Source organism: Lygodium microphyllum, chromosome 15, assembly GCF_053477565.2.
Source record: "Lygodium microphyllum isolate KBCC chromosome 15, Lygodium_microphyllum_v1.1.10, whole genome shotgun sequence".
Taxonomy (NCBI): domain Eukaryota; kingdom Viridiplantae; phylum Streptophyta; class Polypodiopsida; order Schizaeales; family Lygodiaceae; genus Lygodium; species Lygodium microphyllum.
In genome coordinates, this window is record NC_141149.1 from 59,121,780 (window position 1) to 59,193,868 (window position 72,089).

Here is a 72,089-nt window from a genome sequence, read left to right on the forward strand (position 1 = left end):
CTATGGCTAAGGATTGGGATGAACTATGCAAGCCCACAATCATTTTATCACCCTCTAAGCAGGTTTACTACAATGTTGTGACTAGAAACCAAAGTGCATGTGAGTTTTGGACATAGATTAAGAATCTTAATGACAAGCACAGTCCTACATCTCAAATGTAGTGGTTGAAATAGTTTATGAATCTTCGCATGAAGGAAGGGACTTTTATATATTTGCATGTGAATGAGTTTCACTCCATCATTAGCCATTTAACTTTGCAATAGAGTTGGTTCAAGGATACTTTATATCCTTTATTTCTGCTTAGTGCTCTACCTAAGTCATGGGACACTTTTTTTATAGCTCTCTATGCTAAGGATGGGTTGAAATTGCAAGATGTTGAGAGTGCCCTCTTGATAGAAGAGGTGAACATAAAGAATGCGGATGCTTTCAATATGTCACATGCATTGATTATGAGATGGATGGTAGAATGGAAATGGCTATGGTAGAGACTCTAATAGGTTTTAATTCAAGACACGTGGACAGTCTCACAGTAATTTCTATGGCCATAAGTTTAGCGTTACTTGTCATTATTATGGGAAAGCAAGTCATATTCGGAAACAATTCCATAAAATGGGTGACGACAAACACAAGGAAAAGGAAAGGGATAAAGTGCAAGACGAGAATGATGATCACGACATTGTGCCTAGCGAGTCTAGTGTCAAGATTGAGGAGATTAATGTAGTGCAACTTGATATATATGATACTTCACAACTTAATGTAGTGCTTTTTCTTTGGATGCTTCACAATTGATTAATGCTTTGTCATGATATACTTATTGTTGGTTGATAGATTAAGGGGCTTCCTTTCATGTAACCCCTCGTAGAGAGTGGTTTTACTCCTATTGCAGTATGATAAGATCTATTTGTTTGGGTAATGACCTGGCATTGGAGATAGTTGATATTGGTGATGTTCATTGCATTTTGGTTTAGGTAGCATATTCACTCTTCATGATATACATCATATACTAGCTCTTGTGGAGAGCCTTATCTTTGGTAGCACCTTGGATGATGCAGGTTATGTTGTCTCTTTTGGTGATTTCTCATGGAAGACTACCACTGGGAATCTTATTATTGTACGTGGTGCTAAGTCTAGTATCCTTTATTCTTTGCTTGTATTTGGGTTAATTGAACATGTTTCAGTTGTGTCTGCAGTTCCACACGTATCTCTTTGGTATCATTGCCTTGGGTACATGTATTTCAAAGGAATGAAAATGCTTACCGATTTGTAGTATCTTTTGTCCCTGGACTATAAGTGTTTTGAGTCTTGTGATCATTGTTTATATGGTAGCTAGACACGTAGTGTGCATAAGAAGTGTAGTATCAAGATCATGGATGAGAGCCTTTGGCTCTTGTTAATTTGGATGTATGCGGTCCCATGCCCTATTAGTCACTAGAAGGTGTAAAGTATTTTGTCACATTCATTGCTGATTACTCACATAAGGTATGGACTTACTCTATTAAGTAGAAATTGGATGTGTTGTCTACCTTTCATCGTTGACTTGCTCTTGTTGAGTAGTAATCTGGGTATAGACTTAAATTCCTAAGATTTAATAATGGGGATGAGCATGTCTAAAAAACTTTTGAACAATTTTGTGATTGGGGGGGGGGGGGTATTAAACATCATTTGATTGCCCCTTACATCCCTCCCCATAATAGTATCGTTGAACACATGCACTGGATGGTTCAGGAGAGAGAGTCCACAATATGCTTACCCAAGTAGGCTTACCATAGGACTTTTGGACTAAGGCAATTACTATTGCAGTACACTTGATTAACCTGTCTCTTTGCATTGCTATTGATTGCTAGGTTGCAGAGGAAGTATGAACCGAGAAACCTTCATCATATGCTTATTTGCGTGTCTTTGGTTGTGAGACATTTTGCAATGTTGCCAAGGATAAGTGCAATAAGCTAGATCCTAAGTCTGTAAAATGCATATTTATTGGTTATTGGAATGCATGTGAGGTGGACTATCGCTTATGGGATCCACACGCTCGTAAGGTTATCCACAAGCTCATTATTTTCCATGAGAAAAAGATACAGAAGTAGTATGAGTAGGTGGTTGAGATACATAGGGTGATCTTTCGAGAGGAGCCTCTTGCTCCCGTACAATTAGCTAGATAGCTTGCAGTAGTAGTTGATATGCTTATTGTGTAGGATGAGCCTACTTTGAGATGCTCTACTAGAGCTAGACGTCCACCTGAGCACTTTACGCCCTCCATAGATTATGTTATGGTAATATATGCAAGTGAGCCTCTCTCTTATGATGAGGCCATGCATAGAGATGATAGTCACTCATGGGATAGGGCTATTCAGTCCGGAGGTTGACTCCTTATGGACTAACCATAGATGGGATTTGATTCCCTTACCTATTGGTAAAAAGGCATTGTCACGCAATTGAATATACAAGTTGAAAAATATCCTTGGATGTCCCAAGCCCGTTTATAAGGCCAAAATTGATAGTTAAGGGTTTCAAGCAAGAATATGGTATTGACTTCGATTAAGTCTTTTCCCATATGGTCAAAATGATGACCCTACGCTTGATACTAACATTGGTTGTAGCTAGATCTGGACCTTTATCAGATGGATATAAAGATGACTTTTTTACATGGGGACTTGCATGATGAGATCTATATGCAATAGCCTAAGGGCTTTGAAGAAAAAGGTAGGGAACATCTAGTGTGCAAATTGAGAAATGACATCTATGGCCTTAAGTAGGTGCCTAGGGAATGGTACCGCAAGTTTGATGCTTTTATGCATTTATTGGGATATAGCCATAGTGCTATGGATCCATGTTTATACAGAAGAAGGTTTGTGATGGTAGCCTTATGATCTTGTACTCTACATGGAGGATATGCTTATTGTTGGGAGAGCTCATGATGAGTTGGATGCCTTGAAAACTCAACTCAAAAGAGCTTTGAGATGAAGGAAATGGGACATGCCTTGCATATTCTTGGGATGCACATCACGTGTGATCGCTTTAAGGGGCTCCTTTATCTATCACAGAATGAGTATATCCAGAAAGTCCTTCAGTTGTTTCATACGTAGGATGATAAGCATATTAGTTGTCCTCTACCTTCTCATGTGAAGGTTAGTCAAGCCGATTGTTTGCAGTCTAATGCAGGCAAAAGGCCAAGATGGCCAATATCCCTTATGAACAGCTTTGCTAACCATTTAGTTGCCTTTAGATGCATTGAAGAGGAAGACTTGTCTAGTGGGCTTTAGAGTGAAACCTTACATTAATTACGAAGTATTGTTGAGCTCCTCAACTACCAAGATTCAATACATGAACTCTCACATGTTGAGGTAAACAAAGGGAGAGCAAGGAAGTGGTAGAATTACTTGCCAATGTTCCCTTAAAAGCTAAGCTTTCTCATAATGAAGATCATGTGTGGAAAGTGAGGAAGAAGAAGAAAGAGAGACATAAAGGAAGAATGAAGACGATGGTGAAAAGGAAGAGAAAAAAAATGATGAAAAAGAGGAAGAGGAAGAAAACAAAGCAAAAAGTTTCATTGAAAAATTGAATTAATAACAAGTTATAAATATAAAATAAAGGTCTCGTATGGTTTTAATTAATAAACGTCTAAGATAAGGAGCGTGGAAGGACCAAGACAATAGCCATAGATAGAGGAAACTAAAAAGACCATCAATTACACGCACACCTTGACACGCGAACGAGATATTCTTGACTGGAGACTTCTGGAAATATCAAACCCTAAATGAAATGAGGCAGCAGACGACGCCCAAATGAGATGGAATGAAATGAGATGACAGTGGTCCGATTCTTTTAGTAACTCTGGTCGCCATAGTGTAGGGTTTTCCTCTTTGAATCGTTTGCACTGCCGCGCAGCAGTCTCTTTTGATTTGCTGCTCCGTCCACAGTTTGTTCTGTCTATCCGCAGGTAAGCTTCTGCCCCATGGCCGTCTTCTTCATGTGCGCGCGCACTCCGCAGAGAGACAGAGAGAGAGAGAGAGAGAGGTGTGCTTTAAGGATGCACCGTGGAGTATATGCGTTCTTTTGCTCGAAGCAGTGCAAGATGAGGCTTTCCGTTTGTATCTCCAAAAGCCTTTCTGGCGAGCTTCTTTTTGTCGGCATCGCTGTGATTTGTTCGGGCCTTCTTTTGAAGCTTGTAAATGTCCTTACTTCTTGTCTCCTTTCAGATAAGTCATGGCTCAAGGAAAGAGGATCAAGCGCAAAGGCGAACAGTCAAAGCCGGATGCAGCGGTTGCTGAGCCTGAGACGGCATCCAAGTCGGAAGTGGCTGCCCCTGCAGAGCTTGAGAAAGATGCTGATGCTGAAATGGCTGAAGCCCCGAAAGAGCAGACAGAGGGTGCGAATGTGGCTGATCAGCATGCAAATGGAACAGAAGGCGATGAGCAGGCAGGCGGTGTCAATGCTGTAGAGAAAGAACAGACGAAGGATGAGAACGAGGAGGAAAATGAGGAAGACGACGAGGAAGACAATGAAGAAGACAACGAGGAAGACGATGAACAAGACAGCGAGGAGGAGATGAAAGAAGAGGCCAATGAAGATAAGGGCGATGGAAAAGAAGAAAAGAAAGAAGAAAAGAAAGAGGGGAATGAGCCCTTGAATCTTACCAAACAGCAACGAAAAAGGCTCAGGAGAAAGGCAAAACAGTCTGTTCCGCGGGCTGAAGATGTCAAAGTGAACTCTAAGAAAGCGGATCTTGCTGGTTTAATATTCATGTGCAACAAGCGTACGAAGGAAGATTGCTTCAAGCATAGGGTCTTTGGACTTCCAGATTCTAAGAAAGGTGTTGTTGAGCAGGTGAAGAAAGGGAACAAGCTGTTCCTGTTTGACATTGACAAGAGGATTTTGCACGGGGTGTACAGGGCAAGCTCAGTTGGTGGTATGAATCTGGTTCCTGATGCATTCAAGGAGTCTTCTAGGAAGTTTCCTGCACAGGTCTTTGATCGCTGCCTTTTTAATGATTCTTCTTGCATAATTTGGTGCTTTGGTGATTTTTGTCTCAAAATTTCTTTTAAAGATTGCCATAGATTAAAATTACATTTTGAAGGGACTTTTTGGTATCTTCAAATAAATGACTTTGCTGTCTATAAGCACGCTGCAATTGTTGTTCTTATTTCACAGTTGGCCTCCACATGTTCTGTTTTAAAAGTTTGCTCTGATCCCTGACCCTGTTATGTGTGAAGTTTCACGGACGGTTCACTCATCTGTTTATGGAAGTTCAGTATTTGTTAATTGAGTTTAGCAGCTTTGGTACCTGTATGACATGCCATAAACCTTTATTGTTATGCTACTTCCCAGTTCTAGAGAGTGATTGTAGTATGCTCTGAAATGTAGGTAATGCATAGGATGTTTGGTACCTAAGGTGTTTGTAGATTCCTTGATTTTGTAGATTCTTTAATCACCAGTATGCCACTCAAGCAGTTTGTCTAATTTGTATCTTCATGAACTCTCAATGACAAGTTTATCTGAAATTAAGTTTTTGTTAAATGCTGGCAGGTTCGATTTCATATCCATAAGGAGTGCTTACCTCTGGATGAAAATACCTTCAAACAAGCAATCAAAGATAATTACTTTGGAGACAACAAGTTTAAATGCGAGCTTAATGTAGAGCAGGTATTTTTAATATCAGTCAGTGACTCTTGTCACAGCATCATGAAATTTTCCTTGGTTTTTCTCATTTATTTTGTTCAAATATGTGAATTGCTCAGCTGTATTCTGTCTGAGTTATCTTTTGATGTTTGCTATGATCGACTCTTTTTTTTTGCACTGTCTGAGCAGGTACAGAAACTGATGAAGCTCTTCCATCGACTTGATTCTCGTAACCCATCAAAGCCCAAGCCTGAGAAAGAAATAAATCGTCGACCACCTGTCAAAAATACCGGTCCTAGAAATTTTGCCAATGGCAAAGCACCGCGCCATGTTGCAGCTCTATCAAGGGGAGGCCCGCCAGCAAGGGTAGTCCCACCAGCACGAATGGTCCCTGTGCCTGTCCGTCAACCAAATTATGACAGGGACTATGCGTTGCCATATCCTAGGGAACGGCTTCTTCCATCTTTGGACTATCGTCCAGTTGTGTCCAGTCGTGTGGATCTTTTAGAACATGATGCATATCAACGGCAGCTGCTACAGTCTAGGCAGTTGCAGGGAGCAGCTCAGAGTTTGGAACCTCTGGACTACTCAATGAGGGCAGGGCTCACAGCTGAATTGGCAAGAACGAGATATGTGGAGGATCCTTACACAGAGCGTAGCCTACTGATGCCGCGAACACTTCATAATGATGCTTATCAGAGCCTAGCTTATCAAAGAGATCCTCTCTATGGTAGCAGTTATACAGCTGGCTTGCAAGCTAGCACTGCTCTGCCTTACACCTCAGCTGCTTGGCGGTACATGTGATCGGCCTACTAATTTTTAGGATTTCAATCTTGCTAGTTACTGAACTGAGTAAGAACTCTGCCTTCGGTTTGAAACATTTGAAGTGGACTACAGTAAAGTATTGATATATCTGTGCAGCAAGAGGGTGCTTTCAATCTCTCTGCTAATGTACGTTACTGATCTTTGTTGGTTCAAGCAGTAATGTTGTATCTGTTGCTCTTGCTGATCAGTCTAGGTTTTTTGGAAAATGTTCTCTCATCTTGTACTGTTCTTGACTCAATACTATTTCCATCTTTTCTACATTCTGTCCCTTTTTTAAGGTGAAATACAGCAAGCATTATTTATTATTTATTATATATATAGTCTCTACAGCTGGATAACAGTTATCCAGCTGTATAGAATATAACCAATGGCATCGAGTCACCAAAACTCTCAAAGTCCAGAGCTTATCTAGCTACATGAATCTCAACTACAATTCTTGTTTTCTTTTCATTTGTCATTTAACCATTGGTCCTATATTCTTATTGCTACTGATTTATTGAGCTTTGAATGTGTCTAGAGGATGTGCTTAGAAAGTTAAGCCCGGCATCAGCTTTCATATCACGACTGGGGTAAGCTGTAGACAGCACCATCGGAAGATGAAGCTCAGAGTATCTATCTCAAGGACGTTTTAGGGTTCTGTTCAGCAGTTTTGCTTAAAGGCTAGATTTTTTAGCCAGCCTGGTTTTGCGAAAGCAGAGGCTAATACAAAGAAATTGGAATGTGAGTAATTCCAATACGATTTCCAAACTGTAGTTTCCAGTCAGCCCAGTAATTAATACCTTAGTATTTGTGCCAGTCTTGATTGCGAATTCAACATGTTGCTTTGCAGAATAGTATAAAGATTGTTACGCTTTCACTTTGCTGATAGGCATGTGCAGATGTGTGACTTGCTTTTGTAGCTCATGTTCCTTAATGAATTGCACTGAGGACATCAGTGTCGTTGGACATGCTTGAGGACATGCTTGGGGGACAGTTGCCTAAAGTCCTAAGTAAGGAGTGCTCCCCTCGTCCTCACCAACCATCAGATTGTTGGGTTGGGAGAGCAAGCCAAGTTGACCTATGAGACCATGAGTTACAATGGTTAATGAAATGATACAAATGTTTGGAAACAAGTAGTTTAGCGAATGAAATCTAAATCTAAATGCTGATAATAGAAAACCTACTTGGTAGTGTCATGAGTGACGAAGTGGACCCAAGAGGGCTATGAGGCTACATTTCATATTAGGAAAAGCCTCGTTGGTCATTCACACACACCCTCAATATCATCCCATGTAGATAAGACCTTGGGTGGCATCGCTTTGGCTTTAGCAATGATTTGATGTATCCTCCTATGCACTTGTCATATTTCTCATGCTCTATGATGCTCGGACCAACGTTCCTCGGTTAGATATGTGTTGAGGCTATGTTAGGGACTCCTTAGTACTCTTAGATGTAGATGACATTTGGTGGCTTGATGGTGTATGGGTGTCCCTCATGAAGAATTCTATGAGTTGTCTTTGGATGAGCCCTCAACGAATTGGTATTCAACCTCCTAATTTGGGTGCTCCTTATGAAATTTGTGAGTTCTCTATGGATGAGCCTTCAACAAACTAATGCTCGAGCTCTAAGGATGGTCTCTCTTAATCCTCGTATCTCCAAGAGAAAAAAACAAAGGCATTGGTGATTTGTGTAGTCCATGACTCTTGATAGTGGCCCAACACCATGCTAGAATAGACTACGAAAGTGCCTTTGGATCTCCTAGTATGTATATCTACAAGTCTCGATCTCTAGCTAGTGTGAAGAGGTTTACATTTGACCAATAGCACATCTAATCCCATGTGATAGGTGAGTATCCATGTATCTTGGGCAAGCAATATTAATTCTCAATGGTTTTGAGAAAATGGTATTGGTAGAAAGCCATCCTCCTCCCCACTTGGTAGACAAGAACCGAGAGAAGGGACATGTTGGGTTGAGTCGAGATCACCTTTCCTTTACGCATCCAACCCACTTTTATGGCTATATGACGAGTCTTCCCTAGATTGGACGGCTTCATAAGGTCTCCGAGCCTTTCTAGGATGAAATTGAATATCAATTTATAAATTGTAGAAGAGCGAGCTTGGCTCTCAAATTTAGATTGTAAAATGATAAAATAATAGTGTAGTTGTTTCTTGCACATTGTTGATGGCGATTCTTGGATTGTAATAGGCTTCACATGATTGGTATCGTGTTGCTTTGTATGGGTAATATTAGCCCCTCTTAGATGAGTGCCAATCCCATGACACTCACTATCTTAGGTGGCATCTTGCACCAAAGATGTGGATGGTAGGGATGTCCGTGTGTCGTCCTTGAAGAATTCCTTTTGGTTGTTGATGATAGAAGCTTCTTGACATTTGATAAGGTTGCTGAAGATTACGATATTTATTGTATCTTTGACTTCTAATGGTGGAAAGAGATTGGCTTGAAAGTTGTGGAAGAAGCTAAAGTGAGTTGAAAAAGATGTAATGGTGTGAAGGTTCCAGCATTCTTTTGTACTTGTAATGGAAAACCTTTTGTGCATATTGTCTCGAGGGGGAAAGTGCAAGTATTTCGTGCATAGGATTGTGTTACTAGTTTGGGAGATGGGTCAAACCCCAAGCGGCTTTGGATCCACACTTGAGGACCCAAACCTTGCATAGGTGGTTATGCAAATATTATGTGAGTGCGTGTGCATACTTAGACACTACTTAGTTGGAAGGTTGCTCTATTGGTTCCTCGACAGTTGTGTTCTTGGTGAAGTAAGAGGACTTGAAATGCGGTTTTCTTTTTCTACTCATTTTCCTCTCTTTTTGTAGATCTTGCTTGATGAGGTTAGATGCTCAATGTGGTGATTGCCTCTCTTTATGCCCTTGAGATGTAGCTAGAGTATATTTTGTGTTCTTGCACCTTTAGCTAGAGTATAATTTGTGTTCTTGCACCTTTAAACTTGTGCTCTTCAAAAGTTGTCGACTTGCTTAGATACAACAATCAATTGCTTGCCACATGGCATAACATGTCCTCCTAATCCAACCTACATGTCCTGCTTGGAATTATGCCCCCAAATGGTTGGGATTGCTTGAATTGTTGCAAAGACCTGCTCCAGAGCATAATGAGATTGCATGAATTGCCCAAAACTACCATGTACATATCTGTGCTTGTCTTAGGGATGACCATATCTCTTAAAACCCCCTCTGAGATCCTAGATGTGGCATAAGGCTAAGGGGTGATGAAGAATGCCATCAGGAAGTGCCTTGGTTAACAAATATGCCATGTTGTCATCAACCTTGCAATACTCAAAATCAATGGTCTCGTCCCAAGAGCTTCTCACATATGTAGTGATATTGGATATCTTTGAGCTTGGTCCTAGCATGGAAAACTAGATTCTGTTCCAAGGCTACACAACTCTCATTTCTACTTAGAAGTATAGTAGCTCCTCTTTGGGAAGAGCCAAGCTCCTCCAACAGCCTTTGAAGTGAAACAGTCACACAAAGAGTAGTACAAACCACTCAATGGTCAATGTCTATAGATGAAAGGGCAACTGTAGGCCGCTTCTTTCTGCTCCAAGATATTGCACTTGTATCTAGAAGAAAACAATAGCTTGTAGTTGATCTCTTGTGATTAATCTTTAGCCCACAGTCTCAGTGCATCTAGCATTATAACATCAAAGCCGTTCCATTTGCACTTGTTGGATAAAATAGGCCAAGGTCCCCCCCTCCCTTCCCTCCCCTTAGGAACTGTAGTATCCATAAGATAGCATGCCAATGAACGTGCTTCAGTTCATCCATAAAAGTTTCAAGAAAGCCAAATGGAAAGCACAAATCAATGACCCAATCAACTATCTATTTGAGCTATAGCCTTCCAATTCATATCCATGGAAGTAGAAATGTTCTAACACTCTAGTATCTCAAAAGTGGTTAAGAGCTGTCTTCCCACCTTGAAGCCTCGAATCCTCTTGCTGGCTTGAAGAACCATCCCACCACCAAGCTACATCATTGCAACATGTGGGAGGCTTACCACAGTCTAGAGCACCATCACGATCACTTGCACTGTCAACAACATATGCCACAAGAGTGAATGCAAGCATCACAAGACTATTCTAGATCATTGAGACCCTACTAGGACATGAGGGCCCAATTGAAGTAGCAGACATGCTATTCTATATCGAGCAAGCATCTCAACTTGGATGCAATTGAAGGATGTGAGATAGAGGCCAACAACTTTCTCCTCTTGAGCTTCTCTCCATTCTTGACCTTGGCTCTTCTTCCTCTCTTCCACCACCATAGGTGGGATGGGTACATTCTCTCTGTTTTCCTTTATGTTGTTGTGGGAAGCTATACCTCGGCTCAAGGGTTATTACTGTGGGGAAGCCTAGTTTCATCTTTAGGTGGTATTTGTGCCATGGGGAAGGGTAACTCATGTTGGGTCATTGCACCATGCGATGTCATGCCATGGCATTGCAAAACGAGTCATGGTGACGTGGGGGGTATCAAGATGTGGGGTGTCACGATGTGGAGCATCACAATGTGGGTCATCACGACATGATTTCAAGGTACTGGATCTTCTCTCCTATTTTTGTGAACACTCCTTGACTTTGAGCAAGGGTTGCTCTAATACAAAGTGTAATGCACCTATACTCAATCACTTACTCAATACGACACAAAAAGATAACATGATATATGAGGGTTCACCACGGGGTGTAGGGAATCACACATAGAGTGGAAGCCAAGTAGGGCTCAGAGTCACAACTACTCCCTATATAGGTGTTTTTGTAGGCAATGCCAAGGTATGCCTATGAATCCCTTACATCCCCCTCCTCCTTCCCCTCCCTCCCCACAAAAAAAGGGTGAATGATGGTGCACATATGAGGGTTCACCACGGGGTTTAGGGAATTACGCAGAGTGGAAGCCAAGTAGGGCTTAGAGTCACTACTATTGCCTATATAGGTGTTTTTATAGGAAATGCCAAGGTATGCCTACGAATCCCTTACACCCCCCTCCTCCTTCCCCTCCCTCCCCACAAAAAAGGTACATTCACCTTAAAAACAATTAAATATTAGCAAAAGGAATTTCTAAAGAAAAGGCCCAAGGAAGCTACCTCCTAGGCCTATGATCGTGCCAATGGCATGTGCCCCTTCTATCTCTATTACTCCTAAGATGGGCATAAGTTGTCATGTATGTGTAAAGGCAAGTTGTAAACTTCAACCATACTAATATATTCTCTTCCTTCCCCTTTCAATCAGAATCAAGTTGCAAGGCACACTAGTATATTCTTCTCATACAATGCTTGCAAGGCATGATGTGAGCTATGGTCATTAAGCACATGCTTGAGATTTAATGAATTTTGTGTATTTCATTTTATGCATTCAAGCTTCCAAATGATAACCATTCCCTTGTCTCGATGCCCTAGAAAAATAAAATAAAAGAAAACACATTGAGTGTTCCTCATTTATGACCCATTAATGATCACACACGAGTCTCATTCTATCTGTTAAATAAAATCCAAGTTAATCCATGTCAACTATGAAAAGAAAAAGATAAATCAAATTCAGTTGCTTGCATTTTGGAGTTGATACACAAGCACCTCTCCTATTCTGGAAAATAAAACCTATGCAAGCAACTTTGTGGTCGACATATATTGGTCTTAGGAATAACAAAACCAAAATGTTATGATGAGCTTAACAATGGGACTTGGGACACTTGCTTTTCCATTCAAGAGGTTCAACTAGAAAGTACGACAACTATCTCTCACCTAGCCTCTTGCATGCCTTACAAATACCAAGATTTGTTTGTAGAGTGAACTTGCATGGCCTTCCCTCAAGCTTGAAGGATGTGCCTTTGCAGGATCAATCCCACACTCTACCCTCAAAAACTCGTCGAGGTCTGCAAAGGATACACGTGTAGCCCTATCATCTACCAACATGTGATCACTTGACTTCAACTCTATCAAATGCATGATCACTTCATCTGGGGCATCCCTTGGCTTCCTGCACAACCACAAGTTTTGGCCAAGGCACCAAAACTCAACAAGACAGCCAATTGCATACACATCTGACTCCTTGCTATAGGCAGACTGGCACAGTGGGTTGTAGATCTTAGATGCAAGTTTAGTAGTTATAGTTGAGGTACAATTGGTACACTTTATGTCCCCTTGACCAGCTTCTTCTCCTCACATAATTTCAACCTTGAGATTACTAAGTGTCAAAGAAAAGCTAGCAACTACCAACCTTGAAGGTCTACCCTGTATACCACTCTACATAATCCTTATCTTATCAATTAGCTCATCAACAAATAGAAAGATGCCTTAAAAAATGCCATACGAAAATCCAAGGGATAAATTTGAGCTTATATGAATACTAGAGTTCATGAGGGGAAAGCTTAAGTACCCTTAGCAAACCTTAAGCCACTAGAAGAGCTCTCAAAAGTAAAAAATTGGAGTTGAACTAAGGTGCATGGATTGAACTTCATGTATAATTGTGCACTTTTACTTGCCTAAGATCTTAAGAGGCTAGAATAGCTGGAAGATGAAAAGAACTCTTTGAAAATGTTGGAAGAAGAGGAGTATGATGCCAAATGAAAGGGTGAAAACTCATATGGAGAACTAGATACAATCAATTACAAAATTAATGGATAGACCATAAAGCATATCTTAGTACATCCCACTAAAAAAAGTGTAACAAGATGTCCATAATGAAGTGATTGAAATGAACACTAAACACGAGTGGTTAGAACTTAATGAGGTCCTAGACTATGAACAAGTTGGACTAGAACTACCAAAATTAACATATATCATGGAGCACATGATACTTTGGATCATGAAGAAACCATGAGAGTGACTCTTTGGAATTAGATTCAGAGTAAAAGCTTAATATTAAATATCATCCAAAAAATTTTCAATTAGCTAATGCCAAGCATACCAAAAGAGATCTATTGTGTCACTCAAGGAGGTGAAAGCAAATGTAGACAAAGGATTTATAGGACCTTGAGGGAGAGCTACAAAAGAAATCACATGATCTTTTTGTATTCTTTTACTAAGCTTAAGAAAGGAGATCGTGTTTTGACTATGTCAAGAACTAAACATGAGGGAGAGATAGCTAACCAAATCAAATGCCCTGCTAGGATGAAAGAGGTCAATTAACTTAGGAAAAATTGTAAACCTAGATTGGCCTTTATTGCTAAAGACCTCATCGACAAAGAGAAAATAAAAGTATTAAATAGACATATTTGCATGCTTTTACAAGGATCTAAAAGGAGTATAACACACACACACACACACACACACACACACACACACACACACACACACACACACACACACACACACACACACACACACACACACACACACACACACACACACACACACACACACACACACACACACACACACACACACACACACACACACACACACACACACACACACACACACACACACACACACACACACACACACACACACACACACACACACACACACACACACACACACACACACACACACACACACGCGCGCGCGCGCGCGCGCACGCATCCAATGGATCTTGATGCCACATGTTTGAAATAATGGCCATACCCTACAAACCAAAGATATATACATGCAATGAGAGAAGAGCTAGATAAGCTCTTATATGTTGGGTTTATTTATGAAGTTGAGCACATGGACTAGGTGTCATCTATCGTTGTGGTGCTTAAGAAAATAGAAAACTCATAGAGTACATGCTCAAACATGTGGCAAGCAAGGAGAGTACATGCTCAAACATATAAGAGCTAGAGAAGGTCTTATATGTTGGGTTTATTTATGAATTTGAGCACATGGACTAGGTGTCATCTATCATTGTGGTGCTCAAGAAAATAGAAAACTCATAGAGTACATGCTCAAACATGTGGCAAGCAAGGAGAGTACATGCTCAAACATATAAGAGCTAGAGAAGCTCTTATATGTTGGGTTTATTTATGAATTTGAGCACATGGACTAGGTGTCATCTATCATTGTGGTGCTCAAGAAAATAGAAAACTCATAGAGTACATGCTCAAACATGTGGCAAGCAAGAAGGCATGTAGCTTCCTTGTGGATTCTTAGGATATAAATAAGTAAAAGTCTACCTAGAAATTATGTCCAAAATGATATTTGTGACATTGAATGGGGAATATCTTCTTATGTAGTCATATGTTTTGGTATAACTAATACTGCTACAACATTCTAGTGCTCATATGTACTAGGTTCCTTGAGTAAACTCTAATTGGGAACATCATTTTATCAAACTGAGCTAAGCCTTTGATAAATGTTAGCAATGCAATCTCCCTCTAAATCCTTTAAATTACCAATTTTGAGCAAAATATGGGTGAATTCTTGCAAAAAATTTGAGATAGGGAAGAAAATAGACTGCAAAAGAAGAAAGAGGAGAGAGAAGACTAGATCATGAGAGAAAAATATAGAAAGAGGAGAGGGAAGGAATAAGAAGCCATAAAAGTTAAGAGGGAAAGCTTGAAAGAAGGAGGGGCTAGTGTTACATTATCATAGGGTGAGGATGAAATAAGTCCTTTACATCCTTATATACCCTAGACAATGTGGCTCAAGGCATATATGGTTATTATAATAATAATTGTCTAAATTTTTGCCTTGTTACAATTACAATCCATCCCCACCCCCCAAATATTTTTGTTTTAAAAGACAAAAACAAAGGACTTTATTTTGACATTACAAAGAATTATATGAGCTTTAAACTAGAGTTGAAGACCGAATGCAATGTGTATATAACCATATTGAAACATAAAACTAAGGAGTTAGTCCACAATTCTTCAAATGAGAGCTCTTCATTGTCATGCCGTCCATTACAACCTTCCCAAATCCCATTTAATCTTACAATGTTGATGGAAATGGCCTTTAATATCTTCAATCTTGATACCTCTTTGAATATACTTGTTGATATAGAGGAGTAGCCACTCTTCAGGCTTAGGCTCAGGCTCAGGTGTTGGAGTAACCGCTAGAATTGAGAAGCAAGAAATTCCATGACCCACAACACATGAGCTTAGAGACCCGACAGTAACAACCAAAGGAGCCAAAATTAGCCACATCCAAAAAGGAAGAAATGGGAAAGTTTATCATTAAAGTGTTGACCAAACAATGAAAGGCCATGGACGAATAAGAGAAATAATTTGAAAGAGCAAATAAGAATCTAGGAAGGAAAAGGAGGAATGGAGGCTGAACCAACAAGAGGAGGAGGAGGGATTTAGAAAATAAGAAGACAAAGGACATAGCCTTGGCCATCAAAAGATTAGTTGAACAAACCTTAAGAATGGAAGAATTGACATTAATGAGCCTCAACCTAGGAAGTTAGGGATATGAAGAATTGCAAGAATATTGCAAAGTCGAAAGAGAAAATTGTATGTAGCTTAAAAGTCAGTAGCCCAAGCAATGAAGGAGAAAGCCAAGGTAGAAGGAGAGCTAGGGAAGCTAAAACAACTATAAGAGCAACTAGTGAAAGAGTTGGAGGAAGCAAAGTAAACAAGAGGAGGCACAACATAAACCTTGATGGCTTGTGGAGTTAGAGAATGAGATAGAAAAAACCATGTATAACTAACTCAACCCCAAAAGCAACTAGACTTTGAAATGTGGCAAAGGAAAATCTTGAGCCACACTTGGAGGGAATAGTAAACCATTCTCGAAGTCCTTATGAAGTGGCAAACCAAAGGGCTAGAGTAGGCAAAGAAGAAGATGAATCAACGAGAGGGATGAATTATTGATGCCTTGCAAAATCTAGCCACTCACTTAGCTCAAAATGAGCGTGGCAAGAACTTGGTGATTCATATGGCTAGAGAAATAGAAGAAGTGATGCAAGCTCAATAGCAAAGCTTCACCAACATGCTACTTGAAGTATGGGAGCCATGTGAGGAGGATATAGTGGAAGATTTTAAGAAGAAGCTACAACTTGCTAGGAAAGCACTCAATAATAGTTTGGAAATAGGAGTTTCCCAATCGGAAATAGGATGCCAAACGAAGAGCAAGTGCTATGACTTAGGGAAACTAAACTCTCAATAGAAGATCTAAGGATGATTGGGGTGATAGTTAGTGAAGAACCCACTCCAACACCAAGAGAGCCATTGCCATCACCCCTTGTATGTGAGTTAGGCTAGGAATAAGTAGAACCTAAGGAATGACTATCCCCACAAACAGAAACTACCACAAAGGGTAAAAGGGCATATGCTCCTTCAGAAGGAATTATAGAAGCTATGCATAGAAGAAGGAAGAGGGTTGAGATAAGTAGAAAAAGACATGTTGCTACACCCCAAATAGTACTAGATGTGCCCTTTCCATGAGAGGGGAGTACATCTTAGTTAGTTGGGATAGAGAACTCAATACATAGGAGCCACTCTCCCAACCAACATCGAGAAACCAAAGGAGGCCACAATCAAGTCATCATCATCATCACTGAAAGAAAATGAGAAAAAAGAAAAGAAAAAAGAAAAGGAAAAGATAAAAGTAAATAAAAGTCTTAGTCATAGTCACAACACCTAGCGGGCTCCAATCCCTAGCCCTTCGTAACCTCACAAACTCAAGGAACCTCAAGGGCAAGACATCTCGAGAGCATCGATAGACCTATTACCCTAAGATTTTCTTTGCACCTCTCTTATCAACAAGTGGGTCCTCAAGTGTGGGACAATACTCCAAGATTGCTTGGGGTTTGACATATCTCCTAGGTGCACTTGCACTTGCACAATAGTCATAATATGAGAAGGTAGACACAAACCCTTAAGAAGTGCACAAATTCTTCTGTAATAAGAACTTGACTTGAAGATCGATTCGAATAAACCAATGATATTGATGGCTTGCATCATCTTATTGTCTCCCTCCTTTACCTTGATGACAAGCCAACCCTTGAAGAACCACATGAGAGCTGATCCCATCCACACTATCAATGGTCTAAAATTGCAACATTATTAATGGTTACTCTCTGTGCAACCAATTTGCATAAGCCACCCTATGATACCCACCGCTAGATTATAGAGTGCCATGTGAGTGTCACAAATCCAGGTGGGGGTTAATGTTAACCCCTTCTAGGAAGGCACGACAAAGGAAGTGCAAAAAGGAAGAAAAATTCAGAATGACAAGAGAAGGGAAATCAGATGCCTATCTAGTATATGTAATTTCTTAGACAGAAACTTATTTTGAAAATATTTTGTATAGTGAGATATAGACGGGTGATCATAGTCGGATTGGATATACTTGTTCCTATAGCAAAAAAATAGTATTTCATTTGTTTAATCCACATTTCAGTATTGGTTCCTAATTTTAATCCCTCACCCTTGAGTTGGAGAGGCTTTACTTGGTTTAGCGATTTTTTTTTCTTCATTAGACAAAGTGATTGGCGATGGGGGTACTTGAGAAAAATACTCAAATTTTAGACAAGATTATTTACTATATAAAAAGCCTAGGTTTTATTGCATCAATAATTGCATTATTCAAGCTTTAGAAAGAGCTTGTTGTTGATATATTGAGTAAGGCTTTAGTCATGGACCTTGGCAACATGTATTTAATTATATGGAGGGGATCTCTCACATGGAAAACCTTTGACAATATAATCATTTTGTTTTTGCTTGCCTAGGTGAGCTATTTTTTCTATCAAGAGGTAGGGCATTAGTCACTTGATCATAAACGTGCTGATCTTGATAGATATTTTGATTGTTTATGTTTATGATGGTTCTAACTCTTGGCTCCTTGAACAAAAATATATTGACAAGTTTTAATTCCTCCATCCATTTGATTCTTTAAAGATTTGTTTCAAAGTAAGCCAATCTCTTGGTGTGTCAATGAAGAAGTAGATTTTGTGCTTAGTCCATCGCCTCTCTATATAATATCCAAAAGGAAAATAAAGGCTTTCCAAGTTGTTCATGAAATCTTCCCACTAAGAGTAATCAAACGAGTGCAAGGTGGATTGGTACATAATGCAAAAGATGAGGTAATCATGCCACACTGCTCATAGAAAAAAACCAAGTGCATTAGTCCATTATTTATATATAAAGGCTTTGCTATGAAGCCATACAACATATAAGATCAACCATGGAACCCTTGAAGGGAAATAGTATTATGTTTGGGTGGGTCATTCATGATATCTAAGGCTAAGTACTCAGCGGCGGGGAGATTGGGGAATTCCTCCACTTGAAGCCTAGAAGCACAAGATCTATAGGTGAATACAATGTGGTTAGGTTAGATGACCTATATAATTCTACTATAAACCCATTAGGCTTGATACTTTATAGAGCCCAAAGGACTAGGGTAACAAAGAGGCAAACAATGTTGAGCCTCTCAGTGCAATAGATTCTCCACAACTCATACTCATTACATCATTCTCAATGTGTCTTACTTTATTAGTATCCACTAGGTAATTTTCATTTTACAATATCCAAATTTCATATTGGATTGTTGACCAATTCGATCCAAGGATAGCCTTGAAAGTAAACAATGTAACATTATATTTAAATAAAAAATATCTAGATTTATAAGCCACCGTGTACATTGCTCAAAACGTCTCCTCTCTCAAGTGTTGACGAAAGATTCCCTAGAAAAAAAATCCCAATTTCAATCAACTGTAAAACATAATAAATTTTGAAATTAAGCTATTTATTTATATTACAAAAATCAATATTTACCAACTTGGCATTGTATTAAATGGAGGTAATAAAATTTTATGCTATGATACCACATGAGACAAACCCACCTTAATTCATAGGGTGGGTAGTGTGGTAGTCATCTGGGACTCCATTTTAGTCACCACCATTCTTGCTAACCAAGAGTGTGTAGATTTAGGTGACTAGGTATTCCCTAGGTCTACCTTGCAAGTGAAGAGTCTAGCCTTATCCCACAAAGATTCGACTTGTGGGTTCCTAAAAATAACACAACTATGGTCTCTAATAGTAGTCTAGCATTGAGCTAAGATGGTCATAATTTTACGAGTTGTTAGAGACTCGAGGCATGCAAGAACCACCGTGATTCAATAAGAATAAGAAATGAAGGGGAGTTGAGCATCAACCCCTTTGTACATAAGGTATAGTCTCACACTAGTGCCCTAAAATGATGCTTAGGTGATTCTAAGGCTTGACCCTAGGAATACTTACATTTGTTAGCCCTTTTCTAATCTTGAGGAAAGCCATCCAAGTAATTTGGTCTACCCAACCATAAGATGGTTTTGTTAGGAAGATCATCCACCCATTCTCCATAAGTGATATGGTATTTTAATGATCTAAGCATGCATGCTACTCATGCTATGGGAACACATAAAAACCAACTTTCTTAATTAGTATTTACATGGGATTTGTTATGGCATGCCTTTAAACCATGAACGCCAAAGCAATCCTTTTTGAAAAACATAGTACTTCATATATTAATATCATATTTATAACCGTTCTGAGGAGCAATCCAATCCAAAAATCGGGCTGCCACCTTGCCTAGTTCATTTAGGGCCTTCCAATGCTTAACCACACTGGGCACATATAGGTTTCCTTCCTTATCTTATGATCGAGATCAAAATTACAGTCTCAAATTAGAGCCTTGCTGGTTCTCACCCATGTAAGGGAGAACCTCCCTATATAGAGGACCAAATGTATCTAAGCGCCGGTTGACCACCTTAGGTGGTCTATATACAACTCTGGGTGAGGATTATCTAAGGCGGCCTTAGGGATGGCATCGTGCCTCAACTTGTTTGGTTGGTGAAAGCATGTAAATAAATATTTTTTCATATATTTAATGCAACCACAATCAGTTAACAAAATTTCAATGATAATTCCTTTCCAAACAAGGATTAGCTAAACTTTCATAAAATCTCCAGTAATTTTGAAACTTTCTAATGTAATTTTTTAGCAAATTCCATTTATTCACTAAGAAATGTAACTCATAAAAATTGAGTTTAATATCGTGCATGTGAACACACTTTAACATAATGTAGACATGAATGCATTTTAACATAAAGTGTGGGTCAACACAATTTAGCATATTGTACGCAAGAATATCTTTAGTAGAATATTAAGGGATATAAATCAAAATTTAAGAAAAAATACGAAAGAAATATGATCTAATGTACATTTTTCTCTAATCGCAAAAAATATGAATGCCATGTGTGAATATGATTTATAGAATTATCAAATTTTATTGGCTATTTAAAGGCATTACTAAAATAAAAGCTATGTAAGAGTTTACTCATTTAAAAATAATAATTTTTATAATTATTAATAAATTATAATATAAAAGCATAAACTATTATTTATTTTTATAAATATTTTTAAGTAATTTAAATAAAATTTTAACCAAAGTACCACCATAATTACTAATCTCATTTTACATAAAATTGATTTTATTTTTAAGTCTTTTAAATTATTAATTTATTCGTAATAAATTTTAAGTCAACAAAATATATTTAAATTTAAACTATTATTTAATTTTTAAACATAATTTTAGTTATATTTTTAGTTCAAAAAGTTACTGATAAATAGAAATCTAGAGGAGATAAGATACTATTCAAATTTCAATTTAGGAGGATTAAATTTAAAAAATATGAATTATTTATGATAATAAAATAATATATCTCGAGCTTATTTTTAATTGTATTTTTAGTGTCTTAGTTTGTTGATAGTCTCGCCAAATCAATATGCTTGCATGGGGCCATTGTGGATAGAAAAGGTGAAAAAAAGAAGGGATTTGAAAGGTAGGGTGTCAATGCATGAATGAGTGCTATCTCTCTCTCGTAGAATTCACCTAGCTTCTCGATAATTCACTTAATGTTGATTGGGACTCTTAGTCTCTCAAGAGTAGCCTTCTTTTCATTATGTGTTGAAATTGTGAAGGGGCGCCCTCATTTAAATAGTTCTTGAAGGGGAAAGGGGAGGGCACTCTTTTTGTTTTATTAGTTAAGGAGAAGTTTCCATTATTTAGTTGGATTCAAAAGGAAAGAAAATATCAATTGATTTAAGACACTTAAAAAAAAAGTATTTTTAATTTTTTTTTGTAGAAACAAAATAGGAGGGAGGGGGGAGTTGCTCAAATTTCCAAAAAAAGGAGGGGGGGGGGGGGGGGGTGTGATAAACCTGCACTCGTTACGCACTCAACACGGCACAGAAAGGTAACACGATATGAGCTCAAGGTATACTCTTGTATTATTCAATCCAAAAGCGGAACAACATAGACACATCCCAGGACTACACCCTCGTGACGCCACACATAAGAGGGTTCACCACTGGGCATAGGGAATCACACGTAGAGTGGAAACAAGGCAGGGCTTTGAGTCACTACTACTCCCTATATAAGTGCAATCGGTAGCAACGGCATGGTATAGCTACAAAGCCCTTACACTCACCCCCGCTTACTGGATTGCTAACCTCAGCAATCTAAGGGTAGCATTTGTTATTTGACTCATCCGGGGTCGTAATGCAACTTTTCCTAGCAAGCTGGTCACGGTCTAAGGGGACCGCGGGGTCTTAACACAGTCTACACTATCAGACTGGCCAGTGTCTGCCGCACTAAGACGTTGGGGCTTTTTCTTTTTGATGGAGTTATTTGTTATGATTGCTACCATGCGAGTCCACCCTCGACTCGATTACATTTGAGGAGTGGAGGCACATTTGGGGTCTATGATTGAGAACCTCATTATTTGTTGAAGTGTTGAGGCGGCTCAAGGGTCGGTAGAAGGAGTAGGGGGTTCTCCTCGAGCCAAAGGGCGAAGGCATCCTTTCCGTGTTCACGGGCCTCCGTTTCTGAGATCCAAGTGGCCTCCTTGAGTGGATGTCCACGCCACTTGGTGAGGTATTCGGGGAAGCCTCTTTGTTCCCGACGTTGGAGGAATGCTTCTACTTCGAAGGGACCATTGGAATGGAGCATTGGTACGTGCCGTCCCCATTGGTTGTCGGGATAGAACCTGCGCAGAAGACGAGCATGAAATGCATTATGAACACAAACACTGTCTGGCAGGTCCAGCTTGTAGGTGACTTCGTTCACCACTTGAGTGATTCGGTAGGGTCCATAGTAGCAGTGATTGAACTTGGGGGTCATGTTTTTGGGAAGTGACATATTCTTAGAGCTCACTAGGACTAGGTCTCCTTTGGCGAATAGTACCGCCTTTCTCTTCTTGTTTGCTTGCTCTGTCATTGTTATCTTGCTTTGCTCGAGACTTTGCTTAGCTGCTGCATTGCGATCTCTCCATTTCTTCAAGAATTGTTCTGCATCTTGATCCTCCGCTTTGGCCACTCCGGATGCTAAGGCCAGTGGTGTAATGACTTCTTTTCCTGTGGCTAACTCAAAGGGAGTGTACCCCGTAGCCGAGTGGATGGAGCTATTATAGTGGAATTCCAAGACATCAAGGTACAAGGCCCAATCTTTCTGATCCACTCTAGCATAGCTGCGGAGGTAACCTTCGATGCCTTGGTTGACTCGTTCTGTCTGTCCATCTGTCTCCGGGTGGAAGGATGATGAGAATCTCAGTTGGGTTTTCAGAGTCTTGAAGAGTTCCTTCCACATGTCGCTCATGAATCTTCCATCTCTATCTGATACAATGGCCAGTGGTAAGCCATGCAGTTTGAATACATGTGTGAAGCAGAGGCGTGCTACCTCCTTGGCATTCAGTGGTGGTTTGGCCGGGATGAAGTGGGCCTGTTTGGAGAAATAGTCCACCACTACAAAGATGATTGTGTACCCATGGGATTCCGGTAGCTCCACAATGAAGTCCATGCTGATGACATCCCATGGGCGGTTAGGTACTGGTAATGGTTGTAGTAGTCCGGCTGGTTTTGATCTTGGTGCTTTGACCATTTGGCAAGTGGGGCAAGTTTTGATGTAGTCTATCACTTCTTCCTTCATGTTCGGCCAAAAGAACTGCTTCCTAAGGGCCTCCAAGGTTTTGCTTTGCCCTTTGTGGCCTCCAATCTTGCCGTCGTGTATCTTATGCAGGATGAGTTTCTTTAATTCCACATTGTTGGCGATATACAATCTCTTGCCTAAAAATAGAATACCCTCTTCTAAGGTGTACATTCCATGTGGTGTCTTCTCTGCTTCCACATCTTTGATTATCTTGTGCATTTCTTGATCTTGTTCTAGGGCCTCTTTGACAAGTTCTATGAAGTTGCTGTTGACCACATTGACAGCTTTCAGGTCAGCTTTCCGGCTCAAGGCATGTGCTATTTTATTAGTAGAGCCGGGTTTGTGCTTAATCTCTAGGTCAAATTCGGCTAGGAAGTCTAGTCAGCGGGCTTGCTTTGCTGATAACTTGGGTTGGGACTGGAAGTATTTGAGGGAGATATTGTCGGTGAAGACTATTGTGTGCTTGTCTTGAACATAGTGCTTCCATTTTCTAAGGCAGTGGATGACTGCCAACATTTCCTTCTCATGTGTGCTCCACCTTGTTTCAACATCGGTAAATTTCTTTGACTCATACGCAATGGGGTGACCCTCTTGGATCAATACACCCCCTATGCCATAGTCAGATGCATCTGTAGAGATTTTAAAGGGTTTGGTGAAGTTCGGCACCCTTAGGACGGGAGTTTGGCTTATGCACTTCTTCATCTGCTCAAAGGCTTCCTGTTGCGCGTTCCCCCATGTAAAAGAGTGGTCTTCTTTGGTGAGGTGGGAGAGGGGGGCAGTGATAAGGCTGTAATCTTTGATGAATCTTCGACAAAATACTGTGAAGCCTAGGAACTCCCGCACTTCTCTTACAGTTTTCAGTACATGCCATCTTTGGACAGCTTCCACTTTCTTAGGGTCCACTTTGATTCCATCTGCTCCTACAATAAAGCCTAAGAATTCCAATTCTTTCATTGCGAACTCACATTTTTTCGGCTTGGCATATAACTAATGCTGCCGCAATTTCTCAAAAACTTGGCGTAAGTGTTGCTTGTGCTCTTCTAAGGTCTTGCGGTAGACTAGGAGGTCATCTATGTAGATAATGAAAAAGATATCTATCTCCGGTCTAAAAATCCCATCCATGAGGCCACAAAATGTGCTTGGCCCATTGCTTAGGCCGAACCCTAATACTAACCACTCAAAACTACCATATCGGGTACGGAAGGCTGTCTTTGGGATATCTTCTTCGGCTATGCGGATTTGGTGGTATCCTGATCTAAGATCAATTCGACTGAAGTGCTTGGCCCCATGTAGTCTATCTAAGAGGTCTTCCACTAGGGGCATAGGGTATTTGTTTTTTATGGTGATTTTGTTAAGAGCCCTATAATCTACACAGAGTCTAAGTCCCCCATCCTTCTTCTTTACAAACAACACTGGAGCACCAAAGGGGGATTTGCTAGGGCGGATGAATCCTTGTTCTTCTAGTTCATGTAGTTGCTTCTTCAATTCCATGAGCTCGGTGTGGTTCATGCGATAGGGAGCTCGGGCCAGTGGGGCAGACCCTGGAATCAGATCAATCTTGTGATCCACATCTCGTATGGGTGGTAGACCTTTGGGTAGTTCGGCTGGCATTACATCTTTGAATTCTTCAAGTATTTCTGCCACTTTTGTGTTCCTCTTCTGTTGTTTGGGTTTCTTGCCATTTTCTTCTTCTTCAATTGGTCGGATCATACACATATAGACCATATCTCCTTGCTTGACTAATTTCTCAACTTGCTTTGCACTGCATGTCATGATACGTGGCTTGATAACGGTCCCTTGGACCGGTGCTTTTTGGGTTTGGCCCTTTGGTTGGTTTGCAGTTGGTTTTATTGTTTGGCATGATACTCCTGGCTTATTCTCCTTCATTTGCACCTTGATTGGGGTCCTACCAGGAAGCTACATTCTTTCGCATGGTACTCTGACGCCTTCTCCTTGCATATCTAGCATCATTTCATTCACACCCTTACCAAACATTGCAATGACATACTCGTCATAGAATTCTAAGCCTAATATCACTTCAAAACCATCCATGGGGATTACTAAGAAGTTGAGTTTTTCTTTCCACTTGTCGGCTTCCACTTGGACTGCAAAGACTTGTTTTACTTCCTTGGCTTCTCCTTGTGCGAATGTTACTGTTAATCCTTCTGGGGCTTTTGATAGCTTCAATCCATGTTTTGCTGCACACTGTGGTGTCATGAAGTTGTGTGTTGCTCCTGTGTCCACCATGATAGGTTGGTTTCCTTCACCCATTCGGCCTTTGATGTATAGATAGTGGACTGCCGCTACCCTGGCTGCCATGCGTTGGGGTCGGGCAATAACTGACCCTACCCTTGGGTGGTCCATGCTCTCTTCACTCCCATTTGGAATTTCCTGGATACGCAGTGGTAGTGGTTCTTCTCCTCCATATGCACAAGTTGCATTCACCCTTGATCCACTAGATGAAGCTGTGTCTTCTATTGGGCATCTGTTTTGGTAGTGTGGACCCCCACATTTGAAGCATCTGATGCTGGTGGAAGGGCCTGGGGGTCTCTACCATGATGTGTTTGATCCTGTGGGCCCATATGATGTGCTAGGGGTTGGCCTGTAGTGATTGTTTCCCCATCTCCCTGCTGTTTCTCTTGGTACTAATGCGGTTTGGGATACGGCCGTGGTGTTAGTGGTGTTTTGACTCCTTGTATCTGTGAATGCCCCTCTAGGAGCATTGGGCCTCTGGTTCCAGGAGTTGTTGTTGTTGAAGGTGTTGTTGAAGTTGTTGTTGAACCTGTTTTGATTCCCTTGTGCTGTTCTTCTGCCTTCCAGGTCCACCAGTCGTTCGGCCATTCTCATGGCTTCTGCTAAGCTTGTTGACTCCTGTCTCTCCACATCTCTTCTAGAAAAATCCATGTAGCTTAGTGTTTGTATCCATGTTTGGTAGCTGCAGCATGATTTGCCTATATTTGCTGACATACTCTTTCATCTTTCCCTGTGCTTGCTTGAGGTTCCTCCATTCATCTCTCACTTTGAATTTCTCCAGCTTTGGAATAAAGTAGTCCTTCAGTTCTTCCTGGCATTCTTCCCACGAACAGATTGTGTGGCCCTGCTCTTGTTCTAACAGGTACCAACTGGCAACGTCCTCCTCCAAGTAAATGGTTACCACCTCCGCCTTCCTGTCTTCGGTAATTATTGAATACTTTAAGTACCTATCCACCTCTGCGATCCATTTCTTCAGAACTAACCAATCTCTCTCTCCCTTGTACTTGGCGGGTTGGGGCATCTTGAATTTTCCATAATCATCTTCTGAACTACTGCTATGTTCCTCTTCTTTGCGATGGTGCTTCTTCTCCTTCTTCTTGTCTTTCTTTTTGCTTCCTAATTCTACTACTTTCTCCTTCTCCTTCCTTGTATCTTGCACCCTCCTAGATGACTCCTCTCTACCTGTTCTATCCATCTCCTCTTGCATTCGGTGTCTCTTCTCCTCTTCTTGTTGTTGACTCACCCATTCTCTATAGCCCTGCTCTACTTCTAGTTTTTTCCTCCTTTCTTCCTCTTCCTCTTTCATCTGCATGTTCCTCCATATTGATTCTAGCATGCCTGACATACCATCTAATTGTCTTTCTAGTCCGGCCACCTTCTCCTCTTGGGCCACTCTCCATTCTTGTCCCCTACTCTTCTTCCTCTCCTCCAGTGTCGGGAGGGTGATGTTCTCCCTTTCTTCCTCCATGTGGTTGGTGGTGGTGTCGACGCAGGGAAGCCGCGTTTTACATGTGGTGGTGTGGGTCGTGCCGCGGGGAAGCCGTATCACGTCTTCAGACGGTGGGATGTTGAGGTTGGGGCATCACACCGGGGCGACGAGTCGGGGGGCGATGCGACATGGGGCGACACGACGTGGGGCGTCGCGCTGTGGGTCGTTACGACTTCGATCTCTTCGGGGCACTGGATCTTTCCTCCTACTTCCGTGAGCACTCCTTCACTCTGAGCAAGAGTTGCTCTGATACCAAGTGTGATAAACCTGCACTCGTTACGCACTCAACACGGCACAGAAAGGTAACACGATATGAGCTCAAGGTATACTCTTGTATTATTCAATCCAAAAGTAGGACAACATAGACACATCCTAGGACTACACCCTCGTGACGCCGCACATAAGAGGGTTCACCACTGGGCATAGGAAATCACACGTAGAGTGGAAACAAGGCAGGGCTTTGAGTCACTACTACTCCCTATATAGGTGCAATCGGTAGCAACGGCATGGTATAGCTACAAAGCCCTTACGGGGGGGGGGGATCATCAAAGAAATGTCCCTTGTTGATTGCAAGGGTAAGGGGAGCGCTGCCTTCGTGCAGTCCCCCCTTCAAGCCTTCATATAAGGCTCTTTTTTTACTTTTAAATTATTTTTTATACACACACACACACACACACACACATACACACACATACGTGTACATTTTTTCCTTAATAAATAAATTGAAAATTTAAGCTTAAAATTTATCAAAATTTAGAATTAAATTTGTGATATATTCACAACCCTTAAGGGATTAAAGAAATTTACGATATATTCATAACCCTTAAGGCTTAAAGAAATTTGTAAAATTAATAAAAAATTAGGAATAATTTTTAATAATTTAATAATTTAATAATAATAAAAAAATTAAAATAATGTAAAAATTTACCAGTAACTTTAGAGAAACACTTGAATCCTACATGAGGTGTCGGTATTAATAGGGAATCTGAATAGGCTCATGTTGCTGTTGCGAGGGAGATTGTCGAGTCTCTAGTACCTATAATGCACCTATTTGGGGTTGGGACTCCTCCTCACCAAGGGAAGATAAATCCTCCTCATATAAAGAAGGAGAAATAATTTAATTTAAATTAAAGACTAATTAAATCATGACAAAATTATTTTAAGCCTATTAAATAGAGTATAAAATAACTCAAGCTCTTATGAGGGTGTATGAATATATATAAACATAAAAAATCATAAACAAGTGATTGAGGGATGAAAGCGCATAGTTGACTAAGAAAAATATGTATGTTACAATTAGAAGAAGCAAGAAAGTTATGAAGGTAATTATATGATTGAATGTAAGGATTTTAGGTGTCTTTCATTGCTACATGCCTTTATCATATTTCTTGTTTACTATTGCTCTTGTGTTTTTTGTGTATTCATGTGCTTTATTGAAAAAAAGCTCGGCATGCCAATTGGATTGAAAAAAAGCAAGAAACTTGCTAATGTAATCGAAATGCTAAGTTCTTTTTATGTGTATTTGCACTTGCATTAGTTCAAGAGGTCACTCATAACCATATCTTTGCATGTTGTAGGTTTCCCACTCTCTTTTCTTCGGTAACTTCATACAACCATTGAGGCAAAGTAAAAACATTGTGAGCTATTGTTTAGAGTTCAAAAAGGCTACAAAAATTTTGGTGGAAGAAACGGTAAAATCTTAGGTTAAAAAATACATCACATTCTACTTGGTAAGTATGATTTTCTACCACTTTACCTCACAAGAATATTTTTTATAGTCTTGACTAGTTTATTTTCTTATGCAACACATTTTGTTAAGATACATAATATACTTTGTTGACAATTATGGACCATGATCAAAATGGAATATAAAGGAATGGAGAAATTCCACTACCAAGCAAGAACATTTTACTTAAGAACCCAAGTTCTCGTGATAGGCAAAGAAAAAAGAAAAATTGATTTGCAAAATGTTCAACACTTACTAGAAAATGGATTCAATGTATAAAATCAACTAACACGACATAATAAAATCAAGAAACCACATAGGATACAAATCTAATTCCATATGAAGCTTCTCATTAGCATACTAACTTTGTACAAGACATGTGATTCTAATCGTATTATTTTGTAGAGAGGTCAATGATTTTATTCTTTTGCATTACTCAGAGGTCATTTAAAAAATCCGTCTTTGTTTATTACTTTTTGGTTCCCCATCTTTCTATTTGTCCTCAAGCAAGAATGTGCTCCTCTTATTTTGCAAGAGGTATCTTTGTCTCTTGTAGACTTGCAATCTTATGAGGATTAGTTGCCAAGGCATAAGTATTTTAGCACAAGAAGTATCCACTTCTTGAACCTTTGTGTCCTAGATTATAGCCAAAATAATAGATTGCAGCATCCTTTTCAATAAGTATGTCTCTATTCATAGGTACATGGGAATACCCTATAGTCAAAATAATTAATTGTAGTATCCTTTTCAATGAATATATCTCTATTTGCAAGTACATGGGAATACCCTAAATATCCGGACAAAGTCTTGAGAATAGATATTGGCCCAGTTGACTTGTCAAAATACTTTGTGTGGTAAATCTTCATAAAGCTTGTATCGAGCTTGGGAAGGTAATGTAAAAGGATAAACTCCTCCCTGAATGTGGTTCTTGTGCCACCAAAACAAGCTAAGAAGTGATCATCACCAAAAATAATTATTTTTAAAAAGTGACAAATGAGTAATTTTTGGAGCCATGTGAATTTTTGAATATCATTAAGCAATAAGAACTCCTATCCTAAAATGGAAAAGGAGGGGAGATTTGCCAAAGTGAGGGAGTCAATAGACATTTGTATGTTTTAATGCTCCTTGTCACATATACTATTGAATTTTGAAGTTGACTATGTCAACTTCCTTTGATAAAGTATCCACTTGCTCAATGGATAAGACCTCTTCCATATCCATGTTAGCATCCTCAACATAAGATATTCTCATACACTATGGCAAGATTTTGGTGAATCTAGAGACTTCCCAAAGAATAATCCTTGAAGTAAGAATGATTTCAACTGCCTCATGTCTTCAAAATTCCCCAATCTCTAAACCTTCTTAATAAGCTAGAATATCCTCTCAAATGTTTCTGTTTGCATCGAAAAAAGGATGATAGAGGAAACTTTAAGAAAGATTGCAGTAAGAACACAAAATCCTTTAGACAATTCTATGGTAATAGTTTGGCATTGTTTTCATACATTATTGAACCAAAAGACCAACACCAACACTTTTACTATTGATTTGCTTAAATGAGAAGATCTAGAAGAAAAGTCACGGACATGCTATAAAGGGAAACTTTAGAAAATGGGATTATACTATAAAGAGTCTTTAAAGATGATACTTTTGATGATCTAGGAGAAGAGTCATGGACATATCTAAAGGAAATTTTAGAAAATAGGATTGTACTCTAAGAAGTATTTAAATATTGTACCATTAGGGCCAAAAATGCTTCAAAAAGTGCATTTTTGTTAATCACGGGATTAAGAAAAGGGCCAAAGAGAGTTTGCCATGTGTGCAAGCATATGGTATTCTTGTCTCCTCTTTTTTGGAGATAGTAGAGTCCACTTCATGATTCTCTCCTCCTTTTTAGCAAAAATCTCCAAAGTCTAACATGTTTTGGTAATCTCGAAGTTCTTATTTACTTATAAAATCTGACAAAGGGCATAATAAAGATGCTGTGAGGTTAATGATGACTTTTTTGAAATTCAAGAACTTTTTGGCACCCAATATATTTTCATCAATCTTCTTAATATTCCTTTTCAGTTCATTCATCTTTCTGGGTGAGCTTCTTTCTCTGCTTTTTAGTTCATTCACCTTTCTCGACGAGCTTCTTTCTCTGCAAATTTATAACATCACTAGAAGGGATGTATCATTTCTTTCAAATTTATTCATGAAGGGCGGTTTATCAAAGTGCAACATGTTTACATAGCCAATGATATGCACTTGTCTCCAAATGAGTGTGTTTCACAGCAAATACATCATAAGTCTTGAGTTGATAACATATGTAATATTTTTTTCATTTAAGCAAGTATTAATAATGAATTCTTGATTGTAGATATATTTCTGTCAACAAGTTATGAATGGCAATTTATGGAAAGCTTAAGTGGAACCTTCCATGCGATTCACAATGTGCTCGTAAACATTATCTATGCTGATCAGATTGTGGGTTCTTTTACTGAGGAAAGGGTTTTTTAATATATTATGCATGTTTTGTGGTTTTATGGAGGGGAGTCGGAATCAACTAGTGGTGATTGCCCTATCCAAAATCAACTCAATACATTACTCCCTTATCCACCACATATATGAGTCAGGGTAATATCATCACGATGTGAAAAAATGTAACAAGTTGGTAAATTGAAAAAGGGTCCCTAAAAAAACCAATAATATGAAAGAGACTTACATTCACCCCATCTATCTTGAGTATCTTTGAATCTATTGTCTTGCAAACATTTAAAATCACTCTCCATCCACAAGTATGTGTATGACTTTGCAATGGTACTTCTTGTTAGAGAGGGTTATATGGTTTTTTTGGGATCAACAATATCCTCGTATGTGGTGTCCAAGAAGGTAGTCACGAGCCTGCTAGCACTGCAAATGGAAACATGTAACTAAAATAGACAATAAAAGAAAATAAATAATTAACTAAAAAGCAAGCAATATTCCATTTAATGCATATTCTTGTTTGGTCATAAATACCACTTAGACAGTTATGAGGATAATTTCTCTGGTGAGTGTATCCAATGTAAGGAAAAAAAAAATAGTAGTTTGTGATGGAATCAAAAGATTTGAAATATATTGCTATGTTTGAACTAGATCTCAAAATAATTTCATTGATAATAATGGATCAACAATACATATAATTTTAGAGATTTCTTGGCTAAGAGATGCAATCAATATCCAAAAGCTAATAGCAAAAATAAAGGAGTGTTATTTGAAATCAACAACACAATCATTCTATATACTAAAAATTTTGAGAGTCAAAATGCCTTACCTTATGTAACAATAAGGTATAGAATCTGACAACAATTGAATATCCTTTTTAACAACTAGTATGGACTTGTCCTCAAGAGATATGCTAAGATAGTCCTCTTCCTCAAAAGTGTAAGAAACATTGATAACCATTTGTCCATACACCTCACCCATTCTCTTATAATTAACATGGCCAAGCACATCGATTTTTCTCTTGCAAACATCATTCTCGGTTTGTATGACCTCTTGTGTTTTTTGTTCTTGGACAAACTCTTGCTAGGATGTAATCCTTGTTGGGTATATATGTATCACATCCTCGATCTTTGGCCCTTTTGCTTTCCTAGGGAAATTTTTGGGGAATGTTAAGAATCTCAAATGCTTTTTTATCAATAGTGGGCAAGGGCCTCAATACCTTGTCGAACATGTATCTTATTTTGTTGATCATACTAAAATCTTTGTTCATTAAGGTGATCCTATGAGCATGAGTAGCAACAAGGTAAGCATAATTCATAAAGTTGATAACAAAGTATTCAACTACATCCTAAACACAAAGAATCGATGCAAGCTACCATTTCTTTTGCATGCAAGTTTTAGTCAACACTCTTAATAATCTATCAAAAATATCCTTAACAACTTTGATAAAAGTTATCTTTGGAATGACATGTTGTAAAGCTCTCTGGGCCTTCCTTATCTCACTAAAACACTTCTACATATAGTAAAACCTAGATATTCTCTTCTACTTGGCTTGGAAGGCTCACTTCCTTGAGCAAAAGAGGGTGTAGATTGATTTGTTGGCTGATCAGGTACTCTAGGGGAGATTGGAACCTTAGCAGTTGCCTGCTTTGTCCTTGCCCATTACTGCTGCCTGAGAGAAAATGACAAGAAGAGTAATGAAAAATTATTTGATGGTATTGTTGATATGACACGCAGAGGATGAGTTGATACGGCGCAAGTCAAATCTTTGCAGGGTCCTATTCACGCTGTATCGTGGAGCAGTTGATACTGTGCAAGTGTAGCAAAGTGTAATCTTTGGCACGATCCTTTTCGCTTCCTATTGTGGATGAGATGATATGGCGCGAGAGTGGCACAATGAAATCTCCGTAGGGGTCATCCTTGCTCTGTATTGCGGAGGAGCAAACATACATGTACAAAGCACAACCCCCCTATTTGTGTTGTTTTGTAATGTCTTATTTTTTGTGAGACCTTACACTTATAATATCATAATATTATCATAGAGTCACTGTGACCATTATCCTAAAGCTTAAAAAATTTTGGGCTATCCCTTTTCCTTTTTTTTTCTACTTATCATTACATAATTTAAATCCAAAAGAGATTATCTTTTTGAATATATATTGTATCTTATTGTAGCTTGATTTATAAAGGCATCTTATTGTGGATTAAGGGAGAGCATCCTGTCATGCTTTGTAATCCAATGCCACTTGGCATTGAGGGGGGAGGGGGGGTGTTGAGTGTGTATGTATGTGAATCCTCCTTATGGTAGAGAGGATAAGGGGAGCTGAGTGTGAATGGTCTTGAGGGGAAGGAAAAACCCTAACCCCAAAAAACCCCAAAAAATCACAAAAAAGACCATCATGATATGGTGTGAATAGGGGGGGGGGGGGGGGTTGCATGATGATCCAACCCCCCTATTGGCGCCATATCATGATGGCCTATTTTTTGGTGATTTTTTAACTTTTTTGGGGTTAGGGTTTTCCCTTACCCTTAAGGCCACCAAAAAATAGGTAATCATGATATGGCGTGAATAACCCCCCTATTTGCACCATATCATGATGGCCTATTTTTTTGTGATTTTTTGGGGTTAGGATTTCCTCAGCTCGCCTTATCTCCTCTAGCATAAGGATGATCCCCTTCTCATTTTTTACTTAAAAATAATTTTAAAATAGTAAGTGAGCTCAAAAAAATCTTAAAAAAATTTTAAAATTTTCAAGAGCCTAATATTTTTATGAAATTTTTTAATAAATTTTTTGATAGGCGTAAGGTCTTATTAAAAATAAAGATCATAACATTATCACAGAGTCACATGTGACCATTATCCTAAAGCTTAAAAATTTTTGGGCTATTCCTTTGCTTTTTTTCTACCTATCACTACATAATTTGGATCCAAAAGAGACTATCTTTTTGAATAGATATTGCATTAGTATATATTTGCTATAGAAATTCTATCTTCTTTAGGAGCTTTAAAAATAGATAAGAGATATTGAATAGTTATATATTTTTGAGATAATAATTTATTTTCTAATAATTCTATTAATTTACTAAAATATTTTTATTTTAGATAGAGTATCTTTTTGAAGAGTTATGGAATATAATTTATATTTACTAAATAATATATTCTATCATTTTGAGCTATAGAAAAAGATTGAAGAGATATATAATAATTATATCTATTATCATGGGTTTCATGTAAAAATTTGACTACTAATGACTTATTTATTCAACTCTATTGAGTTATCAAAAGTTTATATTATTATATAAATGATTCCACTAATAATTTATTTATCTGACTCCATTGTCTTGTCAAAAAGTTCATGTTATTTCATATAGAGAACTTTGTATAACATCATATAATACTCTTCAAACTATTTAAAAAAATAAATAATATAATGAATGTTATAGAGTAAAGGAGATCTATAATCACACAAGGATGATTTTAATGGTCATTGTTTTTGTGAAACGTGAGATATATCACATTTGAAGAAAGATATATAAGGATAAGACATCAATAATGTAGTGATGTTTTCAATTATAAAATCAGTCTACATTAGAATCAGAGTTCTGAGAGAAAGAAATAGAGTCAAGTCCTTTCTATTTTTTCCTACAAATTAAGAGAAGAGATCCTAAGAGATTTGCCAAGATATGATAGCATGAGTAGTATCATTCTATGGCATTAAGCGACCATTTAGGTATTGAAATCTAATAGTGCTATTAAGAATTGCAATCGAGGATATTGAAACCCAATAGTACTATTAAGAATCACAGTTGAGGGTACGATGAGAAAAAGACTCCCAAGATATGATATCAAGTAAAAAGTTGTATCCTTCATATTCTCCGAAGCATCCTACACACATAAAATCCTCTTAGTCCTAAAGTTGATATGATACACAATATCACTAATACTTTTATCTATTACTAGATTAATGTTTTTTATATTTTAATAGTCTAAAAATTGAATAATAAATATTTTTAATCTATTACTAGGTAGATATTTTTGTCTCCCAAAAATCAAAGTACTTCATTTCTTCTACTTATAATATATTATCCTTGTCTTATCCATTAGTGCTTGCTAAAAAGTTGATATTACAACACTGTATAATGAAGATATTCTATTTTCAAGTGCAAAGGTCAAGGTAAAAATTTTCACTTTCTATTCTATTAGCTTGAGGTTCATCCTTAGTATATATATCCCTACCAATTTGTATCAATACCATGGGACTCTTTTAATCATTTTCTTATGAATCAAATTGAAGAGATGGAAGAAAAAGCTTGGATTTGGTTGAAACAAAATCTTATAAAATGAATGTCCTAGGGGATGAAGTATGTGGCTTGGATGCCCCAACCTAGTTGTGTCTGCTGAAAACTGATGAGCTAATCTCATTTAAGGTCTATGGAGGACCATATCTCTATAGTCCAATTGGCAATAAGTGGTGTTGGTCCTCTGTGTAGAGACTCTTTTGATTGTTGATCACCTTCTCAAGATTTTGTGAAAGGAGACGAAGGGAGACCATTGTAGACCTGTTGGTAAGAACTGCACGTGATTTTGGTGAGAAATTTTATGATAGAGTAAAATCTGCTTTAAGAACTAAGAAATAAAGAGAAGAGGAGAAACCGATGGTTTAATGAATGTAGACGAAAAAAGAAGCATGATTTTGGTGGGAAACGTGATAGTAGAATATTTAACCATTCAAAAAGAAAAAATAATGGCCGAAAAGTGATCCGTGACATGAGTTAACGTCCTTAGGCATTTAATGGCAGGTCTCTTAAATGAATAATGCATTCTCTCATTAATCACGTTTGAATGACCAAATTTGGAGGGTTCATTCTTTTAAGACCTCAACTAATTAGCAACTTTATCATTTTCTTACAAGTGCCGTATTTGAAACGTTTTTGGCCCTAATGTTTTCTAAATTCAAATTACCAAAAACCTTAGTGTTCATCTTTTTTACCCCTGTTTTGTTGTTCTCGTCTGTTTTGTTCCTTTGTGATAGCTTGTTTCTCTGTCTCTATCTCTTCCCTCTCTTTGTGAGTAGATACAAGTCTCTAGAAACTATAGTACATCTCTTTATATACATTTCCACCTGTGTCATTCTTTGATTTTTACAAATGTAGCCCAAAGTCCCCTATGAACAGCCAATAGAATTTCATGAAATTAGTTCATATCTCCTACTAAACTTTCTTGTTGCATACTACTCTCTATGGAATACCATTTATATGCAATGCCCAATTGTTGTTCACATGGAACCTTTCTCCACTTTGGTCTTTAAAGTTCTCATTTGAATATTTGCTACTACGACCAAGATCTGCATTGGAGGCAATTTCACTTGGACTCATACCTAGAGTTGCACCACAATCCCCATGCCCTCCTACTTATCAATGCCTTGCACTTGCCCTAATAACCAGGTATAGGTTAGTGCACAGTTTGGTAGCATAACCCGGCTTTTGGTTCATCCCACCACATTGACAAATTTGCTTACCAAAAATGACCCTCTTGGAGCTCACATTCCACGCTAAGGTTCAACAAAGCAACCTTTGCTGCTTACCTATTTAAATTTTGAGAGTAGGCTGAGGGTGTTTCATCCCCAATGCCTCTAATCATTAGCTTTATTGATAAGACTATGAGGAGCTTTGGCTATCTGGAGGGAAACTTTAGAGGGAACCAACTACTAAATGGTTCGATTAGTCATTCGTCCCTATACCCAAGTTTGACGAACGATTTGCACATCAATATTGCTATGAGCCTCCACCAAAATTTCTGGTGTTTACTACCTCTACATCCTTCCTCAGCATTGAGCATGAAACATTGGTGGTTTGATGCACTCAAGATCAAATCCAAACGATGACACTCTCCCTTAGCCCACTTCCATGTGAGAGACTAGTTGGTGGACAGCCCTCCACTCCTTAACCACCCCATTTTCACACCTCGTTTAGATAGTTTGGCTATTGAGTTATCATCCAATATTTATTCATTCTCTTTCTTTTTCATTGCATTTTGTCAAAGTTCATTGTGTGGGTTAAGCTTAAAAGGGCGAGGCCCATGAAAACACCACCTTCTTTAAGCATTCCAACAAACCTCCATCATTCACACACATCCTATTAATATAAGCATGTCATCACAAACATAAGCAAACTCCCGACTTATCCTTTCATTGTATATCATACATTTGTTGCCTCCATCATGCGTCATATTCTAGTCAAACATTAGAAATACGCAACCATATTCAATCATGTTTCCCAACCATCTCCACTTTTCAGCCTTGTCCAATCATATGTTTGCAACCTAACATGGAGTATGTAAACAAGGTTTCCCTCGTAACACCTCCATAAGACCCAACTTTGAAAATGCTTACCTTATTATAATACCAAATTTCATTACATGTTAATACTTAAGAATATATCCTTACAATCAAAAGTGATCAAATATGTAACAAAACATAAACTATTTTAAAAGATTGAGATGGAAAAACAAGGTAATGCAAAGAGACAAGTGGATGAATTGTTGAGAAAGTAGACTAAGTGTTGCATTAATTTGCAAAGAGATAGGGGGATGAATTGCCGTGTTACAAGATTTAGGGTCCCATTGGAGGAACATTCTCACTACCTTTACTCTCTCCATGAGAAACTTGCTTTACTTTGAATAGAAATCAAAATATGTGTTTGCTATAGGTCCCTAAGCAAGTTTTGCTTTCCGTACTCTAGTTTTTTGAGATCCCTTGTATCTACCAACAATAGTGACACACCCCAAAACCTTATTGGTTCTCCTCCATTTATTGTTATCTAATATGGTGGTCTAAGAGTCTCAAGTAGGCAAGAGACAAGAATTGAGATTTTTTCTTTCTTTATTGCTTGTGTAGCGAGGAGGCCCATTTTTCTTAGACTCCAAGAGTTACAAAATTTCTTGGTATGATAAAATGGAAGCTCTACCAATATAAGTGCCTATGGGGTGTTTTCTTGCCACTGATTGTGAAAGCAATTTGGCCTCTTGTCTTATAATTGTTCCTTCCTCATTAACATAAAGCAATTGCAGCCCACCATTGCTTTGTTCTTTTTAGATCTATTGAGTGAGGAACATGTACTTTTTTAGTGTGTCCTTTTCATCATAGGAACCTACCAATTAAGGCATCTTAGTCCATTTGCATTCCGCGACCCCGCATTATTATAGTGATTGATAGAAGCATGTGGTACGGTATATGAGAATCTCCAAGATTTTTATTTTATATTGTTATTGGGAGGCATTAGCTAGAGGGATGATTGCCTTAAATGGTTCTCGGCTATATGTTGGGACACGAGGATGATGGCCTTAGATAGTTCTTCCTTGGGTAGAAAAGTTGATGGAGACATCTGTCCTTTTTTCTGAGTATGACACTCGCTCTTATGCACATGGGTGACTCAACTATGGGGTGACTCCACTAGGAGGTGATCTCACAAAATACACTCAAGCCAATATTAGCATTTATTGTGTATAGAGTTTTTGTTGAGAACTCATTTTCATATTCTGAATGCCTAATGGATAAGTTGCTATTGCAAATGGGAGGGGGTTGACTAGGGATCCTTGCCTAACTCCTCTTTGAATATCAAAGGCGTCCATCAACTTGCTATTAACTACAATTTGGGCAACCATGTTTGCTACAATGGATAAGGGGAGATTAGCGAGTTTCTCATGAAAAGGGAGATGAGCAAATTTTCTCATGAAAACCCATTTTCAGCATGACTTGCTTTAGATAGCTCCATTGAGCTGTGTCGAATGCCTTCTCTACATCGAGCTGGAGGGATGACCTTTTGATTAGAGAGAGAGCTGGAGATAGATGACCTTTTGATCAGAGGCTTTCACCCATTCTGCAGCAATAATTGGATAGAGCATGTTGTTGTAGGAGGGAGCGGCCCTTATAAAAGGCGTACAGTTGAAGGAGTTCTTCACTATTAGCATCACATAGCCAGGCTTCTTGTAAGGAGATGTAGTGTAGAAGGTGTGGGTAAAGCCCTCCCATGGGTCTTGCCTACACACTGATGTAACCCCTCAAGCTTGGTGATGCCTCTTCTCACCATGTATGGAAACGCCACCTGCTCACAAGTTGGCAACAAGACCTTTGTGCATCCCTTTTATATTGCAAGGCTCAATAGACTTTAGCTCATATGCTGAGATAGAAGAAGGCAATCAAAATCCGCTATTATTTTTGTTGTTGCAAGGAGCCATTCTCCACAGTTAGTGTTGTACCATCCATCTATCTAGACGTGCTTAGTATCGTGGGTTTGATCAAGCTGGAAATAATCCTTCATGTCAATCCAGCTGAGTTGGTTTTGGGCAAGACTCCAAGCCTCCAGCTCTTCACCTTGGATTAAGGGAGAGAAGAGGCATTCCAAGGGTCTGTGACCATGTCCATTGGATCTCTTAAAGATGAGATATTGAGGTAGCCAACTGCAAAGAGGCTTCTCCCTCCATGATATATTTGGTCCACTGCTCCTTCATTTTGAAGCATGGTGTTGAACCATATAGTCACATCCATGGCCTTGGGGGACTTGCCTGTGGAAAAAAGACGAACTGCTGTCTTATTGAATCATAAAATGTTCCTAGGACCACCTTCTTTGTTGAGCCTTCATGCCTTTCCTCTGTGTTGCACCTGCTTTCCCCAGCTAGTGTTCCTGATATGATTTGCGGTTTTGCCTCCATCTGATGTTTATTGTCCTCTTCAGTGTTGATGGAAGAGTCCACAGCTTTGTGATCACTGGCCTGAAGTCTTGCCAGCACTCAAGGAGCTCTCATTGGCTTTTGCTGCTTATTTGCATATTTCTTCTTATGCGTTATTGCTGCCCTCTCCTTCATCAGACGATTCTGCATTGTTGCTTCCTTCCTCCATGACCACATCTTCACCATCAATCCTGCGGAGGATATTTAAAGCAACACTCCGTGCAGTAAGCTGCATGCAAGTTAATGCCCTCTACATTACCTTACTACTTTCATCAGGAAGAAGGATACGGTCATGCCAGATGATTATGCTTAAGAATTCTTTCACGCTTTGTGGTTAATTGTCCTTCTCCTCATGTGTGCAATGTCAAGCCCGCCTCGGAGGTCTGCAAATCTTCTTTTGTATAGCAGCATCGCGCTTTGTGCTGGGACTGGGCGGGCGGGTCGCATGAGTGGGCGTGTGTGCAGGCAAGCAAGTCGTGGTGGCTCTGGAAGGTTTTGCAGGCGAGCCTCTGTGTGTGCCATGTGGCGCCCCCACAAAACCTTCTGGTAATAATAGTAGATGGCTTGGAGCTTTGTAAACACTCTATCATCTTTGTACCTGTTGTCCAAACCAATCATCAACAAGAGCAAGCTCATCGCCACATTCCCTCGACTCACTATTGTTAATGAGATGTAATTCGACAAAATTACTCATGTTGAACCTCTCATTACATCTTAAATGCATTGCAAGACAATCCATGCCACACATGCATTTCTAATGAAGAAGACGTCGACGTCACATGACAGTGATGAAATGGAACTCATAGTGAGTGAGTAGTAGTGACCGTGTCAATATCTGGACAATTCCACCTAAGCAGCACAAGACGAGGGTGCAGGGATCGAGATCCACAGTTACCAGAAACCAAAACATGGTAAAGCAGACCACAGTTGGGATGAAATGTTATGTCGCCGTCTGTGGGAATCGAACCCACGACCACGTGGTTAAAAGCCACGCGCTCTACCGGCTGAGCTAAGACGGCTTGATATAAAACTCAAAATGACCTAAAACATTTTGATATCAAAAAGAATTATTGTTTTTCACCTTAGCTACCAAACAAGTTACGGAACTTGTGACTGCATATGCAGAAAAGCAAAACCGCTACATTGTCTTTCCCCTTTAAGATGGCTTACCAAGGAGGATAAAAGTCCAAGTGGGCTATAGCTGGCCGCAGACAAAATACGAACTTCCTACCATCCTCTTGCAATGGCCAGCTGCAAGTGGCCTAAGCTTTCAAGAAAACCCCATGTGAACATATCCTTTCAACCAAGTGATCACCTAGCGAGACTTGAATCCACAACCTCACAATTATGAGCCCATTAATTGCCCAAGTCTCAACTGCTAGGCCATCAACTTTGGGGAATACTAAAAAAATTTCTTAAGTCTAGTAATAACAATCAACCTTCGACCTACAGAAGGAAGCATTTTCATGCTTTCAAGCTAAGATAATGAAAAAAGGATAATTTTGAAGGATCTCTTGAAGTTGTAAGGATCAAAAGACAAAATCTTGTCCCCACAAGAGCTCTTGTAAACGCACATAGTGAATCAAGTCTTTCAAATTATGTCTATAAATTGCATAGAGTTCCCACCATTGTCTATAAATGAAACTTCAAGATTGTCAAATGTAACCATTTTTCTTTTGGCCTTAGTATCCTTTCACTTTCTAAGCTTCAATAAGAGCTGTGGATATTGTAGAGTGTATAACTGCACATGAATGACAATGGCTAACAAGAAAACTAATAGTATAAGCTGGAGTTGATCATAAGCAAAGGCTCACAACACTTGGTGTAGGCCAGAAGTCCACTTTGGGGCCAATTTCCACAAGATACTTTTGGGAACCAAATGAAACCTTCAATCCTGCAATTCACAATTTTCATAGGTTTTGCAGATATTTTTAATATCCAGTTAGGACAAACTTGACCCTTAACTTGAAAGCCTCTTGAAAATTTTCAAGGTGATCGTGAGAATTTGACAATTTGCTCTACACAAGACCTCAGTTTTCTGTGAACACTGCTTTGGGGCATCTTTGTGAAGCCTCGGCCTTTAACACCAGAGCTCAGATTCAACTGTTCAAAAGACGCACGTCCATCTTGAAATGTTGCAAACATTTGATGCTTGCTTGGTACACCCATGCAACTGCAGTGGCACATATGCTAGCTCCAATTTTAATTGCACTTAGCATTCAGTGGGGATATATACCCAGCCTGGAAATGGTCGGCCAGATACAGGTAACTCAAAAATTATACAAAATTATTCATGCTACATTGAATGCTGACATGGTACACACACGCAAATATGGTGATTCTGTTTGATACTCTCCCTGACAGTAATCTAACAGCTTTTCTTTAATGATAACCCTATAGCAATCAGTAATCTACACAGGAGATCAGGGAATTTATGCTCCTTGACTGGATACAGTAAAGAGCAGAGGATATGGGCATGCAAATCTTCAATTAGATATGCACATATGGCGATTCTGTTTCATACTCCCTTACAGGAACCTAAAGCTTTTATTTAATGACAGTTTTATGCTGACCAGTAATTTAGACAGTAGAGTCAGGAATTTACACTTGTTGACTAGAAGTTGATTATACAAAATCTAGCAGGGGATGGTGAGCCTGCCAATCTTCAATTTGATCTAAGCTGTATTCTTCAATTGGAACGGCTACTGTTTTCATAACTGTTTGAGCATGTCTCCTCCCTTGACTGACATGCTTCCTTTCATGAGATATACCAAATTGACATCTGGCACAAATCCTCGATTCTTCATGTGTAAACTGAGGACTACAGACAGATCTAACAATTCCTTGCTTTGCTTCACACCTACAGCAAATTCATGCAGCTTCTTTTTTACCTCAATCAGAGTGCTACCCTGTCTTTTCTCTTTCTGTAAGTATTTCCTCATCCCTTCAATCCTCCTTGCATCGTGCCACCGGCCATAATTTCCATACAAATCAGCCATCAACATATATGTAGCAGCAGAATCTTGGCTTGCCTCCACAAGCTGCTGAAAGCATCCTTCTCCAACCTCCACTTCTCCATATATTTTGCAAGCAGTTAGAAGACTCATTAAGATTACCATAGATGGTGGACATTGCATTGCTAAAACAAACCTAAGTGCATCATAAACATGCCCTGATCTTGCAAAAAGATCAGCCATACAAGCATAGTGGTCTTCTGCAGGTTCAATGCCATGTTCCTCTTTCATGGCCTTAAAAAATTCCTGGCCCTTGAGGACCAAACTGGCATGGCTACATGCAGCAAGGAGGCAAGTGAATGTAGTGCAATTTGGCTTGACACCTTGCTGTTGCATCTCTGTGAAAGAGCATACAGCCATGTCACCCTCATGATTCTCACCATAGGTACTTATCATCGTATTCCATGCTACAACATCTCGAACAGGTAAATCGTCAAACACCTCTCGCCCCTCTGCAGATGAGCTACATTTACCATACATGTCCACTAGTGCATTCCCTACAAAGGAAACTCTCTCCAGTCCTGATTTCCTAATCTGAGCATGTATCTCCCTACCAGTTTCTAAAGCTCCTTTGTTACCGCAAGCTTTCAAGCAAAGAACAAATGTGACAGCATCTGCAGACACCAGTTCCATCTGCATTCGTGTCAAACAGTTGACTGCATCCTCAAGAAAACCGTGTTCAGCGTAGCCTGAAATCAGTGCGTTCCAAGAGACCACATCCTTGCCTCGAATTCCATCAAAAACTTTCTGTGCTTCAGCAAACATGCTGCATTTGCCATACATGACCACCAGTGTATTCCCAACCACGGGGCTTCCCATGAAAAAATGCATTTCCAGTCCCCGTTCGACGATATCAGCATGCAACGTTTTGCCCCTCTCTGTGTCTTCCAGCTTAGTGCAAGCATTTAGCAGAGCTAAATATGTAACCCTGTTCGGTTTGACAGAGTCCTTCTCATGTTTCATTCTATGATACAAATGGAAGGCATGCTGATGTTCACCAGATTGGATGAAGCCGCAGATCAATGAAGTCCAGGAGTACTCATTGCGGTGCGGCAGGTTGTCGAATATGTGCTGAGCATCACGCAGGATTCCACATTCCACAAGGGCAGGAACAAGATAGTTGCCGAGAACGGGATGCAATTCGAGATTTTCATTGCACAGGTACGCAAGGAGCTGCCTGGCCTCATGCTCGTTCTTGTTGTGCCTAAATTGCTGCAGAGTAGCGATCAAATGTCCCTCAGCTGAGATAGGCAACTTCACCTGCATCAGGGACTTCCACCCTAATCACAGGCATTGCGCCTAAATTGCTGCAGAATGGCGATCGAATGTCCCCCACCTGAGACAGGCAACTTGACCTGCATCAGGCACTCCAACCCTAATCACAGGCATACAAATACAGATATGTATTTTCCTGAAATTCATGCAGAAGCAGCAGCCTGTGAAACAGACTAATCATGAGGTACCGTTTGGCGTCATAGATATGTTCCCAATGTCATTAGGACTCGTGTACTGCTGTGAAAATAATCTTCCTATGATGTTAGCTTGCTCAAAGACATATGAAAAAGGAGCAAGGTGTCTTCGAGTTCCTTGAGGCTTATAAAAGCCACCGTGTCATTTTGCAAGGCTTGAGGTCTCAAGAATCTGCACATTTTTACTAAGAGACACATTCATGCAATCAGAGCTCCAAGATTTATCTATAGAATGTTAAGCTCTTGGTGTAGGATACTACTCAAATACAAGGAGTTTTAGACAAATTCCCTCTATAATTCCCATATTGTGAATTCTGACAACATTGGGAGGTTTTGTGAGGGAGGGACCGTATACCTAGGCTAGATGTGGTTGAGGGCAAGTGACTGCTGGCTTCGAAACTAAAACTCATGATGTTGAACACTCTAGGGAAAAACAAAGGAGACATCCCCTTTTCACACATGGGAAAATGTAAAAAACTTATTGTTAAAGCTCTTGGTGTATGGTATTACACAAAGCTTTTGAGATAACTCTACTCATAAGCTGGAAGAAGAGGAAAATGTGGTCTAGTCTTGGGCATTCATTTTGCCTCTAGTTGGGAGAAAGAGGGAGTTCTTTGGCAAGGTAAGGAGTTTGCAAGGCCAAGCGGCCATTTTGTTTGCATGTGGTAAGGTGGTCCCCTTTGAAATAGGGAATATTAACTAGAAGATTTTTGAATAAAACGTGCATGCCCAAGCTATCTCCCAGGGAGATAACATTAGTAGTCACTCTATGTCCTATCCCAATTAATGGCATCTAGATCTCGTAGAATTCACAAATTTTGCTAATTGAGTGATCCCTGTGTCTATCTTGGATCCATCAAAACATCATGGCTTCAACTCACCAAGGTCAAATTGAGGTCCCTATAGTCTCTCTTAGTAATCTAGTGCCCATTCAAGAAAGGTTACATTGCAACCAATCAAGACTAAGAGTGGAGTAGCACTGCATTTGGTTTGAAGAGAGTGAGAGACAAGGTGGAGCTAAGCATCAATCCCTTTGTCTCAATATAATCTCACTCTAGCCCCCTAAACTGCCCATTACTAGATGGGTTCTAAGGCTCAACCCTATGTAGTCAATGTTCGGCTCTTTTCCTATAAATTATGTTACGAAAACTCAACTAATCAGGTCCATCTAGTGGTCAAACACTACCGTTGAGGGAGGTGCTCACTTACTTTTTGGTCACAAACTTGATCATCTCAGTTTCCTAAACAATATATGCTACACATGTTACGATACATTCATAAACATCTCCCTTAATTTATCCTTAGAATGGGGTTCACTATAAACTTATAAGGAGCATGTATATAAAAACGAGTAAATGCAATCTTTCCAAAATAAGTTTTATTTGATTTTTGCAAATATTTACAAATCCATATATTACTCATGAAAAGCCATAGCTACAAAAAAATGAAAGCATCTTTCTTAAGGGTAACCACCCTACCCGTATCTAGCTCAAGCCTTCCAATGTGCATCAATTCTCTTTTTAGTAGCAATAAATGCATACTATTAAAATCAAGACTTTTATCAAATGAGAGTTTTCTTTATAATTGGGTTAAGCTATTGTTGTTCTAATTGTTTCATGTTTTCTTCCTTCTCAAATTCTTATCCCAACTCTTGATTGCATGGTTTCTTTATTGATAAAATCCCAATTTTTATATTATTAATTTCATTACATTTTTCATTCGAGGAATTCCACCCATTGATTACGGTTTATTTTATTCTCTTATTTTGAAAACTAAGGTATCTAAAAAATTGTAAGGTTTTTGTCTTACCTTATTTTATACATTTCCTTACTCTTGAATTTTGGTTGAATTATCTCAAAACTTTTTGTCTTAATCACAAAATTTTCTAGTAAAAATTTCCACCCTTCATCATTATTCATAGCAAATAATTTAATTTATCAAATCATCTAAAATTTTTAAAAATAATTTTTCTTGATCCCCTAATCCTAAAGCTATTTTTGTAGCACGTCTTCTACAACAAATGCTAGTTACTCCTTCCTCTTACTATTGATGAGCAAATAATCTCTTAGAAATGGAGCATATTACCTTCATCTTATTGGGATTTATTCTTGATGGAAACCCTAGGAGTAACATGAGCAACCATTAAAGCTTGCTTTAAGCTTCCAACTTTTGGAAGATTGACTCAATTCTTGGTCTCAAGGTTTAGCGATAGTAGTAGTACTTCAAGTTTGTATAAAGATTCAAAGCATTGAAGCCTATTTGTCATCAAGAAGCTATTATGGAGTTGGATTTAGGGTTTTTGGATGAAATGCTTGAGTCTTTCATCTCTAAGCATTCTAGAGTGTTGAAGACCCTTTAAGTTTGAAGCTACATCAACTTCTAAGCTACCATGGCTTGCTATTCTATGGCATTGAGATTCAAAAGTGCTTGGGAGCTATTAGTAGAGCTGTAGATAAGGCTTGATTACAGTTGGTTCCTTCAAGATTTCAAGCATTCATTGAATAGGCATTTCATTAAATTTATTTTTTAAATCTCTCTATTCCACTTACTCAATCCATTATCCATTTACTGAAAGAGAGATTACACCAATCATAGCTCCAATTTTCATCCTTGCATGATGGAAACACTTCATTACTAAAGTTGGGGAATCCATAGAGCAATATATAGTGGCATTTTCTCATATTCATGCTTTTATTGAATTCTTATGCAACCTTATGCAACCATGAAACCCAACATTCAATGATACATCTTGAGTTGGTGTTTAAGATTGATCAAATGGTTAAGCAAATAGCCCACTCCATTTCTCACACAAAGGAGGCTCTTGATCATATAGCCTAATTAATGAAGGAATCATTGCATTAGGGGGACTATAGACTTAAAAAGGGTCCTTTAGGATTAGGGATAATCACTTTTTTAACTATGCAAGATTTGAGGTGGACCAATAGGAAGGGGGTGTTGTGCACAATCTATATGGTTTTCCCTCCCCCTTTGGCCCACCTTTGCTATTTTTGCCAAAAAATAAAGTGGTTTGGTAAAAAAGGATAGTACATTTTTAATATTTTAAAGGCTTGTGAAAGGAGCGAATCTAATTGGTCAAATATGAAATTTCACTCTTGGATGAAAATGATATTTTCGAATCAATCATGCTTCGACACGTATATTGGGGCTTGTGGATTTGTCACATAAGACTAGGCCGTTACTGTCAATAATAATGCACAATACACGCTATCATTGATTTGATAGTGTCTACATGCATGGGGACTTGAACCCCTAGTACCTCAATAATAGTCCCAAGGCCCTACCACTAAGGTATGAGCCACTTGTGTTATGCCATGTGGATATACTAGATATAACCTGTTATAATACTCCTATGTTTCCTTTTTAAATTGAAAATGAGGGGCTTTCTTGGTCCAAACCACTTGTGATGGTCACCAACACAGTGCCTTATCTGATAGTAAAAGTAATCCTCCCCTAATCAAATCCTCACGAGGCCCTTTTTGAGTTTCTGTTTCCCATAATGATTAAACTTACAACCCAAATATCTCAATTGGTGGCATTATTATTGGGGCAGATAGAGAGAGTAGAAATAAGTTTGAAGCTAGATAGTCATTTGACATTTATCCATGATCAAAGGATCAAAAAATCCACTTTGCTACCCTTCGTTTAGAAGGCTTTTTGTATACATGGTGGAGATACATGAAGAGAGAAAACTAGTAACTCCATGGATGGGAACATTTCAAAGCTCAAATGGCCCAAGTATTTGTCTCAATTATAGAAAAATAGAAGTTGGCTAGGAGATGGTATCGCTTGACCAAAGGAACTTATCAATGAGGGAGTACACAAAACTAATTCTTGAATCTAACCATGTATATAGAGAGTATTAGTGATGATGCAAAATTGCATAAGTAAATTTATGGTCTAGAATCTAGTTTATTAGCAGACATGATGACATAGAACTCCTTCACTCTCTTTCAAGCAATTGATTTAGCTAAAGTGTATGCACGTATAAGTACAATAAATATATAAATTTTCACTATTCACTTGGACAATAGGAAGCCACTACAAAGCAAAGATAAAATGGCAACTTGCAAGCTTATGTCCCCAAAATTACTACCCGCCTTACAATGCTAGCAAGTAAGGAGCATTGTGGACCACCTTTCTAAATGTAAATACAACAATGCCAAAGGCAATAATATGTTGATGCTTGAGGATCTTGACTATGAATCCATGAATGATGGAGATGACATGGACCAGCTCTATGATCCAACTAATGGTTTTAATCATAACTTTCCTTTTGATCTAAATGGATAAGGGATCACTTTTGACCTCTAGTTAGACCCATACTACTCTTAGAATGATTTTCCTAGCTTCAAGTATTCTTTATTAAAGAGATTATGTGAACTAGTGGGCTCCATTTCAATGCAGGACATCACTTTTTTTTGGGACAAATTTGGTTTTGATCTAATGGTGGAGCTATAAAAGTTATATGGTCATAAAGTGCATAAAGAGAGCTTGGTTTGGAGCTAATAGCATGCATCCAATCAAACATTATTGTAGATATAGTGCAACAAGGTCTACAATGAACATCACAGTGTCTATGTCCATGAAGAGTTCTTAACTAAAGAATTTTGGTTTAACTTTGCCTCTTTATATTCTACAATGGATGTACACACATTTTAATTTATTCTTAGCTCTAGAATTATAATTCTTTTGAAGGATTCTTAAAGGTTAGGTAACATTTATTAGGTCGATGTAGAGTACCTCCTCCATTCAACCATTTGTAAATGCTTATAATAAGCCCCTCAATTTTTGTTTTTGAGAACAAAAACATCTAAGTGCGGATGGATTATAATGGAGAGGTAAAATAGAGAGGAAAATGACAAATAGTAGGAAAATTATAGTAGCCACATTAGAAGGGTATATAAAATGTAAAGAGGCTCATTTTTCATAACCATTCAGTAATGATTTAAGTCTCTTCAACTCATTGCACATAGCTCCCATGGATTCCATGCCTTCTTTCTCCCTCTCTTTTCCTACCTTTTTCTCTGTTTCTCTAGTCCTCGTCTCTCCTATTCTCTATTTTTTGTAGTCTTCTCTCTCCTCTTTCTTCTCTCAATTTCCTTCTTGACACACATAAGACAAAACATATCAACATATATTGGCATATCTCATTCCACCATATTTCATCTATGGCAAAAACATTACTATATTCATAACAATGGATATTTATGTGTGAGAGAGTGTGTGTATACACACACACACACATACATATAACTTTATATGCATTTATTTTTGGTGGGGAATGACTTGGTGGGCCTTAGTCCCCATCTTGTGCCCCTACCCTTGGGAATGGGATCACACACACACACACACACACACACACACACACACACACACACACACACACACACACACACACACACACACACACACACACACACACACACACACACACACACACACACACACACACACACACACACACACACACACACACACACACACACACACACACACACACACACACACACACACACACACACACACCCCTACTATGGTCACCTCTTGTGGTCATCCATACTCCCATTACACAAAAACAATGTATAGTAGCATATAAATTCCTATCTAGATATCAAGGTTACACACTTACATTTATCAAAGGTTCTTTGGAAAAAGTTATGGTCAACTTACCGAACCTAGAATGCATATTTAGTATTATCAATAGTAGATGTTAGCTCTTTGGTACTTCTAATAATAAAGTGTGCAGATCATGGTCACTAGCTTACTTAAGTTCTAATTATCCTCCTTTTGGATAACTTCCTTTGTTTCTCCTTCTGTGTCCTCGTGTCAATATTACATTAGGACCAAAAACGCTTCAAAAAATGCACTTTTGTTTATCACAGGGTTAAAGAAATGGCCAAAGAGAGTTTGCCACATGTACAAGAATATGGTACTCTTGTCTCCTCCTTTTTGGAGATAGTAGAGTCCACTTTGTAATTATCTTCTCTCTTTTAGCCAAATCTCCAAACACTGACATGTTTTGGTAGACTTGAAGTCCTTATTTACTTATAAAATATGACAAAACCGGTTGTGATAAAGATGTGAAATTAATAATGACTTTTTTGAAAGTCGAGAGCTTTTGGCTTCCCCAATATATTTTCATTAGTCTTTTAAGTATTTCTTCTTTGTTCATTTCTCTTTCTCGATGAACTTCTTTCTTTGCTCATTTTCCCTTTTCTTAGCGAGCACTTTTCTTTGCGAATTCAATCTAAGTATGGCATCCAAAAGGTGCATGTCTCATTTAATAAACTCCTGCACTATCTATAGACAAGGAGTAGATGGAAATTGGGAGCCCAAAACCTTTTGCATAAACGATTGTGTGACCATGTTTCCCTCTTGCAAAGGCTCTCACGAGGTCAAAAGAAGAAAAAGAGAGGATATAAAACATCACTAGAAAGGGCATATAATTGCTTTCAAAATTACACATGAAGGGTGGTTAGTCAAAGTGCAACATGTTTACATGGCCAAGGATCTACACTTGTCTCCTAACGAGCGTGTTTGCCAACAGACACATTGTAAGTCTTAAGTTGATGACATATATGATATTTTTTTTTCATTTAAGCAAGTATTAATACATAACTTTGGTTGTAGATAGATTTCCATCAACAAGTACTGAATGGTAACCTGTGGAGAGTTTGAGTGAAACTTTCAATGCGATTCATAAGGCGTTTACAAGCATTATATATGCTGATGAGACCGTTGGTTCTTTTAGTGACAAAAGAATTTTTATATATTATGCACTATATGTGGTTCTGTCTGAAGAGGACACATATGGATATATAAAGGATTTGCCATTGCCAACTCTCTCATCCCTAATTTGGGAGATCCCTGATAAGGCAGCCATGCATAGTTTTAAATTCAAAATATGTCAAGATATTCAAAAGTCTATGACAATTGAAGGATCTCAAGAATAATACTCTTGTCATGGTTGATCCCCTACATATCTTTGTGGGCTGCTTCAAAATAACAAACTTACAGAAAACAAAAGTATCTTGGCTAAGTAGAAATTTCGTAGAAGCAAAACTAGACAACATTATAGGAAAGCTTTGGAAATCTAGAGAGGTTGACCATAAGGGTGACACCATGAGGTGTATTGTATGCTCCCAATCCTTGTCTTTGTGTTATAATATAGCACGGCAAACTCTTGCTTTGGGTTTTGATTATAGAAGATACAAACTTAAATTAGGTATTTGGATTCCCTTGGATTCTGATGCAAATTGCGTGCCCTTCAAGCTTAAGGTGCAAGTTATAGAAAAGGAGAGAAATATCACTTCCAATTTGAATCTTAAAGATGTAAGGGATACCTTGGAGATGCTAGACTGTACATCCCCAGAATATAAGTTCAAAGTAAACGATAAAATAGTCAGGAAAAGAGCTGAAATGACATTCTCTTGTATGAGTTGCTTGCCTCCCACAATTGCAAGGTTTGAGCCATAAATATGAAAACATTGATGACATTTACATTTGACAAAAAGCTTTTCATTAAATGAAGAGTTACAAAATTGAAGTGTAGATATACAAGGATCTTGCTTCATTTGCATCTATTTGTCTTCTTTCAGCTTTGCTGAAAAGATATCTAATATCCTTGAAGTGGCTTTTTTCTTTGGTTGGTCAAAGAATTTGACTTGGATACGTGGCCTCTTCTCTTTAGGTGGCCGATGAGGAGATGGATGAGAAAGTGTTGGCACTTCTGTCTTTTTGGAGCTTATCTTACTTGTCTTTCCAGATGACTTACCTTTTGCCTTACTCTTAGTTAAGGATTTAAGTGGAGGAGAGTCGGGGTTGACAGGTGTAATTGCCTTGTCCAAAATTAACTCAATACATCTCTCTCTTATCCACCATGTGTATGAATCGGGGTAATCTTGGCACTACAAGGAAAGTTACAGTTAGTTGTAAGGGCAGTGATAGTTCGTACTTGTAGGGAATTAAAACAAAGAAATGGAATGATTATAAAAAAAATTGAAAATAATGTAGCAGTTGTGAAAACTGAAAGACATGTTGCTAAAAAAAGAATGTGAAAGATACTTACATTAACCCCATCTATCTTGAGAATATTTGAACCTATTGTCATACAAACATTTGAAACCACTCTCCATCCACAAGAATATGCATCATTTTGCAAGGGCACTTCTTGTAAGAGAAAGCTATATGGTTTTTGAGGATCAACAAGATCCTCATATGTGGTGTCCAAAAAGGTAACCACCAACCTGCCAGCACTGTAAATGGAAACATGTTACTAAAAAAAACAATCAAATAGAATAAAAAATAAACCAAAAAGTGAGGATTATTGTATTCAACGCGCATTTTTCTTGGCCATGGATACCAGTAAGCGAGTTCATAAGGATAATTTCTCTAGTGAGAATATCAATATATATTACGCTCCAATGTCCTTGCAAAGTAAAATGTTAGTAGGGAACACATTAAGCTCTTTGCAAAATTGCATACTACTTTGCAAAATTGCATACCTTTTGATGTAAGGAAAAAAATATTATAGTTTGTGATTGAATCGAACGTTCTAAAAAATAAATCTATGTTTGAACGAGATCTTGAAAACAATTCAACTGATAACATTGGATCAACAATAAATATAGTTTTAGAGATTTCTTGGCTCAGAGAAGCAATCAACTCTCTAAAAACCAGTAGCAAAAATAAAGGAATGTCAGTTGCAGTGAACAACACTATCATTCCTTTAAAAAAAGAGAGTAAAAAAGCCTTACCTTATGCAACAAAAGACTACAGAATTTGACAATTGAATATCTTTCTTAACAAACATGGATTTGTCCTCAGGGGAAGTACTAAGATAGTGTAAGAGACATTCACAACCATTTGCCCGTATATCTCCCCCATTCTCTTCAGATTGACATGATCAAGGACAATGATTTTCCTCTTGCAAACTTCATCCTCTAACTCCAAAATCTCTTGTGGTCGTTCTTGATAGGCAGACACTTGTTCGAGTTCTTGATGGGGAGATACTTGTTCGGGGGCGGTCTTTGGAGGGTATAAATGTGTGACCTCCTCAATCACTGGCCATTTTACTCTCCTAGACAATTTCGAAGGAACGTTAAGTATCTCAAATGCTTTTTGATCAGTAGTGGGCAAGGGCCTCAATACCTTGTTGAACCTATACCTGATTTAGCTGACCATACTAAAGTCTTTGTTCATCAAAGTCACTCTATGAGCGTGGGCAACAACGATGTAAGCATTGTTCATAAAATCAATAACGAAGTCTTCAGCAACTTCCTAAAGGCAAAGAATGGCTACAAGCTGCTATTTTTTTTGCATGCCAACTTCGATCGACACCCTTGATAATCTATAAGAAATATCTTTGATAACTCTTATAAATGCCGTCTTTGGAATCACATGTTGTGTAGCTCTTTGTGCCTTCCTTATCTCACTAAAACATATCTAAACATAATAAAATCTAGACTTTCTCTTTCTCTTAGACTTGGAAGGGTCTTCTTCTGCATGGGCATAAGAGGGTCCAAGCTGCTCTGTCTGTTGAATAGGGTCTCTAAAGGGAGGTTGGAAACTTGGCAATTGTAGGGAAGGACTGTACATGATGAAGCTTACTATCATAGGCAGGAGACGACACTGTCTTTGCACTAGATTGTTTAAATTCCATGAAAGGAGATTGAGGGCAACCAGGGGTAGGTGGGATCTCAAGAGGGAGAGATTGAGTAGCTGATGGTCTTATCTCTTCCTCACTCTCTTTGCTGTCTAAATACACCTTCCTTGCAGTTTGCTTTGTCCTAACCGTGACCTAATAAGACAAGTTCAAGTTAGAACATTTAAAAACCATATTAAAGAAACCTTAAACCCAAAACAAAAACTACAAATATGGTGCGATAGGAGTGAAGCGCGCATTTGAAATCAAGCTACTCGTGCTGTATTTGCAGATGACAAATACAGCATGAGAGGAGTGAAGTGCGTGTTTGAAATCAAGCTACCTGCCTTGTATTTTCAGGGCGCAAGAGGAGTGAAGCGTGCGATTGGAATCATATGCACGATGATACGGCACGAGTAGTTGATACGGATGATGATACAATACGATTGGAATCATACGAATGACGATATGGTGCGACAGGTGAAAAGCTAAGGTTGAATATGAAGCTTCTCGCACCGTATTTGCGGAATACTGATACTGCGCGATGAGAGGAAAGCGTTGGTTGGAATGAAAGCTTCTCGCACTGTATTTGCAGATTGCTGATATGGTGCGAATGCAGTTGAGCGCAAGATTAAAAATCACCTTTTCGTGCCGTATTTGTGTATGGCCGGATGTGACAACCATTGATCTCGACACTCGTAGATTTAAAAAGTGAGCCACATAAGTTGGCATTGATCTTTTATACTTGTAGGAATGGCGACACGTGGCACTATTTAATTGTTTAGGGTTTGCATGGGCCATCCACGTGGCTGTCTACGTGGCTTTCCACGTGGCATATATTTGCTTGTCTATATAAACAAGTAATTAGGCTATTGTGATTTTTTTTACAAATTATCAAGCCTAGCTAGAATTGAGGTCCACTTTCAGTGTTTCATATGTCAGTTTGCGTAGTTTCGTGTAGTATGCCTTGATACAAAGCGAGGAGGTATTATTCTTGAGGTCACTTGCCCAATTTCCCGCCATTTTATAGATTTGCAAATACAAAGTGAGGAGGTATTGTTCTTGAGGTTGCTTGCCGAATTTCACACCGTATCTTAGATTTGCAAATACAAAGCGAGGAGGCATTGTTCGTGAGGTCAAGTGCACACTTTCGCGCTGTATCGTGCTTTCACTCATGTCTAAATCTAAGGATGTTGCAAGCTCCCAAGAGCAGGTAACCCCTAGTGCACACTTTCGCGCCGTATCGTGCTTTTACTCATGTCTGAATTTAAGGATGTTGCAGGTTCCCAAGAGTAGGTAACCCCTAGTAAGAAAATAAGAATATTGTCATCCGGGTCAACAAGGGCTTCTGGTTGTGTTGCCTTATCTCTTGAAATTCCCATAGCTTCTTCCACTTGTTCAGCAGCAGCAAGTGTGGGAATGCCTAGGAAGTCTCCAGTCAAAGGCAAGTCACCATTGAGGGTTTCTGGATTGTCTTAGATCACAGAGGTTTCTCCATTAGAAAGGCTCCTAGACTTTCTTCTTCAGAATGGCATGGAGTTATCTTATTACGGAACTGCAAATGATATTTTCAACATTGATTGGGATTTAGATCATGTATTGAACTCATGCAAGAAGTTTTTCCTGAAGGAGTTTGTTGAGTTTGGAAGTCTTACATTTGTGGTAGTCGAAAATGATGCAAAGGAATATGTTCACATACCTATTGGGAGCTCACCTTAAGAGAAGGCTTTGATACATGCACTACAACTTATGAAGGGGGAAGGAAGTGTCTGCTAAGTGTAAGAGCGTACACAAGAACCGAGGAGTTAACATAAATGAAGATGGATTGAGTTCTAAGAAGAGGAAGTGCATTAGCATTGTGTATATATATTTATGTGTGCATCCATGGACGCTGTCGTGTTGCTGCGCATCTGAGTCGTATACACCTCCATTTTTGTTGTGCATTTGTGTTAATTTCTGCGTGTGATTTATTGTTTGTGTGATGCTTTTTAATAATCCGCATCCAATGTATATATTCCCTTAGTGGATGTGCATGATTTTGTTTGGATGCATGATGTGCGTGTATTAGAAAAATATGAAAAACTGATGCCAAAGGATCTTTGTCCTGCTGCTTTGAATAACAGCTAAGGCACTGCCCTCTAGCTTGCTTACAGGCTCATTCACCATTGCTCCTTTCTCACTGAAATCCTCATGAGAGATTGATAGTATATAAACTATCAGAGGCAAATATAAACTGCCAGAGGCCGTCATAGTGGCTGAACAGGTTGCGAGGAGGATGAATTCCGTCAATAGGACTGAAATACTGATTGCAAAGAGATGTCAGACATTAGATGTTGTGGAAAATCACTACGTCAGAAGCAAGGAGATGAACAGAGGGTAATATGTGAAAGCTTTTACATTGTAAAGTCTTATGGATACATCCATTGCTTGTTATGAATCAAGCTAACAGAAGAAGCAATTGATCTTTTGGTTATCTGACAAGAATGTATGGGGTCGAAAACCGTGAAAGCTTTATGCAGAACATGAACCAAAATGAATGCCCTTATTACGAGATTAAGAGGATGATGATGCTGTGTCTTAGCGGGGGGTAAAAAGGAAGGTCGCTTGCCTAATTCTGACATGTGAATAAGAAAAGGAAAAACTAAAGATAGAGGAAAAAAGGAAGGGAAAAAGGAGACTAATTGGGGAAAAGAGGATTCGAATGGCGAAAGGGAGGGAAAAAAGACGGGTTGTCACGCGTTCGAATGGAGGAGAGACGCTGGTATGAGACGCAAGAGAAGAGTGGAAATCCGCCATCTCCTGGACTTCATCAAAGATAACCCACAGCAGCAACCGCTGCAAGGGCATCCACCGTTACAATGTCCTGAACAATGCTTAAAACCCCTAGCCCATGCGGCTTGCCGAGCTGAACAGGAAAAGAGGAGAGAATGAAGGTGAACTGAGGCGGGAGGAACAGAGTGCTGGATTGAATGCGAAAGGGGGGGGAGATAGATAGAGACGAGGAGGCTATGGGTGACAACGGGAGAGAAAAGCCTGCAACGAGCGACAACACCAACATCAACATCAACATCAAAGACAACAAACCCAAGAGGCCATCTTCACAAACAAAGTGTGGCTCTTCCGCTACTGCCTCTTCGTCCTTGTAGCAGCCCTCGTGGCGATTCCCAGCATGAATACTGCCTCTCCAGCCCCATCATGATGCTCGTCTTCAATTCCAGGTACTAACCCAAAGATGATGTTATGATGTTGATGGGGTGATCTTGATACACAGGGGAGGTTGGTTCTGTGCCCTCGCACATCGTCAATAATAGTCATGCCCATTTTTATTCACACGAAGGATCCTCAGGACCGCAGATCTGTCTGGAGCTACTAAATTTGCTACATGATTGAATCATCAGCCGAGCAGCAGCGTGGCGAAGAAATGAAATGCTGCACAAGTTTTGTCAACCTTTGATCCCACCACCACTCCCACTACAGTACGCCTGCTTTCACCTCTCCTTCGGCCAACTACAATGCTGAGATTCAAGGTGGGCGCCTTCGAGCTCATATGAAGAATTGGAATTCTTTCATGATGATGAACGGTTCACAATGGGATGTTTTTAGTTGCTGCAAAAGCATAGCTTATTCACCAAGTTAGGCATCGTCGAGCTCTGCAAACGAATAGGACTGCTGCGTCATATTGAAGGGACCTTTTGGGCTGCTGACGAGGAGCTTTGACCATCTCTTTCGGCGACCACAACATCTTATTGCCAAGTTGGAATGATAAATGTGAAAGTGGAGTTCATACAAAGCTGTGAAGGACTGTCACCATTGGCTGATGCAAAAAAGATATTGATGTTCTCCTCAGATCAAGAATTTCTGATCTATGTTGCAAAGGATTAACCAGAGTGGAAGATCCGCAATGGCTGTGTGTATTTTTAGAAAGCAATAAATACAGTGTATAAGGAATTATCTTCCTTATAATTGATCAATCAAACTCTGGGGTATGCCAGACAACTGGAGCGGACAATTTAACCTTACTGAAGGCAGCATAGGAGAAAGTTTATGCCTTTGTATTTCTGGTTTCTTCCACAAGAAGCTTTTAATGATCTTACTAGACAGCCTGAATCCAAGAAGATCACGATAGTGTTGTATCTTTGAACTCTAGATTTCTGTACATAGTGTTTGAGGACAAGGATTTACAAATGCAACTGAATTAAATTGGGTGGCCTAAAATCAGTGATCTGATCAGATTTGAAGTCATCTTGTATTTTGCGAACTTCATGGCAGAAATATAAATATTACTTGGCATCAAATTTTGTGTTATCGAGATCTTCTTGATAGTCTTTATTTCTTGCTGTATCTTGAACCCAGTGTTCAGCAGCTCTCGCACGATCTCTTTGACAACGCCTGGGAACATTTACTTGTGTGTAATGAGCATTGCATTCATTTGGGGTCATCCTCTCCCTTACAAGTCAAGGTTTAAGGTCTTTTCTCTCTTAATGAATTAAGGAGAGAAGTAATTCTTTCACTAAGAAAAATGAGAGAGGTAATTCTCTCACTAAGAAAGACAAGAGAAATGATCCTCTGGAAGTGAGGAGAGAAGCAATTTTCCCTTTCTAAGGTCTAAGATGACACAAGCTTTTGTGTGGAAGTCAATCTTAAGGTTGAGGCCCAAGGCAATCTAATGAACTCTCCTTATCTATGGCTCAAGATGGTTGCATGGACCATAAGTTAAGAATAGAGTTTAAAAATCTGTTTTTCTTAAAATAGACATGGTGAATCCATTTTTAAAATATCTTGTGATAGAAAGCTGATCTGTAAAAAGGGGCAGCATAGGTTATCAAAAATGGCGAGATCTACAACTTTTGTGTTGGACGTTGAAAGTTTTTCCATCTGAGCAATGCACAGACAGATATTCCAAAATTGATGCTATAGAGTAGGTACTGGAACAGCCATATCTTGCATGAAGATCAACCTTTCCAATCTTGTCCCTCAAGTCTCTCTCCAAGAAGAGAAGCTCTTAGAGCCTATAAAAGGGAGGCTCTCCTTGGGTGTGGAGGAGGTGAAGGAAGCATTACCTTGCATGTATGCAAGAGGAGGAGAGAAGGCGGTTCGAGTCTCACAAAGTGCTGCCAAAGCTCTGCTGAAATCAAGCACCAAGAAGAGAGCCCTACACATATTGTGTATAGGATAGAAGAAGAGAAATCAAGAAGATCAAAGGAGCGAACTTTCGAGTTGTGCAAGTGCTTGTATACCGTGCAAGGATCTGTGTAAGTTCAAGCTCATCAACCCTGGAGTTGTGCAAGTGCTTCGGAAGCTCTGTTGAAATCAAGCTCCAAGAGGAGATCCCTACACATATTGTGTAGGAGAGAAGGAGAGACTCAAGAAGGAACAAAAGGTGCCACTTCCAAGTTATGCAAGTGTTAGCCGGTTGTATACTGTGTAAGGAACCGTGATCTTGTTCCCAAGATCTATAAGTTAAGAATTGGTTTATGTGTAATGGAGGAGCTTGCTCCTTATCAATAATATAACTCCACAAGGGGGGACTGGCTCATCTTCCAGTCCCTAGTGTGTTGTCAATCTCTCTATTTCTCTCTCTTTCTCTCTACATCTTTCTTTTCCCTCATTTGTTCTCCCTTTGCGCCAGCATAACACTCACCATATATCTTTTAAGTATATAAGAAGGTCGAGCGTATATCTCGGATCTTATAATAGTTATGGAGCACACTCTTAGAGCACAAAGGTCATTTGCATGTCTAAGTTATATGCAAAGTGTTAGAGTGGGATGTTGCATCCCACATATATAAAGAGGCCACGTCCAACATTTGGTATCAAGGATGGAGCACAAACTTGTAAGAAAATAAAAATAAGGATATAAAGTTAGGAACAAAGTTTTTTTGTTTTATGATAGATAATTAAAAAACATGGGAAAAAAGACTATCTCCCTATCACACCCAAGACTTAGTTTGAGTTGATTCCAACTAATTGAATACCCTCTCGCATGCTTGCTAATATGTAGGCTCAACCAAGACAAAATGGAAGGTGGAGGTTCTTTTCTTCTAGCCTTTGAAAATATTCTCAAATTAAGGATTGCAACATGCATGAATCACTTTAGATTTGATAATACTCACCTCTCCCCTTATGCCTTTGATTCCTATTGTTGTTGTTGTTGTTGAATCCCCTAGGGCTAGTTATTCTACATACTCCCAAGAGGTGCTAACTCACTATCATCTTCAAACTAGTCTTTGAAGGTCATCTACGTGGCTATATTCCTTTTAAGAAAGGCCCTCAAGGATACAATTACAAAGTTTGGGGCTAGTTTTACAAGGATACTTATATTTATTCCCACTAATCTATTTATCTTAATTGGCCTAAGTGAGTGTGACATATTTCTATTAAATTTATAGGCTATTGATGCTCTAAAGAAATGGGATCCTCAAGAAACTTGGCTCTATCATGATTTGAAAAGATTCTTGTGCTCATGATCTCATGAGCACTGCTACCCATGTCTCACAAACCAAAGGCCCTAACCCTTCTATGCCTCTTTGATCCATTTTTTCACCTTCTCTATGATTTCCAATTATGCTCAAGATCAACGTGTTCACCAACTTTTGTTGAATTTCCAATTGCCTCTAAAAGAGTTGAAGTGGCATTCCCTATCCTTCCTTGACATGTTAAATTTCATGAATTGGATAGTTTTTCACTTTTCAAGAGTACCTTATTGGTCACTCTTCTCCTTGATTCCCTTTATATTTTTATTGACTATAATTGAGCCATCCCTCATGGACAATCTTGCAGAGTCACTCTTGACATTTTGGTTTGGACTCTTGTGATGGCCTTTAAGGGGATTGGGGGACTATGCTCTTCCATGATCATCTCCACTATGACGATGTTTAAATAGACAATATTTGACTCATTGAAGCCTTTCATTTGGGATAGCTAGGATACATCTATGTATTTCTACACTTACGATATATTTGATCTACCTTGTTTTCCTTTTCCATGTCTTGTTTTGTAGTGCAAGTTGTTGAGGAGATATGAGCCAATTGGTTGCAACTTCAATATGAGATCTCCTTGTGAGGTGTTCCCATACCTCTTCCTCTTCCTCTTCCAAGCATTGTGAGTAGGTTAGACCTGTAATCCATGAGGACTACATTGCCCTTCTCCTCAAAATGGGTTTCTCATACACATCATATACCTCTTCCTCTTCCTCTTCCAAGCATTGTGAGTAGGCTAAACTTGTAATCCATGAGGACTACATTGCCCTTCTCCTCAAAATGGGTTTCTCATACACATCATAGTCCATTGACTCGTTCACATAGTGGGATGGGCTCAAAGGGTGTGTTATGAAAGGAACTAAGGGCCTAGGAATGTTGGATAAATGATTTCAATATTAGATGCACTAGGCCTTGGCTTAGCTAAAGCTAAAAGAGCTAAGGGGCTTCTCTTCTATAAGTTTCATCTCAATTTACTAGATAAGGGTTGTTGGGGGTAAAGGTGTGTCTACCCAGCCGCCTATGTATTACTACACTGACAGTACCCGCCACTACACACTGCAAGTGGCGAGCACTTGTCACCATCACTTTATTATTTATTCTTTTAGTGATAGTTTGAATAAAGGAAGGCCCGGTCACACATTGTGACTATTGGAGTTCCCATTTGTGTGTCTCTCTCTTCTTGCTCTTAATCTTTGCCGCCATAGCTCACTTCGAAGCAAGCTTCGATCCTTCTCACCTTTCAAATGGTATCAGAGCTTGGCCCATCATTACTTCAACCCGGATTGAAGGCCTAGAGCCTAGAGCTTCAATGCCAACTATGGCTTCTTCCCCTGGAGGTAAGATTTCATCTCCCACCTCTCCCGGCGCTCAGAGGCTCTTTGCAAATGTTCCTTGGCTTAATTGGGCACCTTATATGTCCCCATTTCCCCCCTTATCCTCAGCATAACCAGCAGGCCCCACAGTAGTAGCTCACGTTTTTTTGCAACTGTTTCAAAATCAGGCTAAAAAATCCCATTTTTTCTCATATCTCGAGCATCCAGAACCCGATTTAGGCAAGGCAAGAGTCTAACTTGGGGTTTTTGCACTCTCCAGACACAATGGCAATGTCAGATCTGCCAAATTCTGACAACATCATTTCTTGCAACAGATCTGACTTAATTTATAGCAAGAAAATTTCATGCTCTTAGCTTATGTGATGCTCCCGAGGCTTGGTATTTGATGCCCAGATACTTTGGAGATGTTTGCCTAATGTTTTGAGATGCTTTGGGACTTGGTTTGAGCTATGTAGGGATTTACTACTATACATTGTTTGGGCAGTAAGGTTTTATCAGGGACGGCTTATGCATAATGCACTTTGTTGACATTCAGGTGTCATGTTGGATGTATTCATGCTTGGTCATCATGGTTTATGCCCGGATATGCTATTTGAGAGCTATAGAACCTTGATTTGGATGTATACACTTTGTTGTTGGTTGGGATTTATGCTACCTTGGTTGATAGGTTATTTTACCTCCAGTTTGGTTATGCCTATTGGTTTTGGGCTATGTCTTTGGGATATGCAATGAAGTATTGACCTTCGAGGTACGACATCGAGCTTGTCTTTGGTTCAGATCTTCATTTGAGCTTGAGATCAGCTTTGAAATGCATTTGATGCTCCATCTTGGATGTACATATGGCATGTATGTTACTTATGTCTGACCGGTCTTCACATGGTTGGCCTATGCTACTACTACATGCTGGTTACATTGTTTGAGCCGATTGCTACTAGTGCCTTGTCTTGGCTTGCATTTGGCTTCCCGAAACTTACTTAGGATATTTCTTGGCTTGCCAAAGTTGTATTTGGGATACAATTGATGTCTATGGATGCTCTAATTGGAGGCTACTGAGCCTATATGCTCATGATGTCTGGTCTTGGATCTTTCATCCATTGGTTGCTCTCATATGCCTTTCTTGAGCTTCTTGGCTTGATCCATACAGCTTTTGTGCCAGTGGGAGCATTGTTGAATGTTTGAAAAACATTGAGTAGGCGATTTATGCTATTGAGCTTTGAATCTTCTAAGACTGGAATCTTCTTCACTTGGATGTTGCATGGTTGATATGCCATGGTCTGCATACATGTACTTGGGCTAATTTGGGCTTCACACTCCCTAAGCATACACCTCTTTGTGTCGAGTTTTGCCAGTGTTGTGTACACTTTGCCCTATTACATAGGGGGTGTGCCGGCTTATTGACAGATTCGTTTGAGATGCTTGAGTGTTTGCTCGATGTCCGCATGACTGTCATATGCTGATTTATGCCCACTTGATGTTTGTTATGCTTTGATAGTCAGTGGTTGACTTGGTGCATTGATTTTGCCTACCGTTTGCTCTCATTGTACCTAGTTGTAATTTATTACATCAAGCAGTTGTGCATGGACTAATGTGGAATTTTCATGTTGAATCATCCTGATTTTATGTACTTTTGATGGTACTTGGTGGGAAGCATCAATAGCTATTAGTTTGTGGTCATTTTGCCTTGGTTTTGGTGGTATTGCGGCATATGGGTTCTTCTTCCACCGACAATGCTATCTTCAACATCATTAAGCTTGATGGTATGAATTATGCTTATTGGAAGAGCCAAGTTTGGCAGGTATTGGTGCAGATCGCAGATAAAGCCACTAAGGATGCATGATGAGCAGCCTAAAACTATGACTAATGACAAATGGGATGAGCTTAATGAGTTATGCAAGTCCACCCTCATCTTGTCTCTCACTGAACATGTGCATTATAATGTGGTTGAGGAAGCACAGAGTGCTTGGCAGCTTTGGAATAAAATTAAGAACTCCTATGACAAGAAAAGTCCAGCAAGTCAGATGTATTGGCTGAAGCAGCTTATGGACCTGTGCATGAAGGAGAATATGACAATGTCTGCTCATTTGAGCCAGTTCCATGCTATTCTCAAGAACTTGACTTCGTAGGGTATTACCTTTAATGATGAAGTTACTCCATTGTTTTTGCTTGGGACTCTAAGTGAGTCATGAGATGTATTCCGCACTACCTTATGTGCTCTTGCTACTATTTTGAACTTGCCTGATGTAGAGAGTGCTCTTGTGCAGGAAGAGATCATCCGTAAGAACTTGGATGCCTCTTGTGTGTCGCATGCTTTGACTGTTAGAGGAAGAGATGGTAATGGCAAGAATGATCGTGGGAATGGCCATGGCAGAGACTCACAGAAGTCTAGGTCTAAGTTGCGTGGTAAGTCACGCAAAAAGTCTCGTGGGAGAAATGCTAATGTGACATGTCATCATTGCGGCAAGAAGGGTCATATACACCCGCAATGTCATCAGTTGTGCAATGAAAAGTGCAAAAAGAAAGTACATGAAAAGTCCTCTTATCACAACATTATGCCTGCAAAATCTAGTGTGAAAATTGAGGAGATAAATATCATGCAGACTGATGACTCCAATGGGGTTGCAGCTAGTTCTTGTGATGCTATGTTGTTGATCAATGTTCACTCTATGTATGTGCAGTGCTGGCTTTTGGATTCTAGTGCTTCATTTCATGGTGCACCATGCTGCGAGTGGTTCCATTCCTACCACACTGTCTCTGGTTCAGTTCGCTTGGGTGATGACAGGTCACTTGCTATTATCGGCATTGGGGATGTACGGCTGCAGTTCTCTACTGGCAGCAATACTTTTTTGTTACAGGATGTACGTCATGTACCTGTGCTTACATGCAGTCTTATGTCTGCAAGGCAGCTAGATGATGCTGGGTTTCATGTTTCATTTGGGGATTCTGACTGGAAGATCACCGTGTGATAGACTTGTGCTTGCTAGAGGTGCCAAAGCTGGTAGCCTCTATCCTCTTGTCGTTGATGGGTCCTTTGTTGACGATATTTTGTCAGTGGGTTCCATCCCACATGTATCTCTTTGGCATGCCCGTTTGGGCCATATGTCCTTGAAGGGAATGAAAATGCTTTCTAGTTTGCAATACTTACAGCCCCTTGACTACGCATGTTTTGATTCATGTGAGCATTGTCTTTATGGCAGACAGACTAGGAATACACATAAGAAGTCTAGTAGGACACACATGAGTGAGCCCCTGGCATTGGTACATTTGGATGTCTATGGACCCATGCCTTGTCAGTCTATGGGTTGTGCAAAGTATTTTTTGATGTTCATTGACGATTTTTTGCATAAAGTCTGGTCTTACCCCATTAAGCTTAAGTCAGAAGTCTTGGCTGTGTTTCAGAGATGGCTTGCATTGGTCGAGAACCAAATTGGGCATAGGCTGAAATGCCTTAGGACTGACAATGGGGGAGAATATGTGTTACGTGCTTTTGAGCAAGTGTGTGAGGAGAGGGATATTAAGCATCAGTTGACCACCTCCTATACCCCACCCTAGAATGGTTTGGCTGAGTGGATGAATATCTAGGTGCGTGTATGCAGTATGCTTAGCCATGCAGGCTTACCACAGAGATTTTGGGTTGAGGCAGTCAATATAGTTGTGCATGTCATAAATAGAACACCTTCTAGTGGTTTGGATTTCTAGGTTGTAGGGGAGGTATGGACTAGGAAACCTTCGTCTTATGCGTATTTACGTGTCTTTGGATGTGAGCCATTTTGCCATATGTCCAAAGTCAAGCATACTAAGTTGGATCCTAAGAGTGTCAAATGCATTTTCCTTGGCTATGGGGATGCAGACGAGATGGGTTACCGCCTCTGGGATCCGTAAGTGTAGAAAGTCATCTGCAGCCATAATGTAGTCCTCCATGAAGACAAGATGCATAGGAAGCTTGAGAAGGTGGTAGAGATACGCAGGGTTATATTCCAAGAGGAGCCACATGCTCCTGCACAGCCAGTTGGACAACCTGCAGCAGCAGTTGGTACACATGGCTAGGGTGTTGGACCGGCCACAGAGCCTGCCATGAGACAATCTAGTAGAAATAGGCATCCACTTGATAGATTTGAGCCCTCGATGTATTATGTCTTGGTTACACATGCAGGAGAGCCTCTCACCTATTGTGAGGCTATGCATAGGGGTGATAGTCACTCCTAGGAGAGGGCTGTGCAGTCTGAGATAGACTCCATGCAGAAGAATATGACTTGGGGATTTGGTTACACTACCTTAGGGCAAGAATAATTTGCCATGAAAATGGGTGTACAAGCTGAAAAATACCCCTAGAAACCCCAAGCCGACTCATAAGGCAAGACTTGTCGCTAAGGATTTTAAATAGGAGCATGGAATTGACTTTGATGAAGTCTTTTCTAATCTGGTCGAGATGACCACCCTACGCTTGGTTTGGGCCTTAGTTGGGTAGCTTGACTTGGACTTGTACCCGATGGATGTCAAGATTGCATTCTTACATGGGGATTTACATGATGAGATATACATGGAGCAGCCTAAGGGCTTTGCAAAACCTGGTACGGAGCACCTAGTGTGCAAGTTGAAGAAAAGTCTTTATGGCTTGAACCAGGCACCTAGGGAGTGGTATCATAAGTTTGATGCCTTTATGCAGTCACATGGCTATAGTAGGAGTGCTATGGATCTGTGTCTTTATACGAAGAAAGCCCATAATGGCTCATTGCTTATTTTGGTACTTTATGTGGATGATATACTGATAGTAGGGAAAGCTCATGATGAGCTGGATGCTCTTAAATCTCAATTGAAGAAGAGCTTTGAGATGAAGGATTTGGGATAGGCCTCTCACATTCTTGGTATGCGCATTAAGCGCGACAGGCATCAGGGACTACTCTACCTCTCATAGAGAAAGTACATTCATAAAGTTCTTGAGCGTTTCTGCATGCAGGACGTAAACCCTATTGGCTGTTCATTACCTTCTTATGTGAACAATTCACAAGCCGATTGTCCGTAGGCAGATGAGCAGAGGGCCGAGATGGCCAAGATCCCTTATGCATCAACCGTTGGGCAATTTGATGTATGCCATGATAGCCACTCGTCCAAATATTGCCTTTGTAGTTGGTGTTGTGGCACGCTATATGGCTACACCTGGCAAAAAGCATTGGGATGCCATAAAGGTATTATGAGATACCTGAAGGGCACAACAAATATGTGTATTTGCTATGGCATCCAGGATACATGAGTTGTGGGCTACACAGACTCTGATTATGCATGACATGCAGATAGTAGGAAGTCCACTTTTGGCTATATCTTTACCTATGCTGTGGAGGTGCTGTTTCTTGGATACCCAGGGTTCAGAAGTGTACGGCTCTCTCTACCACTGAGGCCGAGTATGTTGCGGCTAACTGAGGCTTGCAAGGAGGCCATATGGTTGGGCCGTTTGGTTCATGACCTTGGGATTGATATTATACTTACGCAACATTCGGATTCTATGAGTGCCATTCAACTAGCCAAGAATCCGGTCTTCCATGCAAAGACGAAACACATTGAGGTGAGGTATCACTTCATATGTGGGGTCGTGGAGGACAAGTTTGTTGACCTTGTCAAGATCTCCACTGACAAAAATCTTGCAGATTTGCTCACGAAAAGCCTCACTACTGAGCGCTTTGCCTTCCTCAGGAGATTGATGGGCGTTGGATGAGATGATGTTTTTCCTCATCCTGTTGTACATGTGTACATTGTACTGTCTTTTCTTTTTCTTTTCACTCCTCACTAGGGCAGATTTGCCTTTAAGTGGGAGCTTGTTGGGGATAAAGGCGCCTTTGCCTAGCCGCCTACATATTACTACACTGATAGTACCCGCCACTACACACTGCAGGTGGTGGGTGCCCGTCACCGTCACTTTATTCTTTATTCTTCAGTGATAATTTGAATAAGGAAGGCCCGGTCACACATTGTGACTGTTGAAGTTCCCATTTGTGTCTCTCTCTTCTTGTTCTTGCTCTCTGCCATAGCTCACTTCCAAGCAAGCTGCAACTGACAAGTCGGTGACATAAATACGCAACGGTCACCCTGGAGTATCACTAGTGGAGCTCGATATCTCAACACTCCCCCTCGAGCTCAATCCTAATTCCTGCACACCAAGCAGGTCTCTGAACTTGCGCAGCTTCTCTACGCCCAATGCCTTCGTGAATATGTCAGCTACATGATCCTCTGTGCTGACATAAAATAGATCAATAAGACCTAGTAAAACCCTCTCTCGCACATAGTGATAATGCACCTTGATGTACTTTGTTCTAGCATGATAGACTGGGTTATTTGCCAAGTGTATACTACTCATGTTGTCACAATAAATGACAACTGGCCCATCTGTAGACTGATGCATATCATAAAGTAGCTTATGCAACCAAGCTACCTCACATGCAGCCATTGCTGCACCCCTGTACTCAGCCTCTGTGCTCGACAAGGCAACTGTAGGCTATTTCTTGCTACTCCAAGTGACTGCAGCACTCCCAAAAGAAAACACATATCCACTGGTAGATCGTCTATCAGAAATACTACCAGCCCAATCAGCATCAGTGTATCCATGCAACTGTATATGAACCCCAGTCTCATAAAATAGTCCATACTGCAATGTGGACTTCACATACCTATTCTTCTCACCACTAGCAAGGTATGGTATCCACCTTGGGCTTAACATATTGTAGCATCATGTCTATATCTATCATAGTTAGCATAGACCCTCTTGTTCTTAAGTGTGAGAAATTATGGGGCCTCCTTTAAAACTTTAAAGATTGTAATATCTTTAAAGCTTGAGTCCCTTGAGATTTCTCTCAAAGATCACCCCTTTTGGACGTAACATCTCTCCCTTACCTCTCAAGTCTCGAGCCTTGTTTCTCCATTTTTTACTCATTTTTATTGTGGTTAGCGCCTTGATACTTTTTCACGTAGTGGCAACCTCTATCACACCTCACTTATCACATTATGGATTATTTAAGGATTATAACTTGTTTATTGAGATATGTAGGGCATTTTGAAAAAAAAAAAAAAGTGGCTTAACATACTATAGTATCATGCCTATATCTATCGTAGTTGGTATATACCCTTGTGTTCTTAACTATGAGAAATTATGGAGGTTCCTTTAAACTATAAAGATTGTAATGTTTTTAAAGCTTGAGTCCCTTGAGATTTCTCTCAAAGATCACCCCTTTTTGGACATAACATCTCTCTGTTACCTCTCAAGTCTCAAGTCTTATATCTCATTTGAATCATATAAGATTATTAAGAATTTGATAAATTATTACAAATCCAATAACTAATTCAAACACATCCAATAGGGTATATAAATGAATCTAAAAATTATTAGAAATTACATCAAACAAAGATCCTTTGCATATGGAAAATAAATATAATTTATCTTTTGAGACAATGGTTGAATAAAGTGTCATTGAAAAGTAAAATGTACAAAGCATATTAAATTTTATTGATTGTACTCTCTAGGAGTATTCGAATCCACCCTTGAATTTGGAAAAAGATAATTGATTCACACCACTTCTCTAGAAATTATATATGATATTCTTTATTACATGCCATGCTTCTATGATGCATGCTTACCTTGAACTCTAACATTTTGAACCACCTAGTGTACCTATAAGTTAAGGTGAGGTTAAGACATCATGAAGAGGAAGGAGAAGGGAGGGGCAAGGTCACTAGGACATGGAGCCAAGCAAGTTGTAATAGTAGAGAGTGATGTAGAGGTATACATGCTAGAGCCATCTGTGAAGGGAGCATCTTGGACCACCTAGTGGACCTATAAGTCCAAGTGAGGTTAAGACATCATGAAAAGGAGAGGTGGAGCAAGGTCACTATGGCATGCCACCAAGCAAGGTGCAAGAGTAGAGAGTGATGCAAAGATGTACATGTTGGAGCCCTATGTGAATGGAGCAACTTAGACAAGTAGCAAGATGAAGGGTAGGGTGAATGAAGACTAGATAAATGTCTTCTTCTTCTTCTTCTTCTTCTTCTTCTTCTTCTCCTCTCCTCTCCTCTCTCTCTCTCTCTACTTGTATACTTGCTATATGGGATGCATGCATTGTTTTGTGTTCAACAATAATGTGTTGAATTGTGTTCAACAATAATGTGTTGAACAAGAGATTTATTGCATATCACTATCATAATTTCATACGTGCTCATGCAAAGTTTAGAATTTCAAGTAATTTCTAGAAGGTACCAAAAGTCTAGTTTCCCCCTCAAAGAAGGATTTGCCACATGGAAAAAGATGTTGTAGATAAATATCAACTCATATTGAATGGAAAATATCCTGAGAACCTCGCATGTAGATCAATGTCTTCACGGACCCTAAGATTCCATCATAGTATCTCGTCAAATGCAAAGCATTCACATGAGCTCTATGAGGTTGTGCTCTTATTCTATCATTAGGTATACCAAAAACATCAACCAACAAAGTTAAAGATTATCATGGCATTCTCACAGCGATGTGTGAAGGAAATTTCCCTCTTGTTGATTGAGGAGGGTACAGTGAAGCGCTTTCTTGCATAAAGTTTCTTGGGGATCACTTGAAGAACTTGGATGAGAAGGGTTTTTTAGAAAATCTTATAATGTGGTGGTGGCTATTAAATGGTGGTAGGGTTGTCCCTACAACAACTACACTTGATGTATCATAGGAGTTTAACAATGTCAAGTCTTTCCCTATTGAAAAGGGGCATGTCCACCTCGGGGTTGTATTTGAGTATAGGTGGGCATAGAAGACCACAACATCGAATTGGTTGCCCCTAATCTCAACTAATGCATTGTGTGAAGAGAAGCTTGAAGCATGTGGAGATGCAAGTTAATTCACGTAAAAGTATATGCATGATGCAATGATCAAAAAGTAAAGTAGGGATCAATCCTGCTATAAGGTCCCTAAATAGTAACCTGATGATACCAATGGCTAGTCAAGAAGTTGTCCTAGAAGGCACTCAAGATGCACATGTGAATTTATTGACAACAATAGTAGAGTCTACCATGGACTTAAGTTGTCGGGTTGCATAGTACCAAATCTATCCAACAATTTGGATGGCACAAACAACTTATAAGTAGTCCTCAATGCATACTATCAGCATACTATTTGCATACTATTGCCATTTTGTTAGCACCCTCTAAGCATATTGGCAATGTGCTCTTAGTCTACCATCAACATCTCACCATCATATTGTTAGCATATTGTGAAGCAATGCATACTATTAGCATATTGTTAGTATTTGAAAGCAAGTTGTATCATAATGTAAGCATGTTGTAGGTATACATTGAACATATTGTTAGAAAACTATCACCATACTCTTCAACTCTTAGCACACTCTTGGCATTTTAATAGTAAACTCATATTGTAAGTGAATTATGAGTATATTATGAGCATTCCCCTAATGACAAGATGTACCCAAAGAGTTTCTCAGTAGTCTTGGCATTATCACCTAAGCCAAATTGAGATCCAAGCCCGTGAGAGGAATATTTGCATTAACAAGGTTGCAACTTGAAAGCAAAGAATGTGATTTTGAAAGGCTTGTTTGCCAAAGTGCTTATATGCTTAGCATAATTAGATGAAAAGTTGGCAACAAATGTGGTTACAACCAACAGAAATATAGAAGATGAAGTCAAGTGAATAACGACTAAACTACAAGAGGAAGTGCAAAAGGAAATTGAAACAAGAAAGGAGGCAAATAAATTAGTACCAAAGGAAATCGAAATAAGCAAGAAGGAAGATCTACAAGGGTATGGTGGACACTACATTTTAGTTATTAATTAAGCTCTATTGCAAAAAAAGACTGCATTCCGTGCATATTCAGAAGGCCTCCTTGAGAATTGGCATGAAGAAACACAAGAGGAACTAGCTGACAAAGAGCACCATGTATGTTTAGAGAAATTCAAGCTAGAGACCAAACTAAGGCCAATGCTAGAAGAAAAATGGTTTGAGTGGATGATGCCATGGAAAATCATGAAGCAAGGAAAGAATCAGGTAGTTTTGGGGTTTAGAAGCATGGAAAACAAAGTCGAAGTATTACAGTAATCGAAACAAATATTTTGAGGGAACCAAGGTATGGATCATAGATGAACTTATTTATACTAGTACAACTCAAACTGCAACCATTACAACCAAATGAAATTGCCAAGATAAAGGCAATTAGGAAGGA

General features: G+C 39.3%; 2 protein-coding genes and 1 non-coding gene across 3 annotated transcripts; 1 reads left to right on the forward strand and 2 right to left on the reverse strand.

The window, feature by feature from the left end:
- The first annotated feature begins 3,778 nt into the window (after positions 1 to 3,778).
- LOC148024579 (uncharacterized) lies at positions 3,779 to 6,657 on the forward strand. Its single transcript, XM_087694204.1, has 4 exons — positions 3,779 to 3,937; positions 4,197 to 4,962; positions 5,524 to 5,640; positions 5,806 to 6,657. The coding sequence occupies exons 2-4, from the start codon at positions 4,204 to 4,206 to the stop codon at positions 6,418 to 6,420; spliced, it is 1,491 nt and encodes a 496-aa protein (XP_087550330.1). The 5' UTR covers positions 3,779 to 3,937; positions 4,197 to 4,203; the 3' UTR covers positions 6,421 to 6,657.
- Positions 6,658 to 40,882: 34,225 nt separating this feature from the next.
- Positions 40,883 to 40,955, reverse strand: TRNAK-UUU (transfer RNA lysine (anticodon UUU)). The gene has a single exon. It is a non-coding gene; the product is annotated as a tRNA-Lys (tRNA).
- Positions 40,956 to 41,493: 538 nt separating this feature from the next.
- LOC148024581 (pentatricopeptide repeat-containing protein At2g33680-like) lies at positions 41,494 to 44,550 on the reverse strand. Its single transcript, XM_087694205.1, has 2 exons — positions 44,414 to 44,550; positions 41,494 to 44,286 (listed from the first exon to the last, which is right to left on the reverse strand). The coding sequence occupies exon 2, from the start codon at positions 44,214 to 44,216 to the stop codon at positions 42,648 to 42,650; it is 1,569 nt and encodes a 522-aa protein (XP_087550331.1). The 5' UTR covers positions 44,217 to 44,286; positions 44,414 to 44,550; the 3' UTR covers positions 41,494 to 42,647.
- Between the last annotated feature and the right edge of the window lie 27,539 nt (positions 44,551 to 72,089).

What these genes read in the sequence shown, in the direction of transcription:
- LOC148024581 (XM_087694205.1), bottom strand. Translation starts at nt 44,216, where the DNA reads ATGCAGGTGAAGTTGCCTATCTCAGCTGAGGGACATTTGATCGCTACT.
- LOC148024579 (XM_087694204.1), top strand. Translation starts at nt 4,204, where the DNA reads ATGGCTCAAGGAAAGAGGATCAAGCGCAAAGGCGAACAGTCAAAGCCG. An exon ending in CTAGGAAGTTTCCTGCACAG is followed by an intron (nt 4,963 to 5,523) that starts GTCTTTGATCGC and finishes AAATGCTGGCAG; the next exon opens with GTTCGATTTCATATCCATAA. An exon ending in GCGAGCTTAATGTAGAGCAG is followed by an intron (nt 5,641 to 5,805) that starts GTATTTTTAATA and finishes CTGTCTGAGCAG; the next exon opens with GTACAGAAACTGATGAAGCT.